General features: G+C 40.0%; 1 long non-coding RNA gene across 2 annotated transcripts; it reads left to right on the top strand.

Moving 5' to 3' along the window:
- Positions 1 to 14,914: 14,914 nt before the first annotated feature.
- Positions 14,915 to 50,389, top strand: LOC311580102. 2 transcript variants are annotated; one of them, XR_014773364.1, is made up of 3 exons: positions 14,915 to 15,009; positions 26,283 to 26,366; positions 50,234 to 50,389. It is a non-coding gene; the product is annotated as an uncharacterized lncRNA (long non-coding RNA). The 2 variants fall into 2 exon arrangements; XR_014773365.1 differs by lacking the exon at positions 14,915 to 15,009 and adding an exon at positions 24,014 to 24,261.
- The last annotated feature ends 10,909 nt before the right edge of the window (positions 50,390 to 61,298 follow it).

Here is a 61,298-nt window from a genome sequence, read left to right as displayed (position 1 = left end):
GAATTCCAGGAAAATACAAACAACGAGTAGAGGCCATCCAAGACAAACAAGAACCTACAATCAAACAGGTGAAAGAAATGATTAAAAGGGTTCAAGACATGAAAACATAATTAGACAGCATTAAAAAAATCTCAAGCTGAGAAAACTCTCAAAATGGAACAATTAAAGAAGGAAACAGGAATCCAACAGACAAGTATAACCAACAGAATCCAGCATATGGAGGAGAGAATCTCAGGGGTTGAAGTACAATAGAAGAAATTGATACATTTCTCAAAAAAAACATTAAGACAGAAAAATTTGTGACACAAAGCATCCAAGAAGTCAAGGACACCATGAGAAGGAATAACCTCAGGATTAGAGGAGTAGATGAAAAGTGGGATGCAAATTCCCAAAGACCAGAAAATGTTTTCAAGAAAATCATAGAAGAAAATTTCCCCAACCTAAAAAAAGAGATATCCTTGAACATTCAAGAGGCCTACAGAACACCAAGTAGGCTAGGCCAGAAAAGAAATTCCTCCTGCAACATAATAATCAGAACACTAAATCTGCAGAACAAAGAAAAGATATTAAAGGCAGCCAAGGAAAAGGGCTAAGTAGCATAAAAAGGCAGACCTATCAGAAATACACCTGGCTTTTCATCAGAGACCATCTATCTCCATATCTTAAACTCCTATCTCCGTATCTATGAAAGATAGAAGAGAGACACTGCTGAGTACAAGTTCATTTTCTCTCTGAATAAGATCAATCATAACTTGTAAGTAACTCCAAGTGAAAACAATCATCTGTATCCCAAGAGAGCAAACATAAACAAAGAAAACAAGTTACCTGCTTATTTTGCAGTTTGAATTTTCACCCGATTGTAGTCCCCTCCTCATCACCTCCCTCCATTACCCCCTCTCCCTCCCTTCCCTAACATCTTACGTCTGCCTATAAGGTCTCATCTGTAATACCTGTGTCTTCTTCCTCTGTGGTCTGGCAGGACCATCTTGGCAGAGGGGAAGTGATTGAGGTTGGAAGGCCAAAGTCTATATCAAAAGTAGTCCATACTCTCTTTATTGTGGGACCCACAAGGAGACTGTGCTGCCTATCTCCTATATCTGAGCAGGGGGTCTAGGTCCACATCATACATCATCTTTGGTTAGTGCATGAATCTCTGTTTTGTAATATGGTTATCCTGTATCAGGTGGCTAATATTTGCTTATACTTGAGTATAACCCATGCATATATACTTACCTGGCAGGGGAGATAGCATGATCACGAAGGTGGTTTTCCCATGGTGATGCTTATCCATTGCACACCAGATGTGCTGACCGCTGCAATTTCCCCAAATGCTGGAAACTCAACTGCATAATTTGTGGTAGTAGGGGACTGTGTTCGTGCTCTCCCCTGTAAAAAAAAACATGGATATTTTTCTGGGTTACCTAACTCAGGATAATTGTCTGTAGTTCCATCCATTTACCATCAAATTTCAAATTTTTCCTTGTTTTTGATAGGTAAATAGTATTCCATTGTGTAAATGATCCATAGTTTCTTTATCCATTCTTCGGTTGAGGGACATCTAGGTTGTTTCCAGATTCTGGATATTATGAATAATTCTGCTATGAACATAGTTGAGCAAATGTCCTTGTTGTGTGGTGGAGCATCTTTCAGTTATATTCCCAGGAGTGATATGGCTGGGTTTTGATGTAGACTTGTTCCCAATTTCCCGAGAAAGCACCAGATTGATTTCCAAAGTGGTTGTACAAGTTTGCACTCCCACCAGCAATGGAGTAGTGTTCCTCTTTCTCTGTATCCTCACCAGCATGTGCTGTCACTTGAATTTTTGATTGGGTATAAAATGGAATCTCAGAGTCATTTTGATTTTTCATTTCCCTGATGGCTGGGGATGTGGAACATTTCTTTAAATGTTTCTCAGCCATTCGATATTCCTCTGTTGAGAATTCTCTGTTTAGCTCTGTACACTATTTTTAAATTGGGATATTTGGCTTGGTGGTGCTTAATTTCTTGAGTTCTTTGTATATTTTGGATATTAGCCCTTTGTCAAATGTAAGGTTGGTGAAGATCTACTCCCAGTCTGTAGGCTCTCATTTTCTTCTGTTGACTGTTTCCTTTGCTTCACAGAAGCTTATCAATTTCATGAGATCCTATTTATTAATGGTTGCTCTTAAAACCTGAGCTGCTAGTGTTCTGTACAGGAAATTTTCTCCTGTGCCAATGAGTTCAAGGCTCTTTCTGACTTTTTGTTCTAATAGATTTAGAATGTCTGGTTTTAAGTTGAGGTTTTTAATCCACTTGGACTTTAGTTTTGTACATGAATATAGGTCTATTTGCACTTTTCTACATGTGGCCATCCAATTAGACCATCACCATTTGCTGAAAATGCTATCTTACTTCCATTGTATGTATTCGTCTTCTTTGTCAAAAATCAAGTGCCCATAGGTATGTGGTTTTATTTCTGGGTTTCAGTTTGATTCCATTGATCAACCAGCCCCTTTCTATGCCAGTACCATGCTGTTTTTAGTACTGTTGCTCTATAATACAGCTTGGATCTGGGATGGAGATTCATCCAAAAATATTTTATTGTACAGGATTGTGTTAGCTATTCTGGGTTTTTTGTTTCTCCATATGAAGTTGAGAATTGATCTTTCAAGGTCTGTAAAGAACTGTGTTGGAATTTTGATGAGAATTGCATTGAATCTGTAAATTGCTTTTGATAAGATGGCCATTTTTACTATGTTGATTCTCCTGATCCACAAACAGAGGAGATCTTTCCATCTTCTGATACCTTCTTCAGGTTCTTTCTTTAAAGACTTGAAGTTTTTTTTCATTTGCTTGGTTAGAGTTATACCAAGATGCTTTATATTGTTTGTGGCTATTGTGAAGGGTGCAGTTTTCCTAATTTCTTTTTCAGCCCATTTGCCATTTGTATTCAGGAGGGCTACTGATTTTTTAAAATTTATTTTGTATCCAGCCACTTTGCTGAAGGTGATTATCAGCTGTAGAAGTTCCTTGGTAGACTTTTTAGGATCAATTTTGTATACTATCATATCGTCTACAAATAGTGATAGTTTGGCTTCCTTTCCTATTTGTATCCCCTTGATCACCTTGTCTTATTTCTCTAGCTAGGACTTCAAGTACTATATTGAAGAGCTATGGAGAGAGTGGACAGCCTTGTCTTTTTCCTGGTTTCAGTGGAATTGATTTAAGTTTCTCTCCATTTAGTTTGATGTTGACTATAGGCTTGCTGTATATAGCCTTTATTATGTTGAGGTATGTGCCTTGTGTCCCTCCTCTCTCCAAGACTTTAAACATAAATGGGTGTTGGATTTTCTCAAATGCTTTTTCATTTTGTTATATGGTGAATTACATTGATAGATTTCCATATATTGAACTACCCCTGCATGCCTTTGATGGAGCCTGCTTGGTCATAGTGTATTATATTTTTGATGTGTTTCTGGATTGGGTTTGCATGTATTTATTGAGTATTCTTGCATCAATGTTCACAAGAGAAATTGGTCTGAAATTCTCTCTTTGTAAAGTCTTTCTGTAGTTTAGGTATCAAGGTGACTGGCCTCATAGAATGAGTTTAGTAATGTTCCTTCTGTTTCTATTATGTGTAATAGCTTAAAGAGAATTGGTATTAGTTCTTCTTTAAAGGTTTGGTAAAATTCTGCACTCAGTCCCTCAGGCCCTGGGCATATTTTGCTTGAAAGACTTTTGATTACTGCCTTAATCTCCCTAGGAGATATAGGACTATATAAGTTGTTTACCTGATCTTGATTCAATTTTCATGGTTGGTATGTATCAAGAAAATTGTCCACTTCATTTACGTTTTTAAATTTTGTGGTATATAGGCTTTTGAAGTACAATGATTTTTTAGATTTCCTCACTGTCTGTTGTTTTTGGTGGGATTTCTAGGTGTCCTGTTGTCAGATCCACTTGTGTTCTAGTCGGTGGCACTTGCTCGGGTCTAGGACCCACAGACACTAGCATTTTGGGAAGCAAAGGCATTTCTGCACCCTGGGAATTTAGGTGCTGCCCATCAGCCCTGTGAGTGCACATGCTCCCAGGATCTTGATGACTGTTTGCCCATCAACTATGTGGCAGTAACCTTCAGACGATGGGGACCCAGGTCTTTAGTGTGTTCCACACTATTTGGAGCCCTCTCACCTATGGATTACTAGTGCTATTGTTGTATGGGTCTCAGATCAGTCCGTGGGTTGCTGAATGTTCACTGCTGACCGGCTGCTCAAACAAGATGTGTTAGGCACCAACATCTTGGATCTTTTGTAATAGCTGAGTAGTATTCCATTGTGCAAATGTGCCACAGTTTCTTTATCTATTCTTCAGTTGAGGGAAATCTAGGTTGTTTCCAGATTCTGGCTATTATGAATAATCTTGATGTGAACATAGTAAAACAAGTGTCCTGTTGTATGGTGGAGAAATTTTTTGATATATACCTAGGAGTGGAATAGCTGAGTCTTGAGGTAGAACAGTTCCCAATTTTCTGAGAAAGCACCAGATTGATTTCCATAGTAGTCGTTCAAGTTTGTACTCCCAACAGCAATGGAGGACTGTTCCTTTCTCCACATCCTCACCAGCATGTGGTATCATTTGTCATTTTGATTTTTAGCCATTCTGACAAGTGTAAGATGGAATCTCAGAGTTGTTTTGATTTGCATTTCTCTGATCACTAAGGATGTTGAATGTTTAAGTGTTTCTCAGCCATGTGAGATTTCTCTGTTGAAAATTCCTGTTTAGTTTTGTGTCCATATTTAACTGGGTTATGTTGTGTGTTGGTGTTTAATTTCTTGATTTCTTTATATATATTTTGGATGTTAGCATTTTATAAATCTATGACTGGCAAGGATCTTTTCCCATTCGTGGACTATTGTTTCATTCTATTGACAGCGTTCTTTGCCTCATTGAAACTTTTCAGTTTTAAGAGGTCTCCTTTATTAATTGATGTTCTTAGAGCCTGAGAAGTTGGTGTTTTATTCAGGAAGTGTCTCCTGTGCCAATAATTTTGAGGCTTTCCCCCATTTGCTCTTCCAATTGATTTAGTGTATCTGGTGTTATATTGGAGTCTTTGATTCATTGGACTTGAGTTTTGTGCACGGTGATGAATATAGATATATTTGCATTTTTCTAAAAGTAGATATCCAGTTAGGCTACCACCATATGTTGAAAATACTGTCTTTTTTCCATTGTATGGCTCTAGTTCCTTTGCTAAAAATAAAGTTTCATAGGTATGGTCACTTATTTCTGTGTCTTCAACTCAAATCCCTTGGTCATCCTGTTTATTTCTATGGCAGTACCATGCAGTACTATACAGTACCATACTACTACTCTTTAGTATAGCTTGAGGACAGAGATGGAAATACCTTCAGAAATTCTTTTGTTATATAGGATTGATTTGGCAATTCTAGGTTTTTTTGTTTTTCCATATGCAGTTTAAAATTGTTTTTCAAGGTTTGTAAAGAAATGTTTAAGAATTTGACTGGAATTGCATTCAACCTATAGGTTGCTTTTGGCAACGTAGCCATTTTTACTATGCTAATACCACTGATCCATGAGCTTTGGAGATCTTTCCATCCTCTGAGATCTTCTTCAATTTTTCTTCAGAGACTTGAAATTCTTGTCATACCATTCTTTGACTTGATTCGGTAGAGTTATACCAAGATACTTTATATTATTTGTGGCTGTTGTGAAGGGTATTGTTTCCCTAATTTCTTTCTCAGCAAGTTTGAACCTTGTATACAAGAGGGCTACTGATTTTTAAATTAAGCTAGTATCCAGCTGCTTTGCTGAAGGTGTTTATCAGCTGTAGGAGTTCTCTGGTGGAATTTTTGGAGTCACTTATTTATACTATTATATCCTCTGTGAATAGTGATATTTTGACTTCTTCTTTTCCAGTTTGTATCCCCCTTGATCTCCTTTAGCTGTATTATGGCTCTAGCTAGAACTTCAAATATAATATTGGTGAGATATAGAGAGAGTTGTTGTGGAATATCATTGAGTTTCTCTCCAGTTAATTTAATGTTTGCTATTAGCTTGCTGTATATAGCATTTATTATGTTAAGGTGTGTGCCTTGTATACTTGATATCTTCAAGACTTTTATCATGAAGGGAAGGGATGTTAGAGAGTGTCAGAGGCTATTTCTGCATCTAATGAGTTGATCATGTAACTTTTTTTATTTCAGTTCATTTATATGGTGGATTACATTAGTGAATTTTCATGTGTTGAGCCATTCTTGCATCCTTGGGCTGAGGCCTCCTTGATCATGGTAGATAACGAAATTATTGTTACTGGATTCAGTTTGGGAGTGTTTTATTGAGTATTTTTGCATCAATGTTCATGGGTGAAATTGGTTTGAAGTTCTCTTTCTTTGCTGAGTCTTTGTGTGGTTTACGTATCAAGGTAACTGTAACTTCATAGAATGAATTTGGCTAGTTTCTTTTGCTTCTATTTTGTGGAATAGTTTGAGGTGTAGTGGTATTAGCTCTTCTTTAAATGTCTAGTGTAATTCTGTGCTAAAATATCTAGCCCTGCGCTTTTCCTTAGAGGTTATAGGACTGTTTCAAATATTTACATGATCTTGATTTAAATTTGGTAAGTGAAATCTATCTATAATTTTTTTCATTTCTTTTAGATTTTCCAATTTTGTGAAATACAGGCTTTTTAAGTAAGGCCCAATGATTCCTTGGATTTCCTCAATGTCTGTTGTTATGTCCACCTTTTTATTTCTGATTTTGTTAATTTGTATACTCTCCCTCTGCCTTTTAGTTAGTTTGACTAAGGGTTTAGCTATCTTATTGATTTTCTCAAAAATCAGCTCTTGGTTTTATTGATTCTTTTATTGTTCTCTTTGCTTCCAAGTTATTGATTTCAGCCCTGAGTTTGACTATTTCCTATAGTCTACTCCTCTTTGATATGTTTGATTCTTTTTGTTCTAGAGCTTCCAAGTGTGCTGTTAAGTTGCTAGTATTGGATAACTCCAATTTCTTTATGAAGGTGTTTACTGCTATGAACTTTCCTCTTAGCACTGCTTTCATGGCGTCCCATAAGTTTGAGTATGTTGTACCTTCATTTTCACTAAATTATAGGAAGACAATTTTTTTCTTTCTTTCTTCCCTGACTCAGTGGTCATTGATGAGGAGTTGTTTAGTTTCTATGAGTGGGTAGGCTTTTTTGGTATTTACATTGTTGAGGTGTAGCTTTGATGCATGGTGGTATGCTAAAACAAAACAAAACAATGGATTAATTCAAAAATTTTTTTACATCAGTTGAGATTTGCTTTGTGACTGACTGTAGTGGATGTATACATGTTTTGTTTTGATCCCAAGAGTAGGATGTATAATAGACTTATTTGAGAGTTTGCTGTGTTTCCCCCCTGGAAACAGACTTGTGAGACAACAGTTGATGTTTGTCCACTAGAAGAGGACACTTGAAGAGGCATGGTCTTTGCCAACTGATAAACAACCTAGTATGGACTCTGAGAGGAGATAGATATATGAACCACAAAACAAGAGGCTTGGCTTTTTTGGATTTTTTTTTTTTTTTGGATTTTTTTTATCTTGGCATTGTTTCTTATTGTTTGGCGATTATTCACTCCTGTTCCAGACATTCCTATAGAGAACTACTCCAGAGAATGCTTCATGGTTCTAGCTGTGGCTCCAGGTTCCAGCTGCTTCAGTTGTAGTCACCTTTGCTGAATTGCTGCTTTGCTGTTTAACTGGGTTGCTGAATCCTGACTACAGAGAGTGGAATCATTCCAGGATCTGAGTCTAAAATGTCTACTTATCCTGTTCCCATTAATCTCTTCTTTGCTCCTATCTAGGGCAGGGGGGTTGGAAGGGAGTTATAAGCAGTAAAGAACACAAATAAAGTAGTTTTGAAAAAGTTCAAAGCCTACAACTGACTATATTGTCAATTTTGGAGAAGGTTCTGTGTGGTACTGACAAGAAATGTGTGTGTGTGCGTGTGCGTGTGCGTGTGCGTGTGCGCGTGCGCACACGCGTGCGTTTGGGTGATAAGTCCTGTAGACATTTACGAGGTCCATTTGATTTATGACCTCTGTTAGTTTCATTATTTATTTAGTTTCTGTCTCAATGATCTGTCCATTAGTGAAAGTGGGTATTGAATTCTCTCACTATTAATGTGTGGGGATTAATGTGTGATATAAACTTTAAGACTGTTCCTTTTACAAATGCTAGTGCCCTTGTATCTGGGACATAGATGTTCAGGATTGTCATGCCCTCTTGGTCAATGTTTTTCTTTGATGAGAATGAAGTGTCCGTCCCCATCTCTTTTGGTTGAAAGTCTATTTTATTAGATATTAATATGGATACTTCAGCTTGATCCTTGGGTCCCTTTGATTGGAAAACTTTTTTGCAGCCCTTTACTCTGAGATGATGACTCTTTGTTGCTGAGGCGTGTTTCTTGTATGCAGCAGAATATTGGGTTCTGTTTATGCAATCTTTCTGTTAGCACCTGTCTTTTCTTTAAATAAGGAAAGTTCAGTCCATTGATGCTAAGGGATATTAGTGACCAATGATTTATAATTCCTTCATTGTGGTGTTGGTGGTGGTGTCGTGGTGGTAGTGTGTTTGTGTGATTATCTTCCTTTGCTTTTTATGTTGTGAAATTTTATATATATATATATATATATATATATATATATATATATATATATATATATATATCTTATGTTTTCTTGTGTTTAGTTGACCTCAGTGGGTTGGAGTTTTCCTTGCAGTATCTTCTGTAGCCTGGGTTGTTTCATGGATATTGTATGAATTTGGTTTTGCTGTGAACTATGTTGTTTTCTCCTTCTATGGTGATGTAAAGCTTTGCTGGGAATAGTAGTCTCAGCTGATATATGTGCTCTCTTAGTGTCTGCATGATATCTTCCCAGACCCTAGTGGTTTTTATAGGCTCTTTTCAAAAGTCAGGTTTAATTCTGATAGATCTGCCTTCATATCTTACTTGACCTTTTTCCCTTGCACCTTTTAATATTTTTTCTTTGTTCTGTAGATTTAATGTTTTGCTTATTATGTTGTGGGAAGAATTTCTTTTCTGGTCAGTTCTGTAGGCCTCTTGTATGTTTAAAGATTTCTCTTTGTTTAAGTTGGTAAATGTTTCTTCTGTAATTTTCTTAAAAATATTTTCTTATTCTTGGGCCCTGGAATCTTCTTTCTAATCTATTTCTATTATTCTTAAGTTTCATATTTTCATGTTATTCTTGATTTCTTGAATGTTTTGTGCCAAGAATTTAATATTTTCTTTGACAGATGTATTGATTTCTTCAATTGTATCTTCGATGCCTGAGATTGTCTCCTCCATCTCTTGAATTATGTTGGTGATGCTTACCTCTGTGGTTCCTATTCTCCTCTCAAAGTTTTCAATCTCCAAGTTTTTTGTTTTGTTTGTTTTGTTTTTGTTTTTGTTTTCTTTATTGATTCTATTTCCATTTTCATGTCTTGAACTATTTTATTAATTTCCTCCCCCATTTGATTGTATTTTCCTATATTTCTTTGAGGAATTTGTTTCCTCTTTAAATGACTCAGGCAACTTCTTAATCATAGCTTTAAGGTCATTTTCTTGTGTTTCAGCTGCATTAGAATATCTAGTGTTTTGGGAGGGTTCTGGTAGATCCATGTTACCTTGGATTTTGTTGATTGCATTATTATGCTGGCCTTTAGTTATCTGGTTGTTTGGTGGTATTGGCTGTTAGTCTCTGAAAACTGCTGGGTTTCCCAGGCCTTTTGATCCATTGAGGTCCTGTTGATCTCTAGATAGCTCTTCAAGAAGCAGGAAGAGTCCAAGGTCTGATTGCAGGAGCCAAGTGTCCCTGAAATTTGGGACCCATTCTTGACTAGATGGAAAGCACAAGGGGCTGTGAGCCTGGGACAGGGCAGTATTAGTGGACCTGGGAGACAGTTGAAGGGAACTTGTAACTGTGCATCCCCAGATCCCAGGATGTCCTCTCCCATCCAGGAAATCCCTGAACTGAAGGCTGGGTTTCCAATCTCTGGAGTCTAGAGTAATCTTCAGGAAGGTAGAAGAAGTCTGGAGGAACAGTAAGGGTACTGGTGTTTTGGATCCGGCCATGCTGTCAGTTGTTGACCAAGAAGACACTGAGCTCTCAGGGGTACTCAGATTTGGCTGGCTTCTGCCATCTTTGGACAGTATGATCCTGTTTTCTGACCTGTTTCTACTGGGAAACCAGTAGAGCTGTGGTTTGGAGGTTAGGAAGCTGACCCCACCCCTTGATCCAGATACTGCCCTAGGGGAAGGAATCCAAGATCTGATTACTGGAGTGGAGCATCCTCAGACTTGGGGATCTGTGTGTGCATAGGCAGAAAGCACAAACATCCCTGGACCTTGTACTATTCCTGGACAAGGGAGACGGCATTGAGAGGCCTGGAACTGTATGTTTCCAGCTCCCAGGATGGCTCTTTTCTTCTGGGAAACTCCATCTTCGGTGTTTCTGAGTCAATGGCCAGGTTACTCACTGGATTCACAGTTTCTCATCTTCCACTACTCAGATACAGAAGATACCACTGTTGCCATCTTCCAACCCGAAGTTCATATTTTCTTCATTTACACAGTTCTGATAGGAATAGATGAGAGTGAGGGTAAGGATGAAGTTAGAAGTTTGGAATCAGTGACCTGAATTGAATTCTGGCTGTGCCTCTTAATTAAGAAGTGATGCAATGGTTCTATGCTTCTCTATTGTTCCAGGAATATGTAGTCTACCATGGCAGCAGGTAGGCAGGGCAGGGTAGCAAAAGCAAGAGGCTGACTGGTCATATTGCATCTATACTGATAAAGTAGGGGTTGCATTTCTGAGATTCTTATATCTGAACCATTTAAAATAATTAGAAAGATTTTTTCATTTTTATTATGGTTCATTTTTAACACATACATTTATATTATTACACAAATAAAATAAACTGCATATAGCAGGAAGAACCATGAGACAATCAGGAGTTATATAAATGTTACATTCATAGTGATTTCGCTATTTGTATTTGTCAAACCTGAAGTAAACATCTTTCCTATCTTGTTGGGTCTAAACCAGTATCTATCATATCTCATCTCTATTAACTTAAAACATCTATCTTAATCTAAAAATACCTTAAACCCTAACCAACTAAGCTTAACTGTAAGACTAAACTATTTGATCTCCAATCCCATCAGAGACTTGAGAAGGAATAAAACTTAAATGCCTGAGTGAACCAGAAGTGCAGGTTATCAGCTTCCAAAATGAAAAAATGACTGAGATGGTTTACTGGCTAAACAGTCACTCAACACTCTCTATAACACTGGAGCATCATCTTCAGCCTTCTAGCCCAATATCTGGGACAGACATATTCATGAAGCAGGAACTATTGAGGAATTGCTAACCCTGTCTTGGCAGAGTTTGACCATCAACTCTACTTGCATTTAAGCTTGCCCATTTTTAGGCAAAATTCTGTTTGTGGAAGAAATGAGGATATTTTGCCCAGTGGCTGGTTTGCCATGTTTGAAGCCAACTCCATAAGGAGGTTCTTTGATGTTGGTTATCTTCTTTGAAGTAGGCTGAGTGTTGTCAGGAGTTAACTTGTCTTGTTGTCAAAGAATCTTTACAATAATAAAAACATCTTTAAATGCCATATTCTTTAGGCTTTTGAAGACCTTATTTAATTATTTTACCTTATATAGCTATAGAATCATATCTATTTGTTAGACCTAGGATATATTCTTGTGATAAAATTAGACTAGTATTTGACATGACCATTATTTGCATCAATATACAAAATTCTATACCAATGAATTAAAAATAACCTTCTTTGTGAGTAACAATTAAAGCCTTGAGTTAAGGAGTAGGTTCAATCATCTACCTTTTGTTCTATCCTCCCTCTATATTTCTATATCCCTCCAGGGCTCCAAACCCCCAAGGGCCTCAGTTGCTTGACTGGACCAACTCCATGACAGGCTTCAGGTTTTCACTCTGCCTAACTAGGCCAAGTTTCTAACAATTCCTGGAAAACCCACAAATTATGGACGGCTCATGGGCAACTAACTAATCAGCTTATAGAACAAAAAGACTAGATACCATGTTTTTATTATTTCATCACCTTGTTTAAAAACACAGCTGGCCCCATCCAATCAAATTAAAGGCCAACTCCTGAGCCAAAACTATTTTGTAAATCTTGTATACTTTCTAAGAAAGTGTCCAGGGTCCTACCTAAGGAGCGTCAGCAGCCAGGTTAGACAGCTTCATCTTTCTTTGGGTGCCCCCTCTTCAGTTCTTCACCTCCTCTGGGTGCCACTCCTTTGGTTCCTGAAAGGGCTGCTTGGATCTTCAGGCTGTGCTGCTGCCTGTCTACACCTCCAGACAGCAACACCTTGGGACTCCAGAGTGGCTAAGGCTAAATCTTTAAAGCCCTGTGACCTTAGATCTGACACCTGCAGAAACTGAGAGGCTGAAGGCACAGAGAAAACAGCAGCAACTGAGGCCTCAGGTGCAGCTATTGCTGACAGGGAACTCGGAGCGCAGGAGGCAGTCGTATCCAACTGCAGCTAATCTGGGAGTTCAGTTGCCTTCGCTGTGGCAACATTATATAAACTTTCTATTCCACTAAAGACTTACACATTTGCCACTGTCAGCCAAGGACTAGGACCAGGAATCTGACACTTAGTATTAGTTCATAGTTTAGTTAATGAAAGTTACTTTGGTAAGCTTAGATTTGAAGTCTGTGTAATCCCCTTGAGGCATGAGTTAAAATGCCCCTCAGCCACCCTACTCTAACTGTCATAATGGTAGTTCCAGCCTCTGTCACAATGGCCATCCCCAGGGCCTCCTCAGTAAGACCCCTCCTAAGTTTATGCTAATTTTAGGTTTAAAAAAATCTGAACAAAAAACTACCAACTCTAAACTCCCCCACATTCAGGACCTGAAACCCCACCAATATTTACTCTGGAAATCTCTGCCCAAGAAAAAAAATCCTACATAAAGGCTGTGTCTGCTCAGTTTTCTACTGTCTTCTCCTAAGAACAGAAGCAGCCACTTCTGGATTTGTCCTTCCTCTCCTGATTTCATCCCTCCAGTAATTTTCTTTTAAGAGATTTGCTACCTGGTGTGACTCTCTGGTTGAAAGAAGCCAAGAAGTACAGAAGAGAAGAAGCAGGAGTGTGGGTGAGGCTCCTGAGGGCCTCACCTCAGCTAGGGATGGCAGGGGAGGCGGAGGGGTCCCAGGGAACTGGGCAGACACAGCCTTTATATAGGGTTTCTTAGGGGGAGGAGCTTTCTGGGGCAGAGATTTCCAAAGTGTGGTTTGGTGGGATTTCAAACCTGAGCTGAAGAAAGCTCAAAAATTGGTAGGTTTTTGTCCAGACCTCTCATCCCAAATTAGCATAATCTGGGATGAGTCCTACTGAGGGGCTGGAGATGGCAGTTACAGAGGTTTGGGGGGAGGGAGCTGCTGGGCTGCTAGAACTTTCTCAGGCAGAGTTTGGGTGAATTTTCTGCCTTGAAGGATAATAAAATTTACAATGTGTCAAAGATTTATGAAGAGTCCACTGTGAAGGAAATGTTGTTGTGATCTTAGACAGTCCCATGGTGGCAGCAGCAGGCTTTCTAAAGCTGGAAATGTCTCCTGTTTTCATAGAGCGGAGAGCTGAGGCATGTATAGTTACCATAGACATCTCCATCTGAGGTACTATCCTAGGAGCTGCTGCCACTTTGTCTCCACAGCCCCAGGAGGAAAGGTAGGGCTGAATGCCCCGAGGCAGAACCACAACTGACTGTGAGCTACTTTAAATTTTAGTTGCCCCCTCCACAAGGGCTAAACATAGCTCTTGGGGGTGGTAATACTCTGGGCCAAGGACTGAGGGAGGGGCAGTGGGCTCCTGGAAGCTTGGGAAAGGTATCTTGTCACAGGGGGTGGGGGTGGTAGTGTTAGGAACTCTGGGTTATGTCTGCCAAGGCAGCAGGGGCTTTGATCAGCCATGACTGCAGCAGCAGTAGCAGTGGAGAAATCCATAAATGTGTGTGTGTGTGTGTGTGTGTGTGTGTGTGTGTGTGTGTGTGTGTCTAGGTGGCAATAACTGTAGTCCTGGCAAATGTGGTGATGGCAGCAGCAGCCTTGACCTGGCTGCAATCGAGGCAGTGGCAGTGGCAACCTTAATCTCTGCCAGGGAGGCAGTCATGGCAGTGCCTTTGATCTGATCTCTACAGTGGGGTTCCTAGATACCTTCCCATCCAAGCAGGAAGGCCAAGAGTGTCACTTAACCCATGGCAGAGGGAGAATGAGCATGGAAGAAAAATAATGAAACAGAAAGGAATCCAAGAAACTGCTGTGGGGGAGCTCAGGGCACCAAGGCTATCAGGAATGGCCTCCCTCCTTCTCTCCTTTCCAGCCCTTCCTCTCCCCACCTCCCTCATGCCTCCATTTTATCTATCCTTCTCCTTCCCTTCCCTTTCTTCTTTTCCCATCTATTCCTTCCCATCTTTCTCCTCTTCTGTCTTCTCACTTCTTCTTCCTTTTTTTGAGAGCCTCCATTTCCTCTTCCCCAGAAGTACCACCACAGAATAGGATGAGTGAGTGTTATTCAAAGAGATGGAACTGACACAGAGAACATTCAACATGATGATATCATTGCTTTGTCAATCAATTTGAGAGATGTCCCCGTTCTCATTCTGCCTCAGTTTCTATCAAGTTAAACTCTAAATTGCTGGTACCTTCTGGCTCTTTATCCACCTGTCCCCAAGGCAGGAAAAACATTGGTGGCCTAGGAGATTGCCAACCCTTGCCTTTCCTCAAGGCTGGCAACAGGTGACATCATAGAGGGAGGTTGCTATGTGGGTTAGATACCCTAACTTCAGTTACCAAGTTCTTCTGTGTCTTCTAGTTCATGGGACACCTGATCCCTTGACTGGCCACTTAAACCTAGTACCACTTCTTTCCCAGCAACTGTGTTTGGAGCAGGACAATTGGATCTGTTTTCTTCTAACTTGGGTAAGATTGTAGAAATAGGCACAGGAATATAATCTTAGCTCTCAGGATAGTAAGGCAGGAAGATGGGAATTTAAGGCCAGCAGAGTGAGTGAGAGAGAGAGAGAGAGAGAGAGAGAGAGAGAGAGAGAGAGAGAGAGAATGCAATTTTGACATTTTACCTCTCTATCAATGGTTGTGATCATCAGAGCACTTTGCTTTTCTCACTAGAAATGTTTTTTTAAAGAGAGACTGGTACACATCTAGCCTTGCACTTAACACTTTATACCTCTTATAATTCTGCCCTAAACCCCATGAGGTAACGGTAATACTCATTTTCCACAGGAAACCAAAAGTGGATTATGGAGCTTAAGTAACATAGCTCCATTTTACCTCCTTTGTACCCTGAATATTGGGTCAGGACTTGCCTGGACCCTTTCTGCCATATTTCTTTTGCCAGCTTCTCTGGCCAGGGCATGAAACTGTGGAGGGCAAAGACAGCATTCTGCTGTCTCCTTTCTATTCATCTTGGCTTTCAGGGTGTGCACAAACTCTGAGGTCTGAGTATATCACACATTTACTCAGGTCTGAGTATATCACATATTCTTAAGCAATGTTAGATGTTGTTACTACCCAATACTTACTGATTTCACTGCATCAGTCCCTGGAGTTCGGCAAAGGAAGGGACACAGTGTGCTTAAGTTCCAGGGTACACAAGACAGAAGAAAGACATTCACCCCTTCAGTGAATTGCATATGTCTCAAGTAAGTGCTAGAACAGAGCAATAGAAGATTCCTGGGCTAAGAGCACTGAGGCTTTCTGGAGAAGGAGAGCAGGAAAGAAGTGCCAGACAGGGGGACAGAAGTGGCCTTTAATAAATATGAGAGAAAAGTCATTCTTCCCAAGGGACCTAAATTTTCAGAATCACAGTGAGACAAGAGCTGAAGTGGTTAGGCCTACATAGGACAGAAATTTCTTGGATAATTAGTGTTGTCATTCTGCATTGGGCCCAGGAAGGTTCAGGAGCTGGTGCCCTCTATTTCTGTGTCACAGAGCAATCCTTTGAAGTGTTTACCTAGATTTTAAGTGATTGGATATATTGATTGCATTTCATCATGTAGATATATCAGAGTTGATTTCACCATTAATTTTATTGAGCCTTTAGTTTGTTTCTCAAGGATTTTTACTATTATGAACAATATATTGAGGCAAGGTGACATATTGGAGAGGATGTCATATGAATTCTTCCTCTGTCATGGCCAGAAAGCTTTCAACCCTTCCAAGACTTAGTTTCATTATCTATAAATCAAAGCTAAGACTTTATTAATACAGCAAACTTCATGAGGTAGGGCAGCTTTAAGTCCTTGAGGATGGCCTTGAAGGGGATTCAGGACCCTGTTCTCTTCCTCTTTGTTCTTTTCTTATTCTGGCTGTACAGTGAAGGACTTTGCTCTTCTGTTGTGTTCCCATTGTGTTCAGCCTACTACAGGCCTCAATACAAGAGGGCCAATGAACCTCAGGCAGAAAGAAGTCGTTGTAGTGTGATTATCTCAAGTATCTGTTGTAACAATGAAAAGTGCATTAACTATATTTCACTGCTTTTTATACATTTATAATACATCTGGCCCTGTGCTATGTGCAAACTTAGATGCTTAGATCTTCCTACCTACCTTAGCAAGAAAGTATTACTGGCATGCTCATGTGTCATGTAATGAAGAATCCCAGGGAGAGTGTAAGACATGTAGCTAGAACAAGGAAGCACTGGCTGGGGGGTTCTAATCTCAGAGACACATGGTTCACTTTCCTTCTGCACATTCGCTGAGTGTTTGTTGTCACTGAGTTCTGACACAGAGCTTGCCAGGTTTTTTTGCAAAGCTGATTTGGGGGAGGGGAAGCACAAATATGGCTAACAGGGACTTAGCATGAAATAAATATAATTGTCACAGTATAAATGTTAACATTCCACAATCCTCGGAATATTTGCTTTCCATTTGTTCACAGAGTTGACTATTATTTTAGAATCCAAGAAAAGTCTGTGTTTTTGAGCAGATGCTATCCTTTTGTTTGATAGTATCAATCCAAAAGTCAACAGATCTGTCCACTGTCTCCTTCTAAATGAAGATGTAGTATAGAGTTCAGTAATTACATCATAGACAAATCCTGTATACAAAGCCTCATGACTAGGCTATCCCACCATTCGTGGTATTGCCAATGACAACAACATTCACCATAGCCAACAACAGCCAGTTACTGAGCAGTTTTTTAGCAAAGGGCAGACTCAGTGCTGCCCAGGCATCCTTTAGGTAGCTACCCTCTGAGGTCTGTTATGTAATTGCAACTTCATAGAAGAGGAAACAGAATTTCAAAGATCATGTGTATAAGATACTATGTCCATTGGCTCTTAGTTGGCAATATGGTCCCACTGAAAGGCCTACAACTGAAGTAATGCTTATTGACCCTTTATAATTAGGTTTTGTCTTTTGTAAAATGTGGGAACTGGAATAGGTTATTTCACAGGCTCCATCAAATTTTTAACTTCCTATCTTCCAAAATAGTACACATTCATTCTTCAAATTATAATTTCATATGGGCTTTTATTTTTCAAGATTATTAAAAATTTTAACATGTATGAGAAAATATGTCTTGATGAATGAACAAAAAAGAACAGCTACCATAAACATAACAATGGAACCATTGGCCTTTACATTTCATTTCAGTTGTTTTCCATTTCATTTTCATTTTAATTTCATTTCTATTTCACTCATTTAATTGATATTCATTGAGCATATATATTTGGCAAAATGTATTCAGGGTTGAGAGAATAAAGACAAATTACAGACTATATAACATATTTAAAAAATAAATGTCTAATAAATGATTGTACAAAGGACTCCTTAAATCCAACAATAAGACAGTGAATAATATGATTCAAATTGAAAAAAGATATAAACAGGTATCTCAACGAAGAAGATATGCAACTATCAACAATGTATATAAAAAGATGTTAAACAGTAGGTGGCATTAGGTAATCATACTTTTCAACACCATGAGACAGCACAATACCTCTATTAGAGTGGCAAAATCAGGCTGTTGAGATGCCTCAACAGGTAATGTTACTTCCTACTAGGCCCAGCCACCTAAGTTTAGTAACTGGAACCCAGATGATGGAAAGAAATAACTGATTCCTTCAGTCTTTCCTCTGTCCTCCACATATATCCTTTCACATATGTACACATAGCCCCCTAAATAAATAATTAGTATAACCATTGTGGTGATTTAAATAGGAATGGCCCCTATAGGCTCATAGATTTCTATGTTTGGTCACCAAGGAATGGCACCGTTTAGAAAGTGTTACCTTGTTGAAGGAAGGGTGTAATTAGGGATAAGCTTTAAGGTTTCAAATTATTTATTCAGCCCCAGTCTCCCTCCCTCCCTCTCTCTCTCTCTCTCTCTCTCTCTCTCTCTCTCTCTCTCTCTCTCTCTCTCTTTTCTGCATCCTGATGATCCAAACTTAGCACTCTCAGTTACCTCTCCAATGCACAACTGCCTGCATGCCACCATGCTTCCTGCCATTGCTGATAATGACCTAAACCTCTAAATCTGTAAAGAAGTCCAAATTAAATGCTTTCTTTATAAGAATTGCCGTGGTCGTGATGTCTCTTCACAGCAATAGAACATTGACTAAGATAACAATTTCCAGCAGCAAAAATCAAGAAGACTGAGAGTATCAAATGCCAGCAGGGGTGTAAAACAAATAATCTCACATCTTGAGGGAATGCATGACAATGCAGACACTAGAACAGTGGTTTATAAGTCTCTTAGAAAAAATTCACCACATAGCATGGCAATCATATTCCTTGACATTTGCACGAAAGCAGTGGAAGCATCTCTTCACAAAAGCTCTTTCATGATGTTGTCATAATCATTCAAACTTAGAAGAAAATATTATGTCCTTCTGAGGGTGAATGGATACATTAACTGTGATTTTTTTGGGTTATAAAATACTATTCAGCAGTAAAAGTAAACAAGCTACTGAGCTGTGAAAAGAGTCAGAGGAGAGTTGAATGTGCATTACCCAAGTGAAAGAAGCCAATCTGAAAAAACTCCACACTGCACAATTCCTACAATATGAAAAGGCAAAGTATGGAGGCAGCTAAAGCATTAATGGTTGCCATGAGTGGGAGAAGGGTGGGTAAAGAGGAAGAGTACAGGGGGACTTTTTAATAGTAGTAAAACTCCTCTACATGACACTGTAACAGTAGACACAGGTCCTTGCAACACATGTCCAAGCCATGCAACAGCATCAGGAAACTCTAATGTAATCTGGAAATCCTGGAAGACATTAATTAATCCATGCAGGTTCATGGACCATGTGAAAGAAATACTCCCTGGAAGATGTTGTTAGTGGGAGAGTGTGGTGGTTTGAAAAAGAATGCCCCCCACCACGGGCTCATATATTTGGATGTTTAGTTAAGAGGGAGTGGAACTGTTTGGAAGACTATAAGGATTAGAAGGTAGGTTTGTTGGAGGAAGTGTGAGCTTTGAGGTTTCAAAAGTCCATGCCAGACCCAGTAGGTACCTCTCTTCCTGCTGCCTACAGATCAAGATGTAATTTCAGCTACTTCTCCAGCGCCATGTCTTCTTGCTTGCCACCATGGTTTCTGCAATGATGATAATGGACTAAACCTCTAAACTGTAAACAAGCTTTTAATTAAATGCTTTGATCATTTTCCCTCTTCATAGAAATAGAACAAATACTAAGAGAGGGAGGATATGATTGTCTGAAGGCAGATCCATGGAGCCTCTGAAGTTCTGTTCAATTTTTATGGAAAATTAAACTTCTCTAAAAAATAAGTGTAGTTTTTAAAAGGGAAAACAAAGTGGAAATTGGCATTAAGAAATGTTAATTCCAGCCTCATGACTCTAAGAGCTGGGACAAGTTACTTAATCCTTTCTGAAAATTGATCAGAATCCCCACTTTAACTTCAGATCCTGGATGATAAAATTTTCATCCAAGAACTTGAATTATTCTGTAAAGCATTTTGTCTTTCTCCAACTGAACATTCTTTATTTTTAATTTCCCCTGTGACAATGACAAGAAAAGTTAATCACTTTATAATCACATTACAAACCTTTCTAAAATTGTGAATAGGATGTGGAATACAGACTTCAAACAAAATCATGAAGGAAACAAAGAGCTCCTTATCCCACTAAGTCTTCTTTGCTTCCTCTTTGCTTATATAATTTCTGTCTCCCTAGAGCTCAGGGCCTTTACATTCTTCCCTTCTTCTAGGACTTGCTGTAGGGAGGGCATCTCTGGTTCTTCAGACACACTCCTACCATCCCTTCCATGAGGAATTAATATGGCTCCTGGCTCCTTCCATTTGCCTGGTGTCTAAGCTCCTTGAGTGTCAAGACCACCGCTCACTCTTAGGCTCTGATGCCTCATGCCTGCACCTTAGATGAGATTCCTTTCAGCAAGGTCCCAGGGCTACAGGTCAAGGCCAACAAATCATCAGTATCTATTAAACTAAACATTTTCACCCTGAGACACAGGAAGCAGGGTTCCTTATTGATCAAATGTTGGGACCAGAGTGGGGAAAACCTAGCCCTGCAATTTTCCTGGGATCACTGGCTCAGAGTCTTCTCATTGACTGCCCAGACACCTACATCATTGCTAAGAAAGAATATGAGAATCTACTGCAGCTGCATTTTCCAGGAGAAATGTCATAGTTCTTTACAGAGATCCTCTAAATGTTGGGAACATATAACTGTATAAAGTCAAGCAAGGCCAGTGACATGTCTCGGAAGTTACACTTCAACCTAAGTTTATGGCTTAGAACATTCTACACAGTTGTCCTAGGAAAGGGGAAAAGTAATCAGCTATCTCCCTACTTCCCTGCCTCTGGTTTGACAGTTGGAAATGTAGAGTAACAGTAATTATTTTCAGAACTTACATCCTAGAGACATCATTAACGAATGGTGTGTGTGTGTGTGTGTGTGTGTGTGTGTGTGTGTGTGTGTGTGTTTTAAACAATCGATTTTTAAGAAAAATAAAATGACTTTTTATCCTAATCTTCAGGTCTACAATATTCTAAATCAATACTCTTTTTTTAAGAATCAAAGTAGAGATAAGTATGAAAATGTGAATTATACATATGTTCCATAAAGCTCATTAGAAGATTAATATTGAGCAAAACTGCTCTTCACTACTTGGACAATGCAAATAAAAAGCTGCAAAATTTGCTACAGTTCTAACTTCAATCTAGAGTCTATTAACTGTGCACTGCATTTCCCCTCCCAAAAGAATAAGGAAAACAAGAGAAACTACATTAAGACCAAAGAGCAAAACTAAAAACTGTAATTGTGGCCATAGGAATAATTTTAACAGATAGTTAAATGCTATATTAATTTCCCATGACCTCTGTAACAAGTCATCATAGCTTCATTTCTTTGAACAACACAAAGGTATTTTCTTCAGGTTGTTGAGCCTAGAAGTCCAGACTTATTCTGACTTGAGATAGAGACACACGCCCCTCCAGAGACTATCGAAGGACCATTTTTCCTGTCTCTCTCAACTTCTGGTGGCTTGATGGCAATCTTTGTAGCCACACCACATTTTCTAATCTCTCTAGGTGCCAAGTCTTCTTCTCCTTCCATCTTCTAGGGTCTATGATAGCCTGGATGGCCCAGATTGCTGGTGCAGGATCATCTCCCTTGATTGTAATCAGATTTACAGTATTTCCTTTTGCTACATAAATAAGCCTTCATAGATTTCTGTGATTAGGCCATAGATTTCTTTTGGGAGAAAGGGGAACATTCTTTTCCTATTACAAGTGACAAAACCAATATTAAATACATCTGCTCACCAGTGACCTAGGGCAATGAAGACTGAGGCAGATGCCTGGTACAACTCTATCTCTGATTCCCACCCTAATACACTGTGGCCAGTTGGGACTCTCAAAGCCACAGTAAGGATTTGCACTAACATTGCTTTGGTGCCTGTTCCTGACTTAGGCTTCTATACTTGATTCCAAGGGTCCTGAATCTCTCTTAGGAAAGCCAAAGTCGTCATCATCTTCTCCTTCTCCTTCTCCTTCTCCTTCTCCTTCTCCTTCTCCTTCTCCTCCTCCTCCTCCTCTTCCTCCTCCTCCTCCTTCTTCTTCTCAGTAGTAAGAGAACACAGTTGTGATATATTTATTAATATTTGTGACAAAGAAGGTATTAGTTTGAGATTTAAAAATATCTATAATGCATGCTCTATAAAAAGCTCAAACTACCAACATAATATTCTTCATATAGAATATATCTCACAAATGCCAATATTCTACCATACTAAAGTATACAGAACATTATGCCACAGGTTTGTCTTAGCATAGTTAGTAGTAATATTATCCTGGCTTAAATCTTTATATTTTAAAATATCATTTCTCTAATCACATATAACATGAATTCTATACCATTATTACTCAATGATGGCAGGTGAAATCTTTTTTATTTTAATTCATTTTTTAAAAAATTTGTTCAATTTACATCCCAATTGTAGCCCTCTCCTTCATTTCCTCCCAGTCTCACACTCCCTGACTCATGGCCCCCACCAATTACCTACTCTAACCCTTCTCTCCCACCAACTTACTCCAGCATATCATCAGGACTGCCTGCATCCTCTTCCTCTGTGGCATGATAAGGCACCCCACCAGGGGAAAGCGAATAAAGGGCAGGCAACAGAGTCCACAGCAGGTACAGCCCCTGCTTCCCTTAATAGGGGACCCATATAGAAACTGAGCTGCCTATCAGCTACATCTGCATGTGAGGCCCAGGTCTTATCTGTGCATGGTCCTTATTTGTTGCATCAGTCTCCACTGGCTCCCCTGGGCCGACATTTGTTGACTCTGTTTGGCTTCTTGAGAAATTCCTGCCCTTACAGGTCCTTCTATCCTCCCACTTATCCACAGAACTCCTTGTGCTCTGCCCAAATGTTGGCTTTGAGACCCAGCTTCTGCTTTGATCCCCTACTGCATAGAGTCTTTCAGAGGACTACTGTGGTAGACTCCTGTCCTGTCCTTCTCTCCAGCTGCTTCCAGTGTCTATTCTATTTCTTCTGAATGAGAATTAAGCATTTTCCCTAGGGTCCTCCTTGTTACTTAGCTTCTTTAGGTCTGTAGATTGTGTGTGTGTGTGTGTGTGTGTGTGTTCCACTTATAAGTGAGTATGTACCATGCTTCATGTCCTTCTGTGTTTGACTTATCTCACTCAGGATGATATTTACCAACTTCATCCATTTGCCTACAAATTTCATGATGTCCTTCTTTTTGATAGCTGAATAGTATTCCATTGTGTAGATATTCTGCAGTCTCTTTATCCATTCATCAGTTGAGGTACATCTGGATTGTTTTCAGTGTCTGGCTATTACTAATAATGCTGCTGTGAACATACTTCAGCAAATGTCCTTGTTGTATGGTGGAGTATCTTTTGGGTGTATATCTAAGAGTGGTATAGTTGTGTCTTGAGGTAGAGCTGTTCCCAATTTTCTGAGAAAGCGCCAGATTTACTTCCAAAGTGTTATAGTAGTTTGTACTCCCACCAGCAATAGAGGAGTATTACCATTTCTCCACATCTTCACTAGCATATGTTGTCACTTGAGTTTTTTTATCTTAGCTATTTTGGTAGGTGTAAGATGAAATCTCAGAATTGTTTTGATTTGCATTTCCCTGATAGCTAAGGATGTTCAGCATTACTTTAAATGCTTCTCAGCTCTTTGATATTTTTCCATTGAGAATTCTTTGTTTATCTCTGTATGCCATTTTTAACTGGATTACTTTGTTTGTTTGTGTTTAATTTATTGAGTTCTTTATGTATATGGATATTAGCCCTTTTATCAGATGTAGGGTTGGGCAAGATCTTTTCCCAGTCTGTAGACTGTCAATTGTTTTATGACAGTGTCCTTTGCTTTACAGAATCAGCCCTGGGCTGGAAGCTGGATGTTCCTGCAGAAGCCCTCCTTGGCTTGTTGGACATAGACTCTGTCTGGCCTGTGGCTCCCCTCTGATTTATGAGCTTCAAGACCAACTGAGCTCCACGGGATCCATAGGAGCCTTCCTATAGTTGGGGAAAGTCCTGGAGTCAGCCCTCATCACCCCCACACTGGCTATCTTGCTCCTATATTATAGAGCTCCCACTCCCCAGACACTATGCTCAGACACTGTGCTCGCTGGACACCACCATCTTGGAGAACCTGCAAGCTCGGAGTTCTGGTTGTTCTCCTTTGGGAAACAGGTGTGCTCTTTGAACAGCACCTAGTTTCTGTCTGTATGGATCCTGGAGTCTGTAGTCATGAGGTTGGAGCTATACACCTCGGTATTTGGAGGTACCCACCCACAGGAAGCTGGGTGTATGCAGGTGGCTGAAGGCTGAGACTGGGCTCTGTTGTAACCCAGTGTCTTTTCCCAAGATTAGCTGAATGGCCTGAGATTGGGCCTGGTGTTTCTTCACTGTGGGCTTTCCTCTTACCTTGGGAGGACTTTGGGGGTTTTGGGGATCACTCTTGTTCTGCTAATCAGATACCTTGTGTAACTGGTGCTGCAATCTTAGACCTTTAGTTCCTACCTTCTTAATACCTCATAATGGAGATTAAATTTCAATACAGGATCCCTTGGGAGGGACACACTGAAACCATATCCACAAGCACTGCAGAACTGTTTCCCAAATAATGTCATTTCCACTGACTATAAACATTATGACAATAAAGTAGCCTTTATATTCTGAAATTCAGTGCACCACTAACTAAAATACAGGCATGCTCTTACTACACACTTTTAATCACAAACAACATAGGTAAGGTTAGTTTGTAGAAGAAAGCAACCATATTTGAAAGTGACTTCTCATTGAGGAGCGGACAAAGTGACCAATCAGAGAAAAAAAATTGAAGGAATGAGTCAGAGATAGGATATGCCAAATTCTCACAAGATGAGGCATGAAGGAGAAGTGACTTAAGAAAGCAAGCGAGATGAGAAGAAAGAGGTGGATAAGGAAGGAAGGAGGCAGTTACAGGGACAGTTTTATAGAGATTGATTGCAGAGAAAACAAGCTAGACACAAAAGAGGATAGAACGAACCAGAGAATGAGAAGGAGCCAGATTAGAACATGTTGCCAGAGTTAGATTGAGGCCAAGCAAAGCAATTCAATGAGAAGCCAGATTGTATCAGCCTGTTTAGAGAGGAGTATGAGTTAGAATAGCTAAGTTGAACCAGCCATTCAGAGTTCAAAAAAAGCTAGAAAGGGTGAGTTTATTAAACAGTAAGCCTCTGAGATGACAATTACTGCATAAGTAACTCAGTATGTGTTGAAAGACATTGTGTTTGAGTGTACAGGTTGGGTTCTCTAATATGGAAAAGAAACAAAGGTGACTTAAACTGTATCTGCATGGTAGAGTGGGGTTGGAAAAAGAGAATCTCAAGCCAAGTATGGTGGCACATGCCTTAAATCCCAGCACTCGGGAGACAGAGACAGGCAGATTGATATGAGTTTGAGGCCAGCCTGCTCTACAAAGTGATTCCAGGACAGCCAAGACTACAAGAGAAATCCTGTCTTGAAAAAAAAAAGAAGGAAAAGGGATCTATGAGTTCTGTTATAGAGGTACAGTTCATAGGACATCATGGTTGAGGAAATACGGGCTGGAAAATCAGAGAAGTGTGTTTGAATGATAAGGTGTTTGGTTTTTTGGTTTTGGTTTTTTGAGACAGGGTTTCTCTATGTTCTCTATGTAGTTCTAGCTGTCCTGGATCACGTTGTAGACCAGGCTGGCCTTGAACTCAAAGAGATCATCCTGCCTCTGCCTCCTGGAGTTCTGAGATTACAGGCATGTGCCACCGCACCTGACTGGGTGGATCATACTTTAATAGTAAAACACAGACAAACAAATTAAAAAGCTGACGGCCACAGCAGAGTTGCTCAGAGACAAATTATGCTTTAAAAAATAACTTGGTTTTATTTTCACTGAAGGTCAGTAGTAAAATATAGGTCTTGTTATTAAAAAGTGGATGTGTCACAGAAAGGCTGCATTAGTTCACAGGGGAAATAAGAATGTGTTCATTTGGTAGTATAGCTACAAAGGATAAGGGTGAGGAGACCAAGAAGATGTAAGAAATTGGAATCAGAAGAAATGACGTGAGCATGATATTGGGAGCTAGTGATGGAGGGAAAGGCCAGGCTGCAGATGCAAAGTAGACATGGAACAGCAGACTAATGCTGTGTTTCCATTGTTCTAAGTAATATGCAACTATCTCCATTATTTTCAGTGTCACACATTCTACTTGGTGCTGTTGGTTCTTTGGAGTGGTAAAGAAAAAGAGAAGGGGATTTTGTCCAATTACAGATCCAAGGTAAGGGAAAGTGAAATGCAAAAGATAGGTATTCTCTTTCCATTTGGTAAAACTGAACCAATCATTCTGTGCCCATGGCCTGGCGAATACATAGTGCTCATGGCTTTGGACTGTTTTCTACATGTCAAAAATAATCCCTGACACTATGAGGTATAGAGCTACCTTACTAAAGCTGATGGCTTCTATACCTAAAGGAAGAGCTCAGAAGTGTGCAAGGTATCTTTTTTTTCTGTTGTGAAGAAACACTACAACCAATACAACTTATGAAAAAATTTTCATTGAGAGGATGTTTATAGTTTATGAGAATGAATCTAGGACAATTTTGACAGGCAGGGCTCTGGAACAATAACAAATAATTTTTATTTTGGAGCAACAACCTCAAGGCTGAGGGCATAGAGTAGAGAGTAGTGTGGGCCTTTGAAACATCAAAGCCCACCCCCAGTTATACACTTCTTCATCAAGGCTGAACTTTCTAACACTTTTCAAATAGTTCTACAAATTGGGGACCAAGCATTCACATATATGATCCTATGGGTCCTTCAAAGTACAAAACATGAAAACTGGAAAGGGAACCACAAAGTAGCAAATAGGGTTTGAGCCAGTTTTGCTAACGTTAAAGTCAAAACTGACACTATAGATACTAAGGTGCTTTAAGATGTTTAGATTACACAAAAAGAGAAATATCGAAACCAGTAAAAGAAAACGCCTATTAATTCTGGTTTGTCCTTCTCTCTTTGACCTAACCTCTTTGAACATAGTACATGAGCATCTTGGGACCCGCTCTTCATGGGTTCACGTCCTAGCTCTATCCCCTTCTCTGACTTCTGTATCTCAGCCTCTCCACAACAGTGATTCATTCTTCACAGCCTTTGCAGGAGCACTGAGTGACTTAATGTTTATAAAACTGGTAGGACAGCTCCTGCCCAGTGGTTGGTGCTTGTTATAAAATTAAAAACAAAGTTTTGGGGGTCCCTAATGATCTCCTAGATTTTATTCTTTTTTCCTGTAACATACATGACTTATTCCTTTTCTGACTCAAAAGGGAAAAATGCTCACTAAGATTGGAATAAAATCAGTTGACTGTATTTAACTTCTACAAAATGGTTGCATCTTTGGGGACCTAGAATAAATGACTTAAAGAAAAAATAATTGGGTTACATTGATCAGACATTGGGGTCACTCTTTTTTTCCCAGTGAGCAGGTTATTTTATTTGAAACATTATAAAGTCAGTGACTTACAAAATGGCATTTTACTCATGGAATGAGAAGGATGAACAAGCCTGGGAAGATGGCAGTTAACAGAACCAAGAGCTGTTTTCTGGACAGCATCCCTCATGTTACCCTGGTATTTACATTACAAGTAATGGTTCTACCTTAAATCTTTGAGGTTGTTTTTTTTGTTTGTTTGTTTGCTTGCTTGTTTTTTATGAACTTGAGATACAGAAAATGATTTGGATCAGGGTTCTCAGCTTTAATACAGTTCTTCATGCTGTGATGACCCACAACCATAAAATTATTTTTGTTGCTACTGCATAAATGATATTTATTTCATTTATGAATCATATTGTAAATATCTGTGTTTTACAATGTTCTTAAGTGACCCCTGAGAAAGGGTGGTTTGACCCCCAAAGGGGTCTCAATCCACAGGATAAGTAGGAACCACTGATTTAGATGATATACTTGATTGGATATTGATCATGGTATAATTTAGAATAATGATGAACTGAGAATGACTTAAGTACCTAACTATCCATGGGTCTAGTAAATACACTGTGGTAAAGTCACACAGGAAACAGGTCAGCCACGAAAATTCAAATTTCCGAAGAAATGTCAGTGACAATTCAATATATTTAGACTCAGCCAAATGCAAAACTGAATCAATTTATACAATCTCAACTTTGTGGAAATACAAACTCACAGAAAAAGCAGCTTGGAAGAATACATAAGGCAATACATCATTGCCTTGAGGAGATGCCCTATTGGTTGATTTTTTTCTTCATTATATTTACTAAGTATTCCATAATCCAGATGCTCCCTACCACCATCACATTTACCCCACTGCAAATTGCAAGACAAGAGACCTGGAAAAGAAGGACTACATGTTACTGCAACCATGGTCCCAAGCTGCCCTGAACTCCTTCCATCCTCCATCCTCACCACCTAGTTGACTCTTCTCTACCCATCAATCTTTCTTTGTGCTTAGTAGGAGAAATATAGATTATACATAAGTGAACATTAATTGCTTCAGATATGTAGATTTTTATATCCTCCACATTTCATGCTCCTTGATTGATGCTCAAGAAATGTGGCTTTTTCCTTCCTCTACATCTGTTGGAGGACAAACTAAGCCCATTCCTCTTCCTCACCATAAGAATTTAAGTATTTTGAATTTCTCTCCCCTAGGTCAGTACTCCAAGAAACACATAGTAAATTCAATACAATAGTGGAGCTCCTTTTCTCTAAGTATGATTCTCTGCCCACTGTGATTATCATGCAGTAGAGAGGTGTGTGGTGCCACAGGGCTATGGCAAGGACTTGAAATGGCTGGGATAGTGCACTGAGAAGGCTACTTCAAATTCAAAGACAAAAGATGCAGCCTGGGATCAAGAGCATCTAAATGTGTGTATGTGTGTGGGGGTGATAACTCTACATCTTAATAAAGCTAAAAGGTAGGTCTAGAAACAAATGTAAGCATAGACATATACAAAGGCATATATCTTGTGTTCTGAAGCCATAGAAGACATCTAGGCAAAGCAAAGGGAGGCAGTTAGCTGAAAGTTATGATGTAGCCCGTTGCAGGAAAAGTAGTGTGCTGGAGGCCCTGCCTGGATAACTCAGGACATGGGGAGAACTGTGAAGCTGATGGGCTGCAAAGTGGCTGGAATGTTATCAGCTTAAACCTTGTGAGGAGGGTGGCTTCTTTGTGTAGCTGTCACACCATTTGCCTGCCTTAGCACCTGGTTTCCCTCCCCAACTTGTTTTTCTCTCTTATTCTGGCTTGGGGGCCACTCTCATAGCCTAACCATCATGTCTTTTAGATCATTTATCTGTGCATATTTTCTCTCACTCAGGGTGTTGCTACCCCCAGAATCCCTTTGCCACATACTCTGCAATTCGATTACACCATGGAGTCATAATCTATTATAAAAGCATCTAGAGAGATTCACCACATTCCTTAGTCAGTTAAAAAAAATAGCTGAACCATGTAGGCTTTCATCTTTTTAAAATCTACGTGGGGTTCTTTATTGCCTCTACCTCCTTTCCAACCCATCAACCCCAGATAGGAGAGAAAGAAGGTTAGTAGTGACAGTGGAGGTAAACTGTTTTAGATTCAGGATTTCAGCAGCAAACGCAGCAGCAGAAACAAGCAGCAGCAATAAGAGAAACAGCAAGGACCAAAAGCAGCCTCTTAGAAGTTTGCTTCTGAGCATTTCTTTCTAGGAGTATCTTGAAAACATGATGCTATGCAAAGTATGCAAAAGTGATCTTTCTTTACTTTGGGGGGTATTTTTTACCCTTCCATAGTGGGTACAGAATGTTTTCAACTGGCAAAGGCCGTGCCTCCAAACAAGGCATTCCTTTCTACTGGACAAACATCACATCTCTCACAAGGCAGTTTCTACAGAGGATAGGACAAATATTACACAGCCTCACATGAGGTAGTCTGACATCTCACATGAGATCAAAATGAAAACATGTTTACATCCATTACAGAACCCATTTTTAATTTTGTAAGTGAAATGTGCTGTCTTCAAGCCAGGGCATGGTGGTACATACCTATAACTCAGGGCGCTAAGGTTGTAGGCTTATGATCTCAAGTCCAGCCTGGGCTATGCAGAAAGCCACATATCATCAAAACCAAGACAAAAACAAAATAAGCCAAATATTACATATTTCTCTCACATGTGGAATCTAGACATGTGTGTGTATGTGTTTATGTTATTAAAAAAAAGACCATGAAAAGGGACGAAGAGATTTTAAGGTGGAGAAAGACATTAATGAAATATATATGACATATGACATTTTGTTTCCAAATGCTGATTTCAATGCCTTGAGATCTGGTTACTACCTTGCCATGGGCATTGTTATGGATGTTGAACTATCTCCTGTAACCATGTGATGATAAGGAATGTACTCAATTTTCCCTGATTGGGTAAATAAAGATGTTGAAGCTTATGACTGGGTAAAAGAGAGGGAGCGGAGATTTAGGTGTGAGGACATGGGGTTGATAGAAGGAGGGGAAGCAAAAAGGAGAGGTGCAGAAGAAGGAGCAAATGGAGAGAAAGCTGGAGAGAGAGAGAGAGAGAGAGAGAGAGAGAGAGAGAGAGAGAAAGGAGGCCATACGGCAAGACAGCAATGAGCATGTGGCTGTAAGGACAGACTGATGGAGTCATCAGATTGGAAAGTAATTGCATCTTTTTTTTTCTTTTTTATTAATTTATTCTTGTTAAATTTCAAAGGTTATCCCATCCCTTGTATCCTCCCATTCTTCCCTCCCTCCCATTTTTCCCTTATTCCACTCCCCTATGACTGTTCCTGAGGGGGATTACCTCCCCCTGTATATGCTCATAGGGTATCAAGTCTCTTCTTGGTAACCTGCTGTCCTTCCTCTGAGTGCCACCAGGTCTCCCCCTCCAGGGGACATGGTCAAAGGTGAGGCACCAGAGTATGTGAGAAAGTAATACCCCACTCTCCACTCTACTGTGGAGAATGTTCTGACCATTGTCTAGATCTGGGTAGGGGTTTAAAGTTTTACAGCCTGGCTGGTGCCTTAGTTTGAGCGGGACCCGTGGGCCCAAATCTACCTGTCAAAATGTTCTACTTGTAGGTATTTAGGACCATCTAGATCCTTCTTCTCTGCTATTCTCCCATGCTTCTCTCATCTAGAGTCCCATTAGGATGTCCTCCCTTCTGTCCCAGCTTCCTTAAGTGAAGGCTTTCATGGGACATGCCCCTTGGGCTAATATGCAGATATAAATGAGTATATACCATTTGAACTTTCTGCTTCTGGGTTAACTCACTCATTATGATCATTTCTAGCTCAATCCATTTATCCACAAATTTCGGGAATTCCTTGTTTTAAATAGCTGAATAGTATTCCATAGTGTATATATACCACAGTTTCTTTATCCATTCTTCTACTGATGGACACTTAGGCTGTTTCCATGTTCTGGCTATTATAAATAAGGCTGCTATGAACATGGTTGAGCAAATTTTCTTGTTGTCTGCTGGAGCATCTTCTGGGTATATTCCAAGGAGTGGAATAGCTGAGTCTTGAGGAAGCCCTATTCCCATTTTTCTGAGATAGCACCAGATAGATTTCCAAAGTGGCTGTACTAGTTTGCATTCCCACCAGCAATGAAGGAGTGTTCCTCTCTCCCCACATCCTCACCAGCATGTGGTGTCGCTTGAATTTTTGATCTTAGCCATTCTGATGGGTGTAAAATGGAATCTCAGAGTTGTTTTGATTTGCATGTCCCTGATGATTAAGGAGGTTGAGCATTTCTTTAAGTGTTTCTCAGCCATTTGATATACCTCTGTTGAGAATTCTCTGTTTAGTTCCAAGCCCCATTTCTCAATTGGGTTATTTGGTTTGGTGGTGTTTAATTTCTTGAGTTCTTTATATATTTTGGATATTAGACTTTTGTCAGATGTAGGGTTGGTGAAGATCATTTCCCAGTCTGTAGGCTGTCACTTTGTTCTATTGACAGTGTCTCCTGTCTTACAGAAGCTTCTCAGCCTCATGAGGTCCCATTTATTAATTGTTGACATTAATGCCTGGGCTGTTGGTGTTCTGTTCAGGAAGTTGTCTCCTGTGCCAATATGTTCCAGACTCTTCCCCACTTTTTCTTCTAAGTGACTTAGTATCTCTGGTTTTATGTTGAGGTCTTTAATCCACTTGGATTTGAGTTTTTACAAAGTGACAAATATGGGTCCAGTTGCATTTTTTTACACATAGACATCCAGTTAGATCAGCACCATTTGTTGAAGATGCTATCCTTTTTCCATCGAATGGATTTGGCTTATTTGTCAAAAATCAAGTGACCATATGTGTGTGGATTCATATCTGGGTCTTCGATTCAATTCCACTGATCAACCAGCCTGTTGCTGTGCCAGTACCATGCTGTTTTAATTACTATTGCTTTATAGTACAGTGTGAGATCAGGTATGGAGACTCCTCCAGAGCAACTTTTATTGTACAAGATTGTTTTAGCTATTCTGGGTTTTTTGTTTTTCCATATGAAGTTCAGAATTGAACTTTCAATGTCTTTAAAATTTGTGTAGGTATTTTGATAAGGATTGCATTGAATCTGTAGATTGCTTTTGGTAGGATGACCATTTTTACTATCTTAATTCTCCCAATCCATGAGCAAGGAAGATCATTCCATCTTCTCATGTCATCTTCAATCTCTTTCTTCAAGTTTTGAAATTTTTTTCAAACAAGTCCTTCACTTGCTTAGTTTGAGTAACTGCTAAATATTTTATATTGCTTGTGGCTAATGTGAAAGGTGTGGTTTTCCTAATTTCTTCCTCTGCAAGCTTGTCATTTGTGTATAGGAAGGCTACAGACTTTTTTGAGTTAATTTTGTATCCAGCCTATTTGCTGAAGGTGTTTATCAGCTGTAGGAGTTCTCTGGTGGAATTTTGAGGGTCACTTATTTAGAGTATCGTATCATCTGCAAATAGGGATAATTTGACTTCATCCTTTTTCATTTGAATACCCTTGATCTCCTTTTGTTGTCTTATTGCTCTGGCTAGAACTTCGAGTACTATATTGAAGAGATAGGGAGAGAGTGGGCAGCCTTGCCTTGTTCCCGATTTTAGAGGAATTTCCTTGAGTATCTCACCATTTACTTTGATTTTGGCTATTGGCTTCCTATATATAGCCTTTATTATGTTGAGGAAAGTGCTTTGTATTCCCGATCTCTATAACTTTAAACATGAATGGGTGTTGGATTTTATCGAATGCTGTCTCTGCATCCAAAGAGATGATCATGTGGTTTTTTATTTTCAGTTTGTTTATATGGTGGATTGCATTGATGGATTTCCGTATATTAAACCATCCCTGCATGCCTGGAATGAAGCCTACTTGGTCATGATGAATGATATCTTTGATGTGTTCTTGTATTCGTTTTGCAAGTATTTTATTTACTATTTTTGCATCGATGTTCATAAGAGAAATTGGTCTGAAATTCTCTTTCTTTGTTGAGTCTTTGTGAGGTTCAGGTATCAATGAGACTATAGCCACATAGAATGAATTTGGTAATGTTCCATCCCTTTCTATCCTTTGGAGTAGCTTGAAGAGTATATATATAAGCTTGCCCTTGAAGGTCTGGTAGAATTCTGCACTGAAACCATCTGGCCCTGGGCTTTTTTTGGTTGGGAGACTATCAATGATTGCTTCAATTTCTGTAGGGGAAATGGGACTATTTAGCTTGTTTATCTGTTCTTCACTCAACTTTGGCAAGTGAAATTGATCAAGAAAACCCTCCATTTCCCTTAGACTTTCAAATTTTGTGGCATATATGCCTTCAAAGTAGGGTCTTATGATTCTTTGTATTTCTTCAGTGTCTGTTGTTATGTCTCCTTTTTCATTTCTGATTTTGTTGATTTCAATACTGTCTCTCTGCGTTTTAGTTAGTTTGGCTAACGGTCTGTCTATCTTGTTGACTTTCTCAAAGAACCAGCTCTTGGTTTTGTTGATTCTTTGGACTGTTTTCTTAGTTTCTAATTTGTTAATTTCAGCCCTGAGTTTGATTATTTCCAGAAGTCTACTCCTTTTGGGTGTTTCTGCTTCTTTTTTTCTACGGCTTCCAGTTGTGTCATTAAGGTGCTTATGTGTGATGCTTCCAATTTCTTTTTAAAGGCACTTAGTGCTATGAATTTTCCTCTTAGCACTGTTTTCAATGTATCCCACAAATTTAGGTATGTTGTTCCTTCATTTCCATTGAATTTCAGAAACTCCTTGATTTCTTTCTTTATTTCTTCCCTGACCCAGGTTTCATTTAGCAGAGTTGTTTAGTTTCCACATACGTGTAGGCTTTTTGTTATTTTTGTTGTTGTTGAATTGCAGCCTAATCCCATGATGATCTGATAGGATACAAGGTATTATTTCAATCCTCTTGTATCTGTTGAGGCTTTCTTTGTGAACTACGATGTGATCAATTTTGGAGAAGGTTCCATGGGGTGCAGAGAAAAAGGTATATTCTTTCTTGTTTGGGTGCAAAGTTCTATGGATATCTGTTAGATCCATTTGACCCATGGCATTGGTTAATGATGTTATTTCTCGGCTTAGTTTCTGTTTCCATGACTTGTCCTTCAGTGAGAGTGGGGTGTTAAAGTCTCCCACTATTATTGTGTGGGGATCGATGTGTGGTTTAAGTCTTTTTAGAGGATCTTTTACAAATGTGGATGCCCTTGTATTGGGAGCATAGATGTTCAGAATTGTGATGTCATCTTGGTTGACTTTACCTTTGATGAGTATGAAGTGTCTGTCCTCATCCATTTTGATTAATTTTGGATGAAGGTCTATTTTGTTCAATATTAAAATGACTATGCCTGCTTGCTTCTTGTGACCGTTTGCTTGGAATATTTTTTTCCAACCTTTTATCCTGATGTAATGCCTATCATTATGAGTGAGATGTGTTTATTGAATGCAGAAGAATGTTCGATCCTGTTTATGCACCCATTCAGTTAGTCTGTGTCTTTTTATTGGGGAATTGAGACCATTGATGTTGAGAGATATAAATGACCAGTTTCTGTTAGGAGTCTTAATTTCAATGTTGTTTTCAGTCGAGCATTTGTGTAGTTGTGTTTTTGCCATGTATAGTTATGTATTTCCTGAGTAGTTTTGGTTGTAGCTTGACCCTTTGGGATGGAGTTTTCCTTCTAGTACCTTCTGTAAAGCTGGATTTGTGGATAGGTACTGTTTGAATTTGGTTTTGTCATGGAATATTTTGTTTTCTCCATCAATGGTTATTGATAGTTTTGCAGGGTAAAGTAGTCTGGCCTGACGTCTGTGGTCTCTTAGGGTTTGCAGGATCTCTGTCCAGGCCCTTCTAGCTTTGATTGTCTCTGCTGAGAAGTCGGGTGTAAATCTGATAGGTTTGCCATTAAATGTTATTTGGATCTTTTCCCTTGCAGCTTTTAATATTTTTTCTTTGTTCTGTATGTTTTGTGTTTTGATTATTATGTGAAGGGCAGTTTTTCTTTTCTGGTCAATTCTATTTGGCATTCTGTATGCCTCTTGTATAGGCATCTCTTTCTTTAGATTGGGGAAATTTTCTTATATGATTTTGTTGAGAATAGTTTCTGGACCTTGGAGTCTGATATCTTCTCTTTCTTCAATGCCTATTATCCTCAGATTTCTTCTTTTCATGGTGTCCTTAATTTCTTGGATGTTTTGTGTCAGGAGTTTCCAGATATGGCATTTTCTTTAATGGTTGCTTCAAGATCTGTGATTGTATCTTCTAGACCTGAGATTCGTTCTTCCATCTCTTGGATTCTGTTAGAAAAGCTCACCTCTGTGTTGCTCGCCTTCTTCTCTGAGGTCTCCCGCTCTCGTTTTTCTTCTGTCTGTGTGTTTATCATTGAATCCATTTTCATCTTCATATCTAGAACAGATTTTTTGATTCCTTTCATCAGATTTTTTGTATATTCGTGAGTTTCTTCCATTGTCGCTTTATAGGTCTTCAGATCTTGAACCATTTTATTTATTTCTTTCATCTGATTGTTTACATTTTCCTGAAAACTTTCCAGTTCCACTCTATGTGCTTCTTTTATGTCTCACACCTGCTTGGCTGTGTCTTTCTGCTTTTGATTTTGAATTTTATTTGTTTCCTCCATTATCATCCTCATTACCAAGGATTTGAGGTCATTTTCTTGTGTTTCCGTTGTGTTTGAGTTCTCTGGGTTGTTTTCTTTGGGATAGCTGGAAACTGGAGATGATATGTTGTTTGGGGGTTTTTTGCATATACTTTTATGCTGCCCTTTAGACATCTTGCCATCTCTGTTTTTGTTGGGTAACTTCCAGATTTGGGTGGAGGGAGTCTGATGATAGATTCACTTGTTTTCTCACGATTTCCGTAGGCTGGAAGCTCTGATACTTCACTGGTTTGGGTGTCAGGAGGTTAGCCCTGTCGTTTTGGGCTCTCACAGCCAGTGATCCTCAGCTCCTTTTTGCTGTGGGTCCTGCAATCATTCTGGGTCTCTGAATGAGTGTTGGATCAGGCCAAGATATCCACAGCCTTTCGGGTCCCCTGCCAAGTCCAGCCAGGGGTACTGGGCCAAAACCACGCGTCGAGCTCAGCTAGATTCTCAGGGCCTGAATCGTCTGCCACAGCAGGAGAACTGCGGCTGCACTGAGCTGGTGCCTAGGGTGGAACTGAGCACTCTGCCCAGCCGGTGTCACAGCAGGGAAACTGCGGCTGTGCTGAGCAAGCACCTAGGGTGGAGCTGAGTGCTCTGCCCAGCTTGAATCTCAGCAGGAGAACTGTGGCTGCACTGATCTGGTGCCTAGGGTGGAAGTGAGCACTCCACCCAGCCGGTGTCACAGCAGGAGAACTGCGGCTGCGCTGAGCTGGTGACTAGGGTGGAAGTGAGCGCTCTGCCCAGCTTGTGTCACAGCAGGGGAGCTGTGGCTGCACTGAGGTAGTGTCTCGGGCAGAATTGCTTGCTGAGCTGAGCCAGTGTCTCCACAGCACAGCACACTGAGCATACCCGGGACTCTGGGGCTGAACTGTCTGCCAAGTCCAGTTTGGGTCTCAAGGCACCACGCAACCCAAATCCTGTCCAGACTCCCCTCTCCTGCAGCAACTCCCACTGTCCACCACACCAATCACCTCCACTGGAAGGCTCTGAGCTGCAAACCTCAGCCACAGCCACTGGTGCCGCTGGTGACACTGCTGTCTCTGCTGCTGCTGCTCTGATCCGAGAAAATCTGTGCTTCTCACATGTGCAGGGGCAAGCAGGTCCTCCGCACCCTGGTCCCTCCGAACCGTGGAGCACTCCTGCTGCAGTGGAGTGGTGACCTTGGTGTTCCTGGCTCAGAAATCTGTGCAATTCCCTGAATTGTTCACTGGAGCTTCCAAACATGGTCCACACTGCTCGCCGCCATCTTGGATCCTCGCCGCATCTTAGATCTTTTGTTTTTAATAGTAATTGCCTTTTATGTGGCTTGTAAAGGTACTGGGATTAGAGTAGCTCCGAATCTGCCCAGCATAGTGCCTATGGTTTGATAATCAATCATCCTTTCTCTGCATCAATCACTAGGGAACTAGCTGGTTAAAGAAAACTGCTACCATAATAATTTAATGTATTAATTAATACATAACTGCTCTCATCTTTCTAAACATGAGGGCATAAAGTTGGTCTGTTTGGGAGAAGGAAGGGGATCAATAAGTAGAAAGTAGGGGAAAGGACAATATGGATTAAAAAGAATGAAGAATAATGACATACATATGTGAAAAAACCATAACAAAACCCACAAGTTTTGTGCTACGTTTAAGAATTAAGTTTAAATGGAGTTATCAAGGCCAGCACGATGGTGCACCTGTAATACCAGCATTTTAGAGGCTGAGGTAGAAGGACAGCCATGGATTGGAATCCAGTCTGTGATGCATAATGAGACCCTGTCTCAGGCCCACCCTTTGATAAGCCAGCTAAAGGGCCTCTCTTTTCTTCTGACCCAAAGCTGAGAGACTTTTTTTAGATGTTTGAATGAATTTTCCCTAACCAGAGAGCTATACTATTTTAAGTCTTGTTTCATAGATCAAATAGGTCTGGATGCTGAAGTAGCTACAGATATCTTTTTTTTTTCTTTATTTGAAAAGCCTCATAGGCATCTGGTAGATAGAGTGACTCATATTGAGCCAGACATAGGCTACTCTCTTCTTACCGATTTTGACACCCAGGAAAACTATGAGAGAAGAGACAGCAATACTTCTGCAAAAAGACTAAAAGACTGGGGAGACAAGGGATCAAAAGTTATGTGTCCAAATAACCTTGAATAAGAAGAAATATGCAGAAATGAATAAATATGAGCTACTATTTTGGTAAAATCAGAAAGCATGTTTGTACCAAAGATGGATTGGCCTGTGGGGGACATTGATCAGCTGAGAGCTAGACAGAGGTGAGATGGTTTTAACCTAGGATGGGTTTGAGAGCAGAATCAGGAAAATTGGTATTGGAAATCAAGGGATGAAGACATTGATTGATGATGGGAGAGAGAGTGACTTACCCAAACTGGGGACATTTCTAAACAGGTGGCCACCTATAGATTTCCTATGAGGTGTTTTGAGTCTTCAGGAAGAATTTGGTAATTAGCTGGCACAGTAAAATAGAACCACTGAATATTCTGACATCTTCATTTAAAAAAAAAAACAAGCCTACTTTCTGGTTACAAAGTAGAACACAGAGATAAAAATATTAAGAAAAAATTATCTAATCATATCATCAGAAAAAAACATGGAGGGCCTTATAGAGAATGTGTTCATCTTAGTTTCATCTGTGCATAATAAGCACCCTCAATCTTTGCCCCACTTAGGAACTTATCTGAAGTATTCTATGATATATAGCCTTTCTTATTAAAAAACATAGTGGTGATAATCTGTAACTTCATATTCAATGACTACATAACCTTCAATCATGCAGATTCAGAATAATTTGCTTAATCTCCTATGGATTAAAGGTTTTTAATTTTGCATTTGAAATATTTATAAACAATATTACAGTGAAGCATTTGCCAATAAGACCAGGTACCCAACCATGGTGATTATTTTAAGATAAATAACCAGAACAAACAGCATGCACACTTTTAAGGAATTTGAATAGGATTCAAGTTTCCTTTATAAAGGTCATACCAATTTATATTCCTGTATCATGCTGTCTTTCCAGTGTGTCAATAAAGTGTACTTTTAAAGATATTAATTCAGAGGAACACTGTTCATGCTAATCAGGCAATTTTGAGAATGTCAAAACTTTGCCATTCTAGTTTCCATCAATACTTTGCTTTTCCCACATTCTTCTCTCCTCCCCTCTTGTTTTCTCTTTAGCATTATGTGGGTGACCATGCTGCATGGAATTCCTAGCTATATTTTGAGGTAAGAAATGTGTTTTATTTAGTTTATAATTTTCTTTACTCACTGAAGACTAGCACAGATTGTGTGTATAGTAAGAGGAGCAGTAGTAGGAGCAGGAGCAGTAGTAGAAGTAGATTAGTTAAATAGTTGCTAAAGTAAATTAAATGAATTCAAGTGTTTAATTTGGAACCAAAGTAACACAAGAGATAGAAAGTGACTCAGTGCAAAAAAGATTCTGCAAATTATAAGAAGAGGAGAAGCATAAAAGTAACTTGGCAGGAATCCCTGCCTGGAATTGGGGAGGTGGCGCATGTCTAAGAGTTGTTCTCACATATGACCCAGAATTTGGTTCCCAGCACCTACACTGAGTGTCATGCCAGGTTCAATGTAGTGCAAATGCTTCTTACCAACACATATAAACACAAAATTAAAATACAAAATAATATAAAACAATCCAAACAACAACAACAACAAAACCCTCTGTCCTTAAGCTTCTAACAAAGTCCTTATTGATGTTGCCCATGTTATATGGTTAACAACTCCTTGAACCTTCCTTTGTCTTCTTTCTTCCCTTCTTCCTTCCTGTCTGCCTTTCCTCTCTCTTTCCTTCCAACTTAACTTAGGAAGCCTATTGAGCACTGAGCACATCAGTAAAATAACCCAGGTGCCACAGTAAAGTACCCATGATAAATCAGGTCCCCTGCCTACAGAAATCAATTACACCCAGTTGGTGATTTCTCAGAGCTCACAGCCCCATGCCGAAGAGACACCATAGACAAATAATTCTACTTCCTATGGCTCATGCTCTGCATTCCAGTCTTATGCAAGCCGGTGAGCACTAGGTGTTCTCTCTCTCTCTCTCTCTCTCTCTCTCTCTCTCTCTCTCTCTCTCTCTCTCTCTCTCTCTCTCTCTCTCTCTCTCTCTCTCTCTCTCTGTGTGTGTGTGTGTGTGTGTGTGTGTGTGTGTGTGTAGGGGAAGGTAGGTTTCAAGACCAGATAGTTTTTAATCTATGCTTTATTTTAGTTATATATGTTGGCATATAAGCAGCTTCAATGTTGGCACATGAGTGGCCTGCCTCTAGACTGCCTAGCAACCTCTGACATCATCACCTGCTACCAGAAGTGTGTCAGACTATAAAAGGGCCAACCTGACACCCTATATCTCTCTTACTTCTGCACTCTCTTACTTTTTCTCTCTTACTATCTTACTCATCTCTCTGTCCCCCTGGGGTACTCCCCCTTCCTTCTCTCCCCATGCTTCTACAATTAATCTTGTATAATATGTGTTGTATGGAGCATGTTTAACAATATGATCCTGAGCCACCTTGCATTTCTGTATACCAAATTAATGTACAGGAAAAATGAGCTGTACTCATTTCATATTTTCCAGATAACACTAGTTGCTGCTAGCAGTGCAGAACAGATTCACATATAAGGAGGGGTTGGAAAAATGTTATGGTATCCCTGGGCAAAAAAAAAAAGTGAGAAAATTAATTCCATACTCTATGAACAGCAAGTACAAGCTGGAAGCAGTACAGATACTTGTTCTGTTTGAAAAATTGTAGGCATTTTGCATTGTGGTGCCATGAAATGGTAGAAAAGAAGCAAGGAATGAAAAGCAAGTTGTGGGAAAAAGCAGTTAGGGTGCCTTGTAAACTCTAAAGGAGATCATGCTTTTACCTATTATTGCTGTGCAATATACAGCTATCAGTTTACGTGTCACACTAGCCACAGTTCATAAGATCAGTAGCTACAGGCACTGGTGGCTGTAACATTGTATCATGAAGACACAGACTATTCATATCAACATAAAGAATTCTATTAGGAAATGCAGCCTAAGAGTGTGTCACTTTAGATGTGTGTGTGTGTGTATACACAAACATAATACATATATACATGTATATACTCACTTTCACATTGGCCACTAGTGTTGTGATAAAACTTTTTTCCTGGGGAGATGAAACACAGGTCCACTCACCCCATATAAGAAGTCCATGACAGGCCAAAGCACAAATGCCACTAAAGTTCAAATTGGTGAACCAATGTGTTTTACTGGTGTTACTTACAGAAGTATGGATGAAGGATTACTCAGAAGAGCAGAAATGACTCAGAGACATCTACATCACCAAAGCCCATCCAAATCTGGGTGGCAGCTCATAAATTTGGGATTCTAGAGCATACTGCACATCCTGTAGGCAGCTCAACAGTTTGGAGAGTGTTCTTTCCAATTAACTCTGACTTAAATCTCTCCCAGGCAGCTTGGCTAGTTCTGCTTCTTTACACAACTGGTGTGGTCTCAGATTTTTCTTTGAAGCTTGGATTGTCTGAAAGTGACTTTCAGCAGCCTTATTGTTTACTCTTAAGAGAGAAGGGCCTAATGAATCTGGTCAGTTTCAGGGACTTCCTGAATCTATTTTGATTCGTCTCCCTTCCTGCTTAAGGAGTTTCCTGGCAGGCTGGAATGTTTCAATCTTGGAGGATACTGTTACACAGCAACTAGTTAGACAACAAAATCTCAGGCCTGCCTCAAGTCCTACACTTACTGTCTTCATTTGAATAAATGGCAGTGCCCTTCATTCTGATGATGGTAAATGCAGAAGCCTGAGAAATGAGTGAGAAGCCATGGAGTGGGTTAAGTAGAAACACCATGGTCAAAATCATATTGCAGAAGTTTGCTCTAGTAAAAGAATGAGTGGTAGGAAGGCCAGATCAGAGGAAGAGGAATCAGACAGGAAATGATGTGTATTTGAAGAGCTGGGTGTACTAGAACATGAAGAGGAGAGGAGAGGAAAGAAGAAGAAGAAGGAGGAGGAGGACGAGGACGAGGAGGACGAGGAGGACGAGGAGGAGGAGGGCGAGTGAGAGGGAGAGGGAGAAAGAGAGAGAGAGAGAGAGAGAGAGAGAGAGAGAGAGAGAGAGAGAGAGAGAGAGAGGCTTTTAAACAAACTAAAATACACATTTCTTCCGGGTAACATCAGCCAAACTGAGCAGTGAGGCTAGATCTATGTTCTCCTCTTGTATTAGTCAGGCTTGTTAGAGGAACAGAGATTATAGAATGCACATAAAGATTTATTAGAATGGCTTCTAAGATGTAGTTGAGCTAGTCCAATAATGGCTGTCTCCCATAAGATGGCTTAAGAATCTAGGGGTTGTTCAGTTGGAGAATGAGCTGTCCATCTGAACAGGGAGGGCTAGGTTCACTGCATATTTTGTCTTTCATTGGTACATCCATTTGTACAGGTCCCCTGGGTCCAGATCTGCCAGCCTTGATGGTCCCCCTGTGGGGCTCCTGAACCTTCCAGGTCCTTCCATCCCCCCACCCACAGAGACACTTTCATACAACTCTCAGCACTCCACTCAGAGTTTGGCTCCAGGTTCAGAATCTGTCCCTATCCCTCGCTGAGTAGAGTCTCTCAAAGGACTTCTACGTTGGGCTAATATCCACTTATAAATGGGTATATACCATACATGTCTTTCAGGGTATGGGTTACCTCACTCAGGATGATCTCGACTCTGAGATTGCATATTACAGCTATCCTAATGTCTAAGACATCAAAAACTTGAGTGACAGCACATGCTGGCAAGGATGTGGAGAAAGTGGAACACTCCTCTGTTGCTGGTGGGAGTGCAAAGTTGTACAACCACTTTGGTAATCAATCTGACACTTTTCCAGAAAAGTAGTAATGGTGCAAGTGCAAGACCAAGCTATACCATTCCAGGGCATATGCCTGAAAGATGTTCGGCAATATAACAAGGATATTTGATTAACTATGTTCATAGCATCTTTATTCATAATAGCCAGAATCAGAAACAACATAAATGTGCCTCAACTGAAGAATAGATAAAGAAACTGTAGTACATTTACACAATGGAATGCTACTCAACTATTAAAGAAAAGGAAATCCTTAAATTTTCAGGAAATGGATGGAACCAGAAAAGACTACCAAAACTCTTTTAGTTGATGTTATAATCATAATAAAAATTGTGAAAACACAATATTTGTACTAATACATTCTTAAGAAAATATGATAGAAACACTCGTGTCATTTATAATCCTTATCTCTGTAACTAGTCACGTGGTCTTAGCTAATATTCATAACCACTTTCATCTTCTACCCATTCTGTATTTCCACCACTCTTGGTTCCTTTCCTGGAGAAAAGACCTCTGTGGCTCTGGAGGATCCACACCTCTGGCTCCTAGCCCAGGGGCTTTCAGAAAATAAATATCATACCTGAGTGTACAAGGCAGTGTGGTAGCATTACCACAGTGAGTGGTGTGGAAGGCTTTCACTACACAGATTAAAAATACTAATTTAAGCATTGCATTACCACTAGAGGAGCAGTTGTTTGCAGAACATTATATGCTTTAAACAGAAAAGGCAGAAAGTGACTGGCATGAGTGAGTAAAGATCAGCCCTGGAAGGGTCTCATATCATACTAACAGGAAGTCCTCCTCTGTGCAGGCCCTGTTTCATTTCCCATCAGGAAAGTCATTAAACTAATTGCTTTAACCAGGGCTGTATTTCATCTGCATAACACCCACAATTTTGGGGTTTGAATACAATTGCAGTAAATTATACTAATCACAGGAAAACTTCATTAAGCCAATATAGGTTTATTCAAAGAGTGTAGTTTTAAGCAATCAGCATTCTCTAAATGAAATGATGCTTTTTCATTTTTATAATAAAGGGTATTGGATACTTCAAAATCAGCTATTTGCGTTCTCTCTCTCTCTCTCTCTCTCTCTCTCTCTCTCTCTCTCTCTCTCTCACACACACACACACACACACACACACATACACACACACACACAAATACACACACACAAACACACACACACAAAATCATGAAAGTTTTTAAATAAAAAGTTTTTATTTATTTATTCACTTTACATCCTGATCACAGAACCTCTCCCTTCTCTCCTCCCAGTCCCGCCCTCATACAACCTTCTCCCCACTCCCTGCCCCCTTCTCCTCAGAGAAGAGGAGCTATACTTCACCCTACCACCATCATGGGTACCAACCCACCACAGCACATCAAGTTGAAGCAGTCTCCTCTCCAACTGAGGCCAGACAGAGCAGCCCAGTTAGGGGAAAGGGGTCCAGAGGCAGGCAGCAGAGTCAGAGACAGCCCCTACTCCAATTGTTAGGGAACTTACATGATGATTAAGCTGTACACCTGTCACATATGTGTAGAATGCCTATGTCCAGCCCATGCATGCTCTTTCATTATTGGATCAGTCTTTGTGTCCCCATGGACCCAGGTTAGTTTACTCTGTAGGGTTTGGGGTTTTTTTTTGTAAATTATTTTCCATTTGGAGATTTAATCATTTTTCAGAATATGACAATAAATTCTAAGAATGAAAAAAATGGAAGCTACCTTAAATAGAAGTTCTCTCTGCTCTGGATACTTCTGCACTTGGGAGAGGGCGTGAGGCAAACATTCTGAACTTCAAGTTGCTTAAAATAACATGGAGTAAGGCAGAAAAAACACTTACTGTTTGCTGTACAAACTTGTATACACATAGAGAGAAGGGAGAGGGAAAGAATGATATTGACCTACTGTGTTGGGAGAAATAGGTAATTCTCAGCAGGGACACTGAGGATAGTTTAATAAAAGGGTCATGGGTCATAGGTCATTGGTAGACATCTCAGGTGAAGTCAAAGGAAATCATCAAGAACAAGCGTGCCAAGCAAGCCCTAGCAGGTATTCCATATTTTTATTGAGTAAATCAATGAAATAAGGGAAGACTTCTAGAGGCTGTTTTCCTTTGAAGAACAGTCAAGAGAGGAAAAATATAGACTCCATTACAAAGAGGAAAAAAATAAGGAAAAACTTTGAGAAGTCACAGAGAAGACCAGACAGTAGAAAAATGATAGAGTGAAAAGTAAGGCAAAGCTGGTTGTGGAAGTGCATGCCTTTAATTTCAACACTTGAGAGGCAGAGGCAGGTGGATCTCTGAATTTGAGACCAGCCTGGTTTAAAGAGTGAGTTAGATGACAGAAAAACCAACCCTACCACCCACACCACCAAAGGGGGAAAAAGGAAAAAAGGACTGAATCAGGCCACATGACTCCAAGACTCCAAGACAAAGGTAGGGAAATGGGAGGCCTCTTCAACAAATAAACTACTCTCTGAGTAGGGCTGGCAATTGAACCCCCAAGAAAAGGTGACTCAAGAAGAAAATCTCAGATAAAGCCTCTACACCAACAGATGTGCAAGTATTTGAAAATTTTATTACAAAAATAACTTGGTGACTTCAGAAAGGATATAAACAAGATTAATTCAATGCAAATATGGAGGGTAAAGTCAACAGCAAAAGGAAAATTAAGAAAAATAAACAAGAAGGGACCCAGGTTGACTCCTAGCCTCCATATGTTGACTCGCACCTTTCTGAACTCCATTTACAGGGCAATGGACACTCTCTTCTGGCCTCTGTGGACAGTAGGCATTTACATGATACACAAATAAACATGCAGGCAAAACATGCATATACAATAAATAGAAATCAAAATTTAAAAATAGACAAGAAAACCCACAATACAGAAGAGATCATCAGCTATATGGAAAAACACAAGGAAATTGAGATTTTTTAAAGAAAAATGTTATAAGTGAACTAATGAATAAAGGTCTAATATCCAAAATATATAAAGAATTCAAGAAATTAAACACCACCAAACCAAATAACCGAATTGAGAAATGGGGCTCAGAACTAAACAGAGAATTCTCAACAGAGGAATAACAAATGGCAGAGAAACACTTAAAGAAATGCTCAATGTCTTTAGTCATCAGATAAATGAAAATCAAATGATTCTGAGAATCCATCATACACCACTCAGAATAGCAAAGATCAAAAATTCAAGTGACACCACATGCTGGCAAGGATGTGGAGAAAGAGGGACACTCCTTAATTGCTGGTGGGAATGTAAACTTGTACAACCACTTTGGAAATCTATCTGGTGCTTTCTCAGAAAACTGGGAATAGGGCTTCCTCAAGACCCAGCTATTCCACTCCCTGGAATATACCCAGAAAATGCTCCAGCACACAACAAGGGCATATGCTCAACCATGTTCATAGAGGGCTTATTCATAATAGCCAGAACATGGAAACAATCTAAGTGTCTCTCAGTTGAAGAATGAATAAAGAAATTGTGGTACATTTACACTATGAAATACTACTTAGCTATTAAAAACAAGGAAATCCTGAAATTTGTCGACAAATGGATGTCACTAGAAATGATCATACTGAGTGAGTTAACCCAGAAGCAGAAAACTCACATGGCATGTACTCACTTATAATTTGGCACTAGCCCAAAAGGTATGTCCCCATGAAAGTCTTTACCTACCAGGAGACTGTGATAGATGTGAGGACATCCCACTGGGACTCTAGGTAAGACAAATATTGGAGATTGGGAAATAGAAGGACCCAGAGGCTCCTAGAAACCTACAAAAAGAACATCATGATGGGTGGATCAGGTCCCAGGGGAGCCTGCTCAAACTATTCACTAACCAAGGACAATACAAGTAGTAAACATTGAACCCCTACTCTGATCTAAACAATGGACAAGACATTCTCCACAGTTATGTGGAGAGCGGGGACTGACTCTGTCATGAACTCTGGTGCCCCATATTTAACCACATCACCTTGGTGGCGAGGCCTGATGGCAATCAAAGAAAGACTAAGCTATCAGAATGAGACTTGATAGCCTATGACCATATAGTGGGGGAGGAGGTCCCCCTCCATCATAGACCTAGGGGAGGGAAATAGGGAAAGTAGGAGGGAGGAATGAGAGGATGCAAGTGAGGGGATAACAATTGAGTTGTAATCTGAATGAATTAATAAAATAAAATAAAAAGTTAAAAAAGAAAAGAAAATTAATGAATAACAACACAAAACACACCCACAAGAAAAGAATCAGCAATAGATTCATTAATGAGAGAAAAGGACAGAGGTTCAAATTAAAGAAATATTGCAAACATCATCAGTAAAGGAAACACATGAATAAGAAGGGATGGCCAAAACATTCACGAATTCTGGCATGAAGAGACCAAATGCAAAAGTTCAAAGGACCCAAGAAGGAGGTGAGAGAAAAACTGAGGGCACCGAGAACCTATTCTCTGAGACTACAGCAAAGAATTCCCCAAACCTGGAAAAAGAGATGGCTATCCAAATGCAAATAGAAAAAACTAGAGAAGAATCTGTCCATGTCAAAGAGAAGATGACAAAATATAAAGAAACAAACAATATTAAAAGCCTACATGAAAAATGACCAGCCACTCCTCAAAAGCAAACACCAGAACACCAGTAGGCCTAAAAGACACAGCAGACCACAATTCAGTATCACTCGATATATGCATGGTTCTGTATAACACTGTGACAGGACACCTTTATTTTAAACCAACAGATGTTGTTGTTGTAAAACATGTGGAATTGTAACACATGAACAACATACAGTGGTGTAACAATCTCCCTAACAGTCAAGGTTTAAACTTTCAGAGTGATTTCATGATGAGAAACAGGTAACCCAGAATGAACTTAAATACAGCAGGTCATTCAAACACATGGTCTGGATGTTTGAGAAAATGGCTTCCTGTTGGCTAGCTTGGTGGATCAAATTATCCATTACAATTTTCCCCTTCAGTCTGGCTGTAGAAACTCTAACCCTCCAGCACAATATCCGTTTCCTTCTAACTAATAAACTCTGCCAATAAAGCCAAAATGAATTTTCAAAGAGATCTGAGCAAACAATTTCACAGCTTTTACCAGCATGTTAATGGCAGATTGGGAGGTCCAGTTCTTTTTTCGCCATTTTTAGTTGTATGTTTGGAGACCTCCCTTATCAGTATGATGGGGGCTAGCCTTTGATCTCATTAGCCCCTAGCACTTCCAATTTTCCCCATGACTCTAGGCTCTGCCTGCCAACTCCCCAAATTTCCACTGGAAAATGGTCTTGTTCAAAGGCCATGAGATATGTCTACATATAGTATTTACTTTTCTTATGAAACAGTGTGGTATTTGACCCTTTCAACAAACAATGGTTGCAAAAGGTACTGTTCTGCATATTACTGGGGATGCTGAGAAGCCAGATTAATTGACTAACATGTTTTCAATAGGTTTTAATGATATGGAGAAGCGAATTCTGACCTCTTGCTGGCAATGCAGTTTTCCCTAGAAAGCTGATTGACTGGCACTGAGACATCTCCCTTTCCCACCTGGTCTCCTTGGTAACCGCAGGCTTAGATCTGTTGGATATTTGCAGGACATCTGGCAGGGTTAAGGTTCAGGCTACTGCTATCAGAGATCAAGCTCATAGACTTAGCTTCAGAGATCTCCAGCTAATTAGAGAGTGAGCTGCCACAGACAGGGATATGGAATGACTCACCACTGCTGCTACTCAGGAGGGCAGAGGGATTGACTGCATTGGAATCAGACTATTTGAAAGCTTGGTTCCAACACTGACTTTTCTCTTGTTTATGGTGGGACTTGGGGCAACTTACTGATGCTCTCTGGGCCTCAATTTTCTCATTTTTAAAGTGATTTTAAATGAAGTACTTTCTTATGGAAATGAAAGCCACATAGAACTATACATTGCAAGGGGGGCTTCCAGATCTCCCAGAAGTGTTAGAAATGTTACCATCACATTACTTCAATGGCAAAACAATCATGTGCCAGGTTAGACCATATGTGCAGGGATCTGAATACAGTACAAATTAACATCATAAGTTTTGGGTGCAGATAGACCAGGCCAGTATCCAGTAGGTCACTAGCTGCGTTAACCTAAGTCAATCTAAGTCATATGGGCTAAAATCAGAACTTATTTCAGAAGGTTGTGTGAGTAAATAAACAGCCAATGCACGAACAGACTCTATATCCTGCTGAGCTTAGCCAGAGGCCAGTAAATATAAATGACTATTTACACTGTACTCAGTCATGCCCCCATATGATGCCAGTTTTCTCCCATGTCTCTAATTTCATGAGATCTTTTACATTTCATGTTTAGCACTTGGGATATTTTAACAAACAGGATATGAGTGAACTCACAAATAGAAGATTTATGCTGTTAAATATCCCAGGGTAGCCAGCAAGTAAATAACAGAGACACCAGAGGCACTGGGATGAGGCACAGCCTGAATGACGTACATAGGGCTGATTTCTAGCAGTGATGAGCTATGATGGGGTCCTGGCCAAGTTGTTGCCGATGGTCTTGATGGCAGACTAGTATGGCTTTGCCATGTGTGGCACATACCATAGATTAAGACCTCCAAAACCCACACTCCCTGCTCTATCATCATGAGCTCATGTGACTCTAAGTAAGCCCTTGTATCACCTATGCCTCAGTTTCCTCAGCTGCAACATGGTTATAGTTATAGTATGACATGAGTTAAAGCAAGGGAAGTGCTTAATGGTGGCCAGCCCGGAAGCAAAAGTTATGTTTATGTCATGGATAAGAAAAATAATACCCCCAAAGTTAAGTTGTCTAGAATCCAGGCAGTTTTTTACTTCATGGGTGCCTTGTCGCCACTGCCCAGGTGCTGGGATTACAAATGTGAGCCATCACAACTGGTATTTCCTCCCTAAATTAGATATAGCCCTGTATCCCACCACTGTGCCCATTGAAATATGGAAGTCCTTGTATCTTTCAGACAAGGACGCATAAGTGCCATCCAAAGAGGGTACAAATATTTATCTTCCTTCAGGTATTTTTCAGTATTGTACCTCAGCGTTGCATGTGCACTGAGAAGCTCCTTCCCTCTGTTCTCTGAACTTCTCACTTTCTCCACCACCAGGCTCCAGCCTACACAAGCCAACACCTTGGAGTAGAGCTGATGTCAGCGCTTGTTGCTTCCTATGATTCCTCTATGATGTCCTATTTCTGCTTCAAATGCTGCAAGTGCCTCTGATACACAAGCCATATGAAGAGGACCTTTTCATGCTGAGTGAATAATGCCACAAATAATAAACTGTAGATACTCTATGTTAAAACAATTCTCCCCACTAACAGAGAATAGAGACAATAATGGAGACTAATATATCATTGAGTTTACAGAAAATGTGTAAAGAAATTTCTTACGAGTTCTCCACACTGAGGTCTGATATAGAAAGTAGTCTGTAGGTTTTGTTATAATGTCACCCTAGGCCACACTGAAGCCCCTGAAATCTCATTTAGAGGGTGAAGGCTTTAACAGAAGTTTCACAATGTCTACAAATAACTAGACAGCAGCACCATTTCCCAAGGCCCACTCAGATGGTCATGCCAGTAACATGGACACCTTATTATCTCCTACCTCCATGACTCAGTGAACAGTCTGGCTCTATGTGTCTACATGACCACATGCAAGCAGTGGTTTCACTGGTCATATATGATCTAGAAAAGCTTTTGTAGTTTGATGCTCTAGAAATGATGGAGGATCTCTCCGCATTCTGTGATGCTCACTTGTTTCCATTTGAAAGAGTGAATATTGGCATGACTGATGTTGCCCTTGACACTGTAGAAGGAAGCATTCTGGAACAATTAATATGTCCTGTACGGGCCTATACAAGACAGATACAGATATTAAATAAGACATAAGGCTGAGCCAAATGGGGCAGAGAGAAGAGAAAAAATGATGATCAAAGTAAAGTTGTAAAAGGCCAAAGGAAAAAGGATATGTGGGAGCTACCAATATCCAAATAATCTGAAGTTTGAGTTGGAAAAAGAAAAGGAAAAGGAAAAAAAAAGAAATACAGAGGTCATGGAGGTGGCTTAGTGAGTAACAATGCTTGCTGTACAAGCATGGAGAGTACCTGGGCTTGAATCCCAAGTACTCACATAAAAAGCTTGGCATGAGTGCACATATAAACACAGGATTGGAGGGTACAGGCAGGCAGATTCTGAAAGGTGACCAGGCAGCCTAGCCTAGTGGTGAGCATCTGGTTCATTGAGAGAATGATAAAAGACGCTGATGGTGATGTATTCCTCTAGCCTCTGCACATGCACACCCAGGAGAGAATGCACCCACAGACGTGACATGTATACATAGGCAACACACACACACACACACACACACACACACACACACACACACACGCGCGCGCGCACACACACACACACGTATTACTCGCTTAACACTTACTAAACCTGTTTTGATTCATTCTATCACCAATGCCACACATCTAAAAGTCACGTTTGAATCTAAGCTTTCTTCTCAATGCCATTCCATTACAGTCCAATGCACAGGAAGAAATGCCTGGGCAGATGGATAGGGTGACTTCTCAAGCCATGGACTAGCCTGCCCTGGCATGATGAGTGTTGAAATTCTCAGTCAGGTTCGTGGCAGGGGCAGGGCGCTGCTGCTGAGGTCTGATGTTGCCTTAAAACTCAAGTCAACTCAGAACTCCAGGATTTTCATGCATCAAATGGGAAGTACAGCTGTCAAATGTAATAACTAGAAAGGCCTGAAAGGGCCTCTGAGGTTCTTGAGTAGCTTCATAGAGGTTCTGGACATATAGTTACTTTACAACTGTCATTTGCTCCAGAGGGTCCTAGAAACCTACAAGAACAATACTATGGTGGGTGGATCTGGGCCCAGGGATTCTGCTCGATCTAAGGCACAGATGCAGTCATCACCAAACCCCTACCCAGATCTACCCAAGGGACAGAACATTCTCCACAGTTAAGTGGAGACTGGGGACTGACTTTCACACGAACTCTGATGCCCCGTATTTGGCCATGTCCCCTTGATGGGGAGGCCTGATGGCACTTGGAGGAGGATGGCACAGCGGACTACCAAGAAGAGACTTGATACCCTAGCATCATAGTCAGGGAGAGGAGGTCCCCCTCAGTCACAGTCATAGGGAAGGGGAATGGGGTGAAAATGGGAGGGAGGGAGGAATGGGAGGATGCATGGGATGGGATAGCAAATGAGATGTAATATGAATTATTTTATTTTTCAATAAAAATGTGTAAAAAAAAAAGAAACTCTCATTTGCCTTGGTAAGATGATAAATTGCTAATGTAGCCTTAAAATATTGATACTAATGCTTATCCACAGTTTACTACCTGGGTTTAAGGTCAGAATGACTTCTCTTTGGTGTTACAGTCTCACAGGATGGACTAGTAAAGGATTTGACCGTGAAAATTTGTAGATGGTTTTTAATCAGCCATGCTTCCTCCCTAATTGTGAAGCAATCATTCCAGATGCATGATTGCCAGTATAGGTTTCACAGAAGAAAACTACTGGCCATTATTCTTAAAATCTTGTTCTTTGGAGATTGGGTAGATATATCAAAAGTTCAGAGGACTTGCTACTCTTGCAGAGGACTTAGGTTTGGTTCCCAGTATCCTGGGCATGCTAGTTCTCAACCATTTATCTGTAATTCCAGTTCTAGAGGATCCAACATCTCTTCTTACATCTGCAGGCTTCTGCATGCATGTAATGCTTATGCATACCCTTCCACTAAGACTGCAAATGTGTGGTGGGGTACTAGGTGGTAAAATAAAAAGCGGAGACAAAGAAGTCTACTTTGGTTTTCTTCTTGAAAAATTGTTAGAGATTTAATTCCAACTCTAAAGCCTAAAATCTGTAGCAATGTAAATGCTACCTAAAGTTCAATTTTTGACATTACTGAGATACTGATGCCATCTGCAGAGCAGGTGGTGGCAAGCTACCAAGCCCACACCAATTAGTTAGCTTATTAATGAGTTATTAGGAATAATATATGTGGGGGCTGGAGAGATGGCCCAGAGGTTAAGAACACTGACTGCACCTCCAGAGGTCCTAAGTTCAATTTCCAGCAACCACATGGTGTCTCACAACCATCTGTAATATGATCTGATGCCTTCTTCTGGCCTGCAGGTGTACTTGCTGGCATAGCACTGTATACATAATAATAAAATAAATCTTTTTTAAAAAAGGAATTATATATGGTACCTTGTAATTGGTAGGTGAGAGACCCTGGCCCATGGCCTTTCTCCTGTACAGTTTGAACTCCTTATTGTAGTATCCTTTTTCAGGAATGGAGAGCATGACTGAAGGGAGGTAGTGACAACACTCCAAAACAGTGTCCAAAATTTACCTGGTTTCTGTTTCTTTGTTAAATTCAAGTTAAGAATCTTATCAATTAAGAAAACCTAAAGGCAGGTGAAAGTCTGTCTACACTCTAGATAGAATGTAGACTCTACATAATTTTATTTGACAGTAGAATTAACAGGGAGATTGGCTCAACTTCAAAATATGGAAAAATTATTGAAATAGTGAATGTGTGACTACGGGAAGAAGTGACCATCTCTGTGGTCATCTATTTGCTCGCTGATGCAAAACCTGTGACACAGGTGACACACTACTAAGCAGAATCATGATGTTCTACAGGTCAATCCTACCTCCAATCTGAACAATTCTGTTCATATGTATTTTACATACTAGAACCATAATAAGATGTTGTAGTAATGTTGAATTTAGTTAATAAATGCCCTTGTATAATAGCAAAGTCTATGATGTGTGAGATATAATCAATTATTTTTATCCTGATTTTAATTTCTTCAAGCTTCATTACCTTCTCGCCATCACTTCTTTTACTTATCAATTTACTTACCTGGAATATTAGATTAATATTTTTTTCTTAACAAAGGTGATGAGAATCAAACATAAATATAGGTAGAATAAATAAATGGGGGAATGTGGGGAGGCAGAAAGGCTACTGCTGCAATACGTATCAGATGACAGTGGCTTAGTAACTTTAACAAGGAAAGTAGGATTTGGATTCTGAAAATACACTGAATGTTGAAAGATAGGACTTGTTGATTGATCAATATTTCAGCCTAAAAAAAAGACTTGAAAAGAATGCCAACATTTTCAGCCTAATGAACTGCAAGTCAGGGCTGTGGGAGAGAAAGCTGTACTAACAGAATAAGAGAAGACCAATGCTAAATTGAAAAGAAACAAAGACAAAAAACAGCCCAGACACTTAGTAAACTTTCATCCCTTCAACACAACCTAAGAAGTGTCTTGACTGATCATAGCAGGCACCATGGCCCTTACCATAACTTCTTTCCCATTTTGTTCAGGAGAAGGGAATTTATTTACATGGCCTGTAACAGATAACCTTCTGTTGAAATGTGCCAGATTGTTTATGTGCTCACTGGGTGTGCTAGGTCCTGGAAAACAATGAGAAACAAATGGCTAAATAAGTGAGTTTTCCAGACCATACCAAAATAGTTGTTTCATATATGTATGTATGCATACTTATTTATGTATGTATGTTAGAAATGGGATGATATGGACGAAGAGATTGTTCCATTTTAAAGGACTGACCCATGTAACTATAGATATTGGCTAGACCAAACTGCAGAATGAGCATGAAGAAGCCCAGGAAAGACTAAGAATGACAGCCTGTATCTGCAGATTATCTTGGGGCTAAATGCCCAGATCCTCAAGGGAGGTCAGCCTTTCTCTGTTAAGGCCTTCTTCAACTGATTGAATGATCCTTCTCCTCATCTTAGGAAGGGTGATCTGCCTCACAGCAATATTTATACTACTATTTAACCATTGGCTTGGGTAATTTTGTCTAGCTAAAATGACACATCAAATTAACCATTACAAATCTAATGGGGAAGGAAGGTAGGTCAAAAGACATTCTATTAGGATTAGTAGTTCTCATTGTTGGTTAATGCTCAAATCATCTGGAAAGATTTGAAAAAATACTGATTCTCAATGTACAATTCAGACTAATGACTTCTGACCCTAGGATAAAGTCAAAACAGAGATATTTTTAGAGAGTAACCCAGTGGTTTTATTGTATAGCATGAACCAAGCTATGAATCATTAAAAGACAATTAGGTAAGTTCTAGTTTCTATTCTTCTGCTGTGTGCTAAAGCAATTGGACCAGAAGCAACTTAGGGGGAGGGAAAGATTTATTTCAGCTTGAGGTTACAGATTACATTCCAATTGTTATCCCCTCATTTGTATCTTCTAGTGTCCCCTGCCCTTCTTCATTCACCCTATTCTCCTCCCTGTGACAGAAGGGACCTCCTCCAGGACCATATAATCACAGCCTATCAGATCTCATCCAGATAGCCTGATTCCCTTTCCTCTGAGTGCCACCAGGGCTCCCCAACAAGGGGAAGTGGTCAAATAGGGGACACCAGAGTTCATGTCAGATTCAGTATCCGCTCTCCACACAACTGTGTAGAGAATGTACTGTCCATTGGCTAGATTTGAATAAATGATCTAGATTTACTGCATGTACTGTCCTTGGTTGGCACAGTAGTTTGTGCAGGCCCCCTTGGGTCCAGATCTACCAGTATTGATGGTCTTCATGTAGGGTTCCAGGATGCTCTTGGTCCTTCTATCTCCTCATTCTCCCATATTTCTATCACCTGGAGTCCCAGTAGCAAGTTCATCACTTGTCCCAATTCCCCATTAAGTAAAGACTCTCTCAGGGGACATCCATGTTGGCCTAGTATCCAATATAAGTGGATATATACCATGTGTGTTTTTCTGGGTCTGAGTCAACTCTCTAAGGATGATCATTTCTAATTCCATCTATTTGCTTGCAAATTTCAAGATTTCCTTGCTTTTAGTAGCTGAGTAGTATTCCACAGTGTAAATGTACCACAGTTTCTTTATCCATTCTTTGACTGAGGGACATTAGGTTGTTTCCATATTCTGGCTATTATGAATCAGGCTGCTATGAACATAGCTGAGCAAATGTCCTTGTGTGGTGGAGCATCTTTTGGGTATATTCCAAGGAGTGGAATAGCTTGGTCTTGTGATAGTTTTCCAGTTTCCTGAGAAAGCACTAGCTTGATCTGCAAAGTGTTTGTACAACTTTGCACTCCCACCAACAATAAAGGAGTGTTCTCCCTTTACCACGTCCTTGCCAGCATGTGCTGTCAGTAGAGTTTTATATCTCATCCATTCTGATGGAAGTTTTTTTCATACAAGTCTTTCATTTTCTTGGTTAGAGTTATATGTAGATACTTTATATTACTTGTGGCTATTGGGAAGGGTATAGTTTCCTTAATTTCTTTCTCAGCATGATTGGCATTTGTATACAGGAGGACTACTGACTTTTTTGAGTTGATTACGTATCCTGCCACTTTTGCTGAAGGTGTTTATCAGTTGTAGGAGTTCTCTGGTGGAATTTTGGGTGTCACTTATGTATACTATCATTTCATCTGCAAATAGTGATAGTTTGACTTCCTCCTCTCAGATGTGGATCCCCTTGATATACTTTTGTTGTCTTATTGCTCTAGCTAGAACTTCAAGTATGATATTGAAAAGATATAGAGAGTGTGGGCATCCTTGTCTAGGCCCTGATTTTAGTGGAACTTCCTTTAGTTCCTCTCCATTTAATTTGATGTTGGCTATTGGCTTCTTGTATATAGCCTTTATTATGTTTAGATATGTGCTTTGTATGCCTGATCTCTCTAAGACATTAGACATGAGTAGGTGTTGGATTTTGTCAAATGCTTTTTCAACATCTAAGGAGATGATCATATTGGTTTTTTGTTTGTTTCATTTTGGCTATATGGTGGATTACATTGATGGATTTCTGTATATTGAACCATTTCTACATGCCTGGGATGAAGCATACTTAGTCATGGTGAATGATATTTTTGATGTGTTATTGGATTCAGTTTGGCAGTATTTTATTGGGTATTTTTACACCAATGTTCATAAGAGAAAGTGTTATGAAATTCTCTTTCTTTGTTGGGTCTTTGTGAGATTAGGTATCAAGGTAACTGTGGCCTCATAGAATGAGTTTGATAATGTTCCATCAATTTCTATTTTGTGGAGTAGTTTGAAGAGTATCAGCATTAGCTCTTCTAATACTGGTACTGGTAGAATTCTGCACTGAAACCATCTGGCCCTGGCTGTTTTTTAGTTGGGAGACTTTTGTTGACTGCTTCTATTTCTGTAGGAGAAATAAGGCTATTTAATTTGTTTATCCGATCTTGACTCAACTTTGGCAAGTGGAATCCATTCAGAAAATTGTCCATTTCCTTTAGATTTTCAAATTTTGTGGCATATAAGCTCAGGCTTCGGGGCCTTTGTTCAGTCCACTGGAGAGTTCAGATATCATGCACTTGCCAGAGAATGTGTTCAAATCCAACTGGGTACCTCCGTGTATGGATGGTGTGATCTGAAGTCAGATCTATCCCAGATCCACACTCTGGGTTACCACTGGGCCAGCAGACACTGATACTGGTGCTTTGTAACCCACAATTCAGTCAGAGAGAGTGCAGGCACTCCTGATAGGATGTGCTGGGTTTTGGAGACCCTGATTGTGGAAACAGGACCATGGGGCTTTCTGTGGATTGGTAGGGTGGTTTGAAGTCAGACCCACCCATTCTCCTGGGTTCTCCCCTGGGCCAGCAGATCCAGATGCTGGTGCTTCACTGCCCATAGTTCATTCTGAGATAAAGACTCAGAGATTTAGAGCCAGATGCAGCTAGCAGGCGGGTATGCAGCCATTCTCTGGGGACTGGGCACCCATCCTCCATTGTCTAGTTGGACAGCCCAAGGAAACCCCCCCCCGTCCTCTGCATTGTGTGGACCCCTCTCATCTAGTGCTCCCCACATATTATGGTCTGTAGCTCTCAGTCCCTAGGCTCTGTCCTGCCAATCAGACATACTGTATGATCAGCACCACCATCTTGGATCTATCTAGCTTTCTTATAAATCCAAGATTACCTTGTCTAGAGATGGCACCATCTACCATGGCCTAGGTTCTCCTGTGTCAATAATCAAAATGAACTCCTACAGACATGCCCACAGGTCAGTGTGATCCAGCCTCAATCAAGTCTTCCTTCTTATATAACCTTAGGCTATGTCAGATAAGACAAGAAATAACATCCAATGGAAGAATGTACCTGCTGTCACACACACACACACACACACACACACACACACACACACACACACTGATTACTTTCCACATGACTGTCCAAATACCATACCATGAGAATCAGTGTAAAGAAGGGTTTCTTTTGGCTCATAATTGTAGGGGATATAACTCAGGTTCCTGAGGTAGACATGATGGTAGCACTGAGAAGTGGCTAGTTACATTATGTTCACTTCAGAAGGAAGAAGGTGGTCAAGAGAGGTTGGACTATAAAACCTCAATGCCCACCCCCAGTAACCCACTTTAAGAGGTGACATCTCCAGCTGGGTTTGGTGTAGCACATCTTTAATTCCAGCACTCCACTAGGGGAGGCTGGTAGCTGTGAGTTAGAGGCCAGCCTGGTCTACAAAGCGAGTCCAGGACAAGCAAGGCTACACAGAGAAACCCAGCCTGGAAAAGAACAACAACAACAAATAAAAAAATCAAAACAAAAGAAAAAAGAGGTGTCCCCTTCTAATGGTTTAACAACAGTACCACCAGTTGGTAAACAGTTGTTCAAACAAAGGACACAATGGGAAACATTTCATGTTCAAACCATAACATATATAATCACTAAAACATGAAGACCTTATCTCGGTTGTCAGGGTGAGTCTTGACAATCTGGATTTACATAAGACTAGTTAGTATTTGATGATAAAGCTAGAAGAAATAAAATTTGGTGTTGTGTGGCCAAGAGGATGAATGGAGTTAATGGTATAATACATTTTAAAACTACTGTGAGATAATTTTGAACATTCTCACCACAAAGATGTGGTAAATATTTGGGGGATATGGATATGATAATTACTCTGATTTGACCATCATATAACAATGCATTAAGGCACCATAGCACACTGCATAAAGGTATATAATTATTATGCATAAAATATTATGTTAAAATAAAACTTAGCCAGGTGTGGTGACACACACCTCTAATCCCAGCACTCAGGGAGCCAGAGACAGATGGGTCTTTGTGAGTTCAAGGACAATCTGGTCTATAAAGTGAGTCCAGGACAGCCATAGCTACATACAGAAACCTTTCTCCAAAATCCAAAATAAACTAAAATAAATATAAATGAATAAATAAGTAAATAAAATTTAGACAAACTTTAAAAGATAAGAACTATTTAGAGACAAGTTCTAATTGATGAGAAAAAAATCATTTCACTCTGTGAAAATTACTTAAAAATATTTTTTGTTGCATATTATAATTTTAATTTGTACAGAGTAGGCAATTGTAGTCACTGACCAGTGAATCCCGCCAGGATATAACATTTAATGGCCTGGACCAGTAACAGGCTTTCTTCAGAGATGTGTTCCCTCCCAGCTTCCTAACCTCTCTTCTTCCCACTCTATGTGAAACTTCCACCGTGGTAGCAGAACACTGGACACATTGGCCTCTCTGCTTCACCCTGCACTGCTGTATCTTATCTCAAACACTACCAATCTGGCCTACTCTACTCAATATGGCCCATGTTTGTGCAATTTCTACACCTCCCTCGTCCAGGAAGCATCCCTGTGGGCAGAAGGCTTGGCTTGGCATTAGAGGTCATCTCTAAACTCAGGATGCTTCCAAGTTGCCTGCATGTCTTTGAGTGTACAGCCAACGTTTATGGTTTTATTTTGTTTTTCTTAATTCTTGAGTACTAATCTAAATGAGATTCAAACTGTGTCTATACTTTTCCAGGCTCTTTGGGGTACCTGGAGTCCTCTGCTGTCATTACTCTGTAGAAAGCAGATTTGAAAGATTATAACAAATGGGTGTTTGTTTTTGTCTGCGAACTCAAGAAAACTTGAGGAGGGTTTTGGAAAACAAGCTCTAAACTGCAGCAGGTGGTGCCACGCTAGAGCAGAAAGGACTTAGGAAGTATGGTAACTGGCTCAGAAGTTTCTGAAGAATAGCAGGACAGTGCCTGGACACATTCTCAGCTCTCAAAGAAGTACAGAAATGAGTCCCAAGAGGCTCATGGAGGGAACAGTCTTGTTAAGTATCAAATTCTTAACCGGAAGTGAAATTTCTAAAATATATGGGTGTTCTCTGTTCCCCTCTCTCTCCATCTCATTCTCTGTCCCTCTCTGTCTGTCTCTTTCTCTGTCTCTCTCTCTGTCTCTGTCTGTCTGTCTGTCTGTCTGTCTGTCTGTCTGTCTGTCTCTCTCTCTGTCTCTCTCTGTCTCTCTCTGTCTCTCTCTGTCTTTCTCTCTCTCTCTCTCTCTCTCTCTCTCTCTCTCTCTCTTTCTGTGTGTGTGTGTGTGTGTGTGTGTATGTGTGTGTATGTGTGTGTGTGTGTGTGTATGTATGGTGTGTATGCACAGGTGTAAGGACAGTTTTAATGAAGTAAGGAATTTAGCCTAGCAGGGAGCAGCCACAGTGTCATGACTTATTTACAATGGGATATTACACCTATCGTTTGGGTATTGCTCTGATTAAAGACCAAACAGTTACAGTTAGGAGCTTCTAAGTGAAAACAAAATAGTATGTCATCCTAATTCTATTTCAAAATATGAACAAGTACTATTTCAAAAACCCTGTGCACCATTGAGATGGCTTACTGGGTAAAAGCAATTGCTGCCAAACCTGATTACCTGAGTTTGATTCCCAAGATCCACATGGTAGAAAGAGAACTGATTCTTGAAAGTTTTCCTCTGACCTCTACATGTGACATCATGGTATGTGCACCTCCCACATCCCCCAAATACATCTGAAATAAAAATTTAAAAGATTCTGTAAGAAATCTGTCTCTGTCTGTCTGTTTCTATCTGTTTCTGTCTGTCTCTGTCTGTCTGTCTGTCTGTCTGTCTGTCTGTCTCTCTCTCTCTCTCTCTCTCTCTCTCTCTCTCTCTCTCTCTGTGTGTGTGTGTGTGTGTGTGTGTGTGTGTGTGTGTGTGTGTGTGTATGTGTGTGTGTGTGTATGGTGTGTACACCAAGCACATTCTCCCCATTGGTTTAGATGTTGAAACTAACGGTAATAGCTATGCTTGTTTGTATA

This window comes from Acomys minous (genome assembly GCF_964271855.1).
Source record: "Acomys minous genome assembly, chromosome: 12".
NCBI lineage: Eukaryota > Metazoa > Chordata > Mammalia > Rodentia > Muridae > Acomys > Acomys minous.
Note: the sequence above shows the minus strand (reverse complement) of the source record. Positions and strands in the feature narration are given on the sequence as shown.